At 38.3% G+C, this 72,089-nt stretch overlaps 3 protein-coding genes across 7 annotated transcripts; 1 reads left to right on the top strand and 2 right to left on the bottom strand.

Annotated features, from left to right (window-relative positions):
* Positions 1–10,332: 10,332 nt before the first annotated feature.
* LOC142175764 (uncharacterized) lies at positions 10,333–12,183 on the bottom strand. The gene is made up of 3 exons (XM_075242753.1): positions 12,115–12,183; positions 11,293–11,960; positions 10,333–10,819 (listed from the first exon to the last, which is right to left on the bottom strand). The coding sequence occupies exons 1-3, from the start codon at positions 12,181–12,183 to the stop codon at positions 10,333–10,335; spliced, it is 1,224 nt and encodes a 407-aa protein (XP_075098854.1).
* A 20,789-nt stretch (positions 12,184–32,972) lies between these two features.
* Positions 32,973–38,693, top strand: LOC107818592 (putative protein phosphatase 2C 42). 4 transcript variants are annotated; one of them, XM_016644630.2, is made up of 5 exons: positions 32,973–33,498; positions 34,947–35,314; positions 35,928–36,164; positions 37,478–37,570; positions 38,208–38,693. In XM_016644630.2, the coding sequence occupies exons 1-5, from the start codon at positions 33,195–33,197 to the stop codon at positions 38,358–38,360; spliced, it is 1,155 nt and encodes a 384-aa protein (XP_016500116.1). In that variant the 5' UTR covers positions 32,973–33,194; the 3' UTR covers positions 38,361–38,693. The 4 variants fall into 4 exon arrangements, with proteins under 4 accessions (XP_016500116.1, XP_016500115.1, XP_016500118.1 ...); XM_016644629.2 differs by having other exon boundaries at positions 32,974–33,498; positions 34,944–35,314; XM_016644632.2 differs by lacking the exon at positions 38,208–38,693 and having other exon boundaries at positions 32,975–33,498; positions 37,478–38,108.
* Positions 38,694–38,824: 131 nt separating this feature from the next.
* LOC107818589 (protein PHOX1-like) lies at positions 38,825–44,952 on the bottom strand. 2 transcript variants are annotated; one of them, XM_016644627.2, is made up of 4 exons: positions 43,209–44,952; positions 40,916–42,926; positions 40,597–40,825; positions 38,825–39,403 (listed from the first exon to the last, which is right to left on the bottom strand). In XM_016644627.2, exons 2-3 carry the CDS (start codon positions 42,855–42,857, stop codon positions 40,683–40,685), a joined length of 2,085 nt encoding a protein of 694 aa, XP_016500113.2. In that variant the 5' UTR covers positions 42,858–42,926; positions 43,209–44,952; the 3' UTR covers positions 38,825–39,403; positions 40,597–40,682. The 2 variants fall into 2 exon arrangements, with proteins under 2 accessions (XP_016500113.2, XP_016500114.2); XM_016644628.2 differs by lacking the exon at positions 38,825–39,403 and adding an exon at positions 39,418–40,208 and having other exon boundaries at positions 40,916–44,952.
* Between the last annotated feature and the right edge of the window lie 27,137 nt (positions 44,953–72,089).

Here is a 72,089-nt window from a genome sequence, read left to right as displayed (position 1 = left end):
TGGTCTGTAGGCCATCCGAAACTCACCCGAGCCCTCCGGGCTCCAAACCAAACATGCACACAAGTCCAAAAACCTCATACGAACTCGCTCGCACGAACAAAACACCACAATAATGCCTAGAACTACGAATCACACACCAAATCAAATGAAATTTTTTAGAAAACTTTGAAACTTTTATTTTCACAACCGAACGTCCGAATCACGTCAAATCAACTCCGTTTTTCACCAAATTCGACAAACAAGTCATAAATGACATAACAGATCTATTTCAAATTTCCAGAATCAGATTTCGGCCCCGATATAAAAAAGTCAAATCCGTGATCAAACTTTGAAAATCTTTAGCCTTTAAATTTCTAATTTTCATTAAATGGCCATAACTTGAGCCAGGGACCTCTCCATTGCACCCGAACTGAAGGATAACTCTTAAACCTCAATTGTCGGACCTGTTGGGCTAGGATAGGTACTGGATCCTCTTCATAAGTCAAATCTTTGTCCAATTGGACTGAGCTGAAATCTAACACATGGGACGTGTCACCATGATATTTTCGGAGCATAGACACATGGAACACTGGATGAATCGCTGATAAACTAGGTGGTAATGCAAGCCTGTAGGGTACTTCGCCCACCCTTTCAAGAATTTCGAAGGGTCCTATATACCTAAGGCTCAGCTTGCCCTTCTTTCCGAACCTCATTACACCTTTCATAGGTGAAACCCGAAGCAATACTCTTTCTCCAACCATGAATGCAATATCACGAACTTTACGGTCGGCATAACTCTTTTGCCTAGACTGAGCTGTGCGCAGTCGATCCTGAATAACCTTGACCTTGTCCAAGGCATCCTGTACCAAATCGGTACCCAACAACCGAGCCTCTCCTGGTTCAAACCATCCAACTGGAGAACGACATCTCCTTCTGTATAATGCTTCATATGGAGCCATCTGAATGCTCGATCGGTAGCTATTATTATAAGCAAACTCCGCAAGTGGCAAGAACTGGTCCCAAGAACCTCCAAAGTCTATAACACAAGCGCGAAGCATATCTTCTAATATCTGAATGGTGCGCTCTGATTGTCCATCTGTCTGTAGATGAAATATTGTACTCAACTCAACCCGCATGCCTAACTCACGCTGTACAGCCCTCTAAAGTGCAAAGTGAACTGCATACCTCTATTAGAAATGATAAACACGGGCACACCGTGAAGGCGGACAATCTCACGAATGTAAATTTCAGCTAATCGCTTTGAAGAATAGGTAACTGCCACTGGAATGAAATGTGCTGACTTGGTCAACCTATCCACAATAACCCAAACTGCGTCAAATTTTCTCTGAGTCCGTGGAAGCCCAACAACAAAATCCATAGTGATACGCTCCCACTTCCACTCAGGAATTTCTAACTTCTGAAGCAAACCACCAAGTCTCTAATGCTCGTACTTAACTTGCTGACAATTCAGACACCGAGCTACATATGCAACTATATCCTTCTTCATTCTCCTCCACCAATAATGTTGCCGCAAATTAATCTTGATATATTTTGGCGACACCTGGATGAATAGAATACCTGAAACTGTGGGCTTCTTCCAGAATTAATTCACGAAGCCCAGCCACATTAGGTACACAAATACGACCCTGCATTTGCAGAACTCCATCTTCCCCCACAGCAACCTGTTTGGCATCACCGTGCCGTACCGTGTTCTTAAGGACAAGTAAATGAGGATCATTATATTGTCACCCTCTGATGCGCTCATATAAAGAAGACCGAGCGATTATGAAAGCTAGAACCCGACTGGGTTCTGAAACATCTAACCTCACGAACTGATTAGCCAAAGTCTGAACATTTGCAGCTAACGGCCTCTCACCAACCGGAATATATGCAAGACTGCCCATACTCACAACCTTTCTACTCAAAGCATCGGCCACCACATTGGCCTTTCCGAGGTGATACAAAATAGTAATATCATAGTCTTTCAATAACTCCAACCATCTTCTCTGCCTCAAATTAATATATTTTTATTTGAACAGATACTGAAGGCTACGACGATCAATAAATACCTCACACGAGACACCGTAGAGGTAATGCCTCCAAATCTTTAGCGCATGAACAATGGCTGTCAATTCTAAGTTACGAACAGGATAATTCTTCTCGTGAACTTTCAATTCCCGTGATGCGTATGCAATCACCCTGCCATCTTGCATTAATACTGCACCAAGCCCAATGTGAGATGCATCACAATACACCGTATAAGATCCTGAACATGTGGGTAATACCAACACTGTGTTGTAGTCAAAGCAGTATTGAGCTTCTGAAAGCTTAACTCACACCCGTCTAACCATCTGAATGGGGCACCTTTCTGGGTCAGTCTGGTCAATGGGCTTGCTACAGACGAAAACCCTTCCACGAACCGGCGATAATAACCTGCCAAACCCAGAAAACTCCAGATCTCTATAACTGAAGTAGGACTAGGCCAATTCTGAATAGCCTCAATCTTCTTAGGATCTACTTTTGTTCCTTCTACTGATACAACATGCCCTAAAAAGGCAACTAAGCCTAACCAAAATTCACATTTTGAAAATTTGGAATATAACTGATTATTCCTCAAAGTCTGAAGCACACTCCGAAGATGGTGCTCATGCTCCTCTTGACTACTAGAGTAAATCAAGATATCATCAACGAATACAACCACAAATGAATCCAAATAGGGCTTGAACACTCGATTCATCAAATCCATAAATATTGATTGGGCATTTGTCAGCCCATACCGAGTCTGAAAAGCTGTCTTAGGGACATCAGAGGCCCTAATCTTCAACTGATGGTAACTGTACCTCAAGTCGATCTTTGAAAACACCTTGGCACCCTGAAGCTGATCGAGTAAGTCATCAATTCTTGGAAGTGGATATTTGTTCTTGATAGTAGCCTTGTTCAACTACCGATAATCTATACACATTTGCATTGAACCATCTTTCTTCTTTTCAAATAATATTGGTGCACCCCAGGATGAGACATTGGGTCTAATGAATCCCTGATTAAGCAAGTCTTATAATTGATCCTTCAATTCTTTCAACTCCGACGGGGCCATATGGTATGATGGGATAGAAATGGATTGGGTGCCCAGAGCCAAATCAATACAGAATTCAATATCTCTGTCGGGTGGTATCCCCGACAATCTGCAGGAAATATATCTGAAAATTCACGGACAGCTGGGACTGAATCCATAGAAGGAACATCCGCACTGGGATCGCGAATATAAGCCAAATAAGCTAGACACCCCTTCTCGACCATATGCTAGGCTTTCACATAAGAGATAAGCTTGATGATAGAATGACCGGGAGTTCTTTTTCACTCTAACCGAGGTAACCCCAGAATGGCTAGGGTCACTATCTTGGCATGACAATCCAATATAGCATAATAAGGTGACAACCCAAGATGACATCAAAATCTACCATATCAAGAAGTAGAAGATCTACACTAGTCTCAAGATTACCAATAGTAGCCACACATGAATGATAGACATGATCTACTACAACAGAGTCTCCCACCGGTGTATATACACACACAGAAACACTCAGAGAATTACGAGGCATAACCAAATATGATGCAAAATAGGAGGACACATAGGAATAAGTGGATCCTGGATCAAATAGAACTGAAGCATCTCTATGGAAAACTGGAATAATACTTGTAATCACAGAATCAGATGACTCAGCCTCAGGCCTAGTTAGAAAAGCATAAAATCGGGGCTGGGGCCCACCACTCTGAACTACGTCCCTAGGACGACCTCTAACTGGTTGGCCTCCACCTCTAACGGCCTGACCTCCACCTCTATATGCCTGACCCCTACCTCTAGCTAGCTGAGCAAGTGGTAAAGTAACCGGTGCTGGAATTATAGCATGAGAGCCTTGTTGTTGCATGCTGCCCTGAGACCTGGGGTAAAATCTAGCAATGTGCCTCGGATCACCACAAGTATAACAGGACCTCGACTGTTGTGACTGCTGACCCTAAAATTGTCACTGTCAACCTTAGTAACCACCCTAAAAACTCTGGATCAGAGGTGCACTGATAAGAGTTGGTGGTGCACTGTAGGATGCCTGGAGTGCTGAATGAAATGGACTGGGAGGATAACCCCTACCAAAATTACCCCTGCCTCCAGACGAGGCACACTACTGAACCCACCGTACTGACGAGGCGTCTTATCAGACCCCTGCCCTCTCTCTTATGCAAGAACCATCTCGATCCTCCTAGCAACATTAGCAGCCGCCTAAAAAGATATCTCACTTCTGATCTCCTTGGCCATCTGAAGCCTAATAGGGTGAGTAAGTCCCTCAATAAACCTCCTCACTCTCTCTCTCTTGGTAGGAAGTAAAAGGAGAGCATGACGAGCTAGGTCCACAAAACGGGACTCATACTGAGTAACAGTCATACTGCCCTGCTGTAGACGCTTAAATTGCCTGCGGTAATCCTCTCTCAATGTGATAGGGAGGAATTTCTCTAGAAATAGCCGTGAAAATTGCTCCCAGGTCAATACATGTGATCCAACTGGTCTGGTCAATGTATAATCTCTCTGCCACCTCTTGGCGGAACCCGTCATCTGAAATATAGCAAAATTGACCCCATTGGTCTCAACTATACCCATATTTCGCAGTACCTTATGGCAGCGGTCAAGATAGTCTTGTGGGTCCTCAGAAGTTGTACCACTAAAGTGAACTGGAAAGAGCTTAGTAAACTTATCCAGTATCAATAAGGCCTCAGAAGATATGGCGGGCCTATCATCGGTTTGTGCCGCAACAACTGTCTGAACTACCCCAACTGGCGGGGCTGCTAGAGCCTGATTCTGGGGAGCCATCTGCTCTGGAGCGGAAGTAGTGGGAGCTTGTGCTCCTCCCCCAGCCTGTGAGATGGTTGGTGCCACTGAAAATGTACCATTCTGGGCCACACCCTTCATAAGATTTACCAAACGGACTAGAGCATCCTAAAGCACTGGAGTAGCTATAAATCCTTCTGCGATCTGAATTGGTTCAATCGGTACAGTCTGAACGGGAACCTCCTCCTGAAGATCCACCTGAGGTTCTACAACATGTGATGTTGCTCGAGCTCTAGACTAAGCTCTACCTTTGCCTCTACCTCTGCCTCGGCCTCTAGCATGACCTCGGCCTCGACCTGTACCCCTGGTCATAGTTGCCACCGGGGGCTCTGGTCCCTGTCCGTTGGTAGATGTATTACGTGTTCTTGCCATCTGCGATAGAATAAGAATAGAATAGTTCAATTATCGATGATAGAATAAGATCGCACGACAGAATAAGAAAAAAGTGATATTGTTCCTAAACTTTATAGCCTCTGAAAGATAAGTATAGATGTCTCCGTACCGATCCTTCTGACTCTACTAAGTTTGCTCGTGACTCGTGAGAACTATGTAACCTAGTGCTCTGATACCAACTGTCACGACCCGAAATTTCCAACTTCAGGATCGTGATGGCGCCTAAAATTTCACTTGCTAGGCAAGCCAACATTAAAATAATCTTAACTATTTTAAGCAGATTTAATTAAATAGAAGTTAAATTACTGAAATAAAGTGCGAAAGACCATAAATACCGAATTATCAAAATACATCCCCAAATCTGGTGTCACAAGTGCACGAGCTACTAGGATAATACAAATAAAGGTCTGAATATAATTCAAGCTGTTTGAAAGATAATACACATCTGAGATAAGATAGAAGGGGACTTCAGAACTGCGAACGTTGTGTAGTTATACCTCAAGTCTCCTCTGAGTAGCTGAATCCGAGCACGTCTTTGGTACGCTACTAGAACCCACTCCAAAATCTACACAATAAGTGCAGAGTGTAGTATTAGTACAACCAACCTCATGTACTGGTAAGTACCGAGTCTAACCTCGACGAAGTAGTGAGAGGCTATGACAAGACACGTACGTAAACCACCTGTACAAGTATATACAATTATAAATAACAATAATACAATAAATAACAATTTATAAATTGGGAGGGAACATGAGAAGGGGAATGATATAATAATTTTAGTAGGAGAAGTATCACTTAGAAGCCATTTAATTTATCAACAATAAAATGAGCAATTGATAATATGAAAAGGGCACGACACCACGCTTTGTGCTTTTACTCTCATTTGGCATGGCATCACCCTTCGTACTTTTACTCTTTCTGAAAATGGCACGGCATCACCCTTCTTGCTTTTTACACTCACAAATGGCACGGCAACACCCTTCGTGCTTTTACACTCACAAATGGTACAGCAACACCCTTCGTGCTTTTACTCTCTTCCTTACCATGAAAATAATAATATAAATTTGGAAGAGTATTTAAATGCGGGAATATGCACTTATCAATCAATTCAATACCAGAATACTGACTTCACCTTTCAAAATATTCAACAATAATTAAATGAATAATAATTTCACGAATAATGATTAAATAATTAGTAATAAACTTAAACAAGAATGTCTTAATTAAATAGGCAATTATTCATAATAAATAAGTTCCACCCGCATGCTTTGACTCAACCACAACGCATAAGTACTCGTCACCTCACATATACGGTGTACCCACATATTAAATCACATAGCAAATAGACAAATAAGTCCTACTCTCTCAAGTCAAGGTTAACCACGACACTTACCTCGTTTTGCAACCAAATTCAAGAATCCAATACATCTTTGCCTCGCGAATTCGTATCTGAAATCCTCTAATCTAATCATAAATAATTCAATTTACTCAATATAAATTGTAGGAATTAATTCTATATGAATTTACTAATTTTTCAGACTAAAATCCGAAATTCATCTAAACATCGACACTGGGGCCCACGTCTCGAATCCCTAAAAAAACTCACAAAATCCGATCACCCGTTCCGATACGAGTTCAACCATATAAAAATTATCAAATTCCGACATCGGATTGGCTTTCAAATCTTCATTTGACATTTTTGGAAGATTTTATAAAAATTTGATTTTTCTTCTATAAATTCACGGATTCATGATGTAAATGAGTATGGAATCATGAGATATAATCAATATAAGATGAGGAACACTTACCCTTAATGTTTCCCCGTAAAAATCGCCCAAAAATCATTTTACCCGAGCTCAAAATCGAAAATTGTGAAAAATGGGGCGAAACCCCATTTCCAGAACTTAAGTTCTGTTTGCCCAGATTTTTTTACTCATCCCGATCGCGGGAATTCGTTCGTGATCGCGTAGAACAATTTCTACCTAGGTCCATTTTACTCTTCGCGATTGCAGATAACTCTTTGCGATCGCGAAGCATATTTTGGCTGCCTAGATTATTAACTCTACGTGATCGCGTAAATGGTCATGCGATCGCGAAAAATATTTTCTCAGCCTTATGCGATCGTGTACTGACTTGGGCGATCACGTAGCACAAATGGCGTGCCCAGCTTCTGCCTTCATTCCTTCTACGTGAACGCTGCTCGGCCCTTGTGTTCGCCGTGTACTGGGAGCTAAACTTCCGCGATCGCGTGTCTATCTTCGCGAACGCGAAAGGTAAAACTCACGGCTCGTAATTTTCTCTTCGTGATTGTGGGAATGGCTTCGTGATCATGAAGCACAATGTACTAGATGATAGCTGAAGCTAAAAACTAGATTTTTTTTTCAAAGTTCAAACGGTCTCTAGGCCATCCGAAACTCACCCGAGCCCTTGGGGCTCCAAACCAAACATGCACACAAGTCCAAAAACCTCATACGAACTCGCTCGCGTGAACAAAACACCAAAATAACACCTAGAACTACGAATCGTATACCAAATCAAATTAATTGTTTAAGAAAATTTTAAAACTTCTATTTTTACAACCGAACGTCCGAATCACGTCAAATCAACTCCGTTTCTCACCAAATTCGACAGACAAGTCATAAATGACATAACAGATCTTTTTCAAATTTCCAGAATTGGATTCTGGCTCCGATATCAAAAAGTCAAATCCGTGGTCAAACTTTGGAAATCTTTAGCCTTTAAATTTCTAGTTTCCGTTAAATGGCCATAACTTGAGCTAGGGACCTCCAAATTAAATTTCAGGCATACACCTAAGTCCCAAATCATAATACAGACCTACTAGAACTATCAAAACACTAATCTAAGTTTGTTTTCTCAAAATGTTGACCAAAGTCAACTCAGTTGAGTTTTAAGGCTCTATTTCACATTTTAATCCATTTTTCACATAAAAACTTTCCGAAAAATTATACGGACTATGCATGCAAGTCTAGGAATGATAAATAGTGCTTTTCAAGGTCTTAGAACATAGAATTTATCATTAAATTTAAAGATGACCCTTTGGGGTCATCACAATATTGACTGAGCATTTGTACTACAAAGGCTATGTATGGCCTTGTCATGGTTAAGTACAGTAATATTCCTATAAACCTCTGATAGCTGCCTTTATCTTCAAGTATTATATCTTCAGAAGCATTGTTCTTTACTTCCTGATCAAACTCAACAGAAGTGAGCTTATGATTAAACTCAAGAGGTGTGCACACTAGTTTTCCACCTGCTAGGCCAAGTTCAGAAATCAGTTCTAAGGCATACTTTCTTTGGCACATCAAGATACCCCTATGAGATCTTGAGAATTCAATTCCAAGAAAGTACTTCAGCTCTCCCAAATCCTTCATTTTGAATCTTTCCTATAGCTCTTTTCTGACCTGTCTGATCAGATGTAGATTGTTGCCTGTGATCAACAAGTCATCCACATATACTAGAACAATCACCAGTTGTGTCCCTATATTCTTAGTAAAGAGGGAGTAATCATAATGACTTTGTACAAACTCCATAGCTAAAAGTGCTTCTGTCAGTTTGAGGTTCCATTGTCTGGGTGCTTGCTTTAGCCCATACAAGGACTTATGCAATTTACACACCTTCTGACACTCCCCCTGGCTTGAAAAGCCATATGGAATATGCATGTAAACCTCTTCCACTAAGTCACCCTGCAAGAACGCATTATGCACATCCATCTGGAAAATATACTAACTGGAAGCACCAGCTATTGCAACTACAGCTCTCACAGTAACCATTTTGGCTATTGGGGAGAAAGTTTTTGTGTAGTTTAACACTTCTTGTTGGTTGTAGACTTTAGCTAATAATATGGCCTTATACCTCTCCACCTCACCACTGGACTTATAATTGACTTTGAATACCCATTTACACCCAATAGGAACTTTCCCTGGAAGCAGGTTTACTATGGACCAGGTATTGTTTTCCTCCAAAGCTGAGATTTTAGCTTGCATAGCTTCCACCCATTTGGTATCAGCACTGGCTTCACTGAAGGAATTAGGTTCAGCTATGGCAGAGTAAGCAACTAGAGAGGCTTGATAAACAGGAGAGAGCTGGTCATAAGACACATACAGTGAGACTGGATATTGACAAGTGGACTTCTTAGGTTGGACCACATAATTAGTGAGCCACACAGGAGGTTTAGAGGGTCTGGAAGACCTCCTGAGTGCTGCAGGAGATGGTGAGTGTTCATTAGAAACCACTGGAGGCACAAATGTTGAGTGATCAACACTGATAGAGGTATGAGAAGATGGATGGGTGGTATAAGAAATGTTGTCAGAGGATGGCTGTTGATCACCCTTGTAGGTGGGTGATGAACCTGTGAACTTAAGAATAGGGAATAGATAGGAAACACCAGACTTCATGTTCTTAAAGGGAAATATATCTTCCTTGAACATAGCATCTCTGGTCATAAAGAATTTTTTGGAATGTAGATCATATAGGACATAGCCCTTTTGAGAAGATGAGTACCCCATGTGAACTACTGGGACTGCTCTAGGACTAAATTTGTCTACCTTCTGCACTTTGGTGGTATAACACAAGCTTCCAAATACTCTGAGATATTGTATGGATGGTACTCTCTGAAATAATACTTCAAAGGGAGTCCTTCCTTGAAAATGGACATTAGGTAACCTGTTCAGCAGATAAAATGCAGTGGACATACACTCACCCCAAAATCTCAAAGGTATATAGGCCTAAAACCTAAGTGCTCTAGCCATATCTAAAATTGACCAGTGTTTTCTTTCAGCAGTTCCATTCTGCTGAGGTGTGTATACACAGGAGCTTTGATGAAGAATTCCAAGATTTTGCAATAAGGAAGTCACTTGGTCATTCATGAATTCAGTACCATTATCTGTTCTAAGACATTTAACTAAAGTTTTGAACTGATTTGTAACCATTGCTAAGAAGTTTTTCAATGCTACAATAGTATCAACTTTAGAGGTTAGAAGAAAGATCCAATTATACATTGAGTGATCATCAACCAAGGTCAAGAAATATATTTTGCTATAATGAGTAGTAATCCTATATGGACCCTAGTCATCTGCATGCACAAGAGCAAAGACAGAAGTAGAACATGAAGAGCTAAGATGAAAAGGAAGTCTTGACTGCTTTGCAATGGGACACACAGTACAATGATCACCAGTCACATGCAAATCATGTAAGCTATGTAGTTTTTGTACCACCTTTAGAGGAGCATGTCCTAATCTTTTATGCCACAAGGAAAACATATTGCAAGATTGTATGTTACTCTCACTAGAACACTTATTTTTACTACTAACAATGGTATTTACAGTTGGTGATAAATGTTGATCAGGAGATTGCATGTCTTCAGCCTTGAGAATATAGAGACCAAGTACTTCTTTACCAATCCCCAGGACCTTCCCACCGAAGAGCTCCTGAAAAACACAAAAATCATGAAAGAATGCAACCATACACCTTAGTTCTTTTGTGATCTTAGAGACTGAGAGTAGATTATACTTGAACTCTGGAATATGTAATATGTTCTGGACCTTCTTATCTCTGAAAAGGGAACAGATCCCAGTATGTGTAATAGTAACCTTCTCACTTTTGGGTAGATATACTTTGTTTTTATATGCCTATGATAATTCTTTATAGGAATCTATTAGGTTTAGACTATGCACCATGTATTAGATGCTCCGGTATCTATTATCCACTTATGATTTATCAAGGTAGACATAAAGGCATGTATGCTACATGTTGTTCCTGTAGTTGCTGAATTGGCTACAGGTTCAGCATCCTTGCCTTTGTTCAACATCTGCAAGATTTGTTGGTATTGTTCTAGAGTAAAAAATTGAGCTGGGGAACTGAGAGCAGATTTTCCCAAGGAGCTGCTTTGTGTTTCTGAAGGCTAACTTTCATGGTTGCTTAAATTGTTGTACTAAGCATTGAAGTTTCCTCCTCTCATCTTGTTTTTGAAATCACTCAGATAGCCATGTAGCTTGAAGCAATTTTCCTTGGTGTGTCCTTTGCACCTGCAGTACTCACAATAAATCGGTGGCTTATTGAAGGAGCTTTTAGTCTTATAGCCCCTAGTATATCCAGTATTTGTAGGGCATCCATTATTGTTGAAACCTCCACTATTATTATAGTGTCTATTACTCATCATAGCATCAGCTTTATTAACATCATTACAGCCATACACACCCTTTCTATTGATCTTCTGACTTTCAACATTGATAATCATAGCATAAGCTTGATTCAGATTAGGTAGTGGTCTAGTCATTAACACCTGATTCTTAGCATTTTCATATGAATCATTAAACCCAGTGAGAAACTGATAGAGCTTTTGAAGTTGGTAGTGCTCAACATACTTCTTTGACTCAGGACAACCACATGTAGGAGAAGGAGTTAATGTTTCATATTCATCCCAAAGTTCTCTTAGTCGAGAAAAGTATACAGATACAGAGGATACTCCTTGTGTTAGTGAGGCTATTTCCTTATGCAAGTAAGCTACCCTAGACGCATTTACTTTGACAAATATCTCCCTAAGATCTTCCCACACAATGTAGGCATCTGATGCATATATTACAGTACTAAGTAGATTTGGAGATATTGTATTCATGATCCACACAAGCACTATTGCATTACATCTATCCCATAGTTCATGAAAGCTAACATCATAGTTACTTTTTGCAGGTGCCTAGAACAAATCCTAATTTATTTTTGCCATGCAATACAATTTTCAATGATCTACTCCAGATCGAGTAGTTCTCAAATTCTTGTAATTGAATAGAGATAAGGAGCGAACCTTGCGTATCAGATGGATGTATGTACAGAGGATGATGATGATTAACCTGATTGGCTGATTGAGCTGCATTTAGAGATGTGAACTGAGTATCAACATCTTCTTCATGAATCGACATTGTTGATAATTGAGAAAACCTTCGAGAATTTTGAATCGAAAAAGAGAAATGTAACTATAGGCACATACACAGACTGCTCGTAATTTTAACATTATTGCAACTTTGATATATTTGTGATGGTTATTTCAATTATTTGAAGAGGTGTATCGAATCTAAAGTTAGTGGTCTCATAAAAAAATCATTGTTGGTACACCACTTGCTATTATTGCTGATAGTATCAAGCCTCTTGATCTGATATTTGCAAGTAATTGGCACCGAATATTATTTAGATTCCATCGAAGGCATCTACAAAGGATAATCCCGCTATACTAGAGTCGACTCTTTATAATATAGTCTAGAAAGCTTGTTCTTGTTCAAGATTTAGCTTTGATTGTGCTTCCTCGGACACTTGTATGGCTTTTTGATTCTTAATATTGTACTAACATTTTTTACTTTGTGTTCTAATAATATTTTTAATCTTTAACGCTTTTTTTATGAAATAAATCTATGTACCTAAGATTTTGTTTTTAACTTAAAATATAGTTTTACTCATATGATAAATTTAAAAAATAATTGAATTGGATTCTCTAGCTAGAATTAATTATTTGGTCTTAACATAAAGAATAATTTATTTTATGTTCATTAAAATTCATAATATTAGTTTATCTTTTATTTTGAATATTTAATCTTAATTATAATTTTATCCTCACATAAATTTTATTTTCAAAGAGTAAAAAGATCGATCTAGCGTTCCACTTTTAGATCTTTATATTTACAAAATCATTAGTGGTATTGATTCTTATCAAATATTTTTCTTTCTCTTTCTCACACATTTATATTCTTAAATATTTTCTTAGTTATTATTTAGTAATTGCGTATATTTTTCAATATTATACAAAAAATTAAAACAATATTGTTTGAGTAGGAAAATAGTTCAAATATAAGATAAAAATATACATGGGGATTTTTTTCTCAATTTACACGCTTTATGCAGTCCATTTAACATTACTTTTATTATTTCTTGGTATCAGACATCATGAAGTGGTAATGTAGTTCCAATACAGAGGATTCTTATGAAATTAATTTTATTAAACCTTCCTACATATTGTTAAGAAGAATTTAATAGACAAAAAATTATTAATTTTAAAATCTTATATATTAAAAAGCTAACATATAAGGTATTGTAATCCAAAAAAATTAGTTATTACAGTTATGTCATTTCTTTATGGGTTCTTCTGTTTCATATTTTAGGGTTATTTTGGTCTATCAATATTTTATTCGTGATATAATATATAGGCTCTCCTTTTCTAAAAATTAGTAATAGAATTTTTTAAGAAGTATATCCTAAAAGTAATAGGATTACATGACTAAAAATATGTGTCTATCCTGAAAGTAATTATACTAAAAGGAAACCTAACGTGTTCCTAAAAGTATTAGGTTTACATGATAACATGTAGTATTATATGTCTATGCCCGATATTAATTATACAAATAGTATTCCTAAAGGTAATTATGTAGGATTCCTAACGTGTAGTGTTATATTCTAAAACTAATAGGATTACAAGGCTAATATCTAGAATTCCAGTTATGTCCTTTTATTGTGAGTTATTATGCATAATATTATAAAGTTATTTTTGTAAACTGGCATTGTATTCATGCTTTTATAATAATATAGATATAGATATAGATTGTGGGTTTCAGTCCGAGCTTATTAATATGCATGTAAATCTTGTGCCAATTGCGAACTCACATGAAAAGAGAGAATAAAAAAAAGAAAAAGAAAATCACTTTAAACTATTTTATTCACTAATCAAAATTACCTGACAGAATTCTATAATTACCTTTAAATGTCCACTATTACGAATATTGAAGAACCTCTTTTGATAACAATGGCAAGGAGATCTTCTAGAATTAAGATTTTATATATAAAGTATTACTACTATAAGTTTTGGCCAAAAGAACAAAAAGTTCTAGATTAAATGTGGGACGATATAATGCTTCTTCCCATCCAATCAAAGAAGACTTAAGAGAGAGGGTAGCAACGTGAAGTTGTCTCAATATATAGGTTGAGAAAATGATTTGATAGGAGTGATGTGAGTCTATACCAGAATGGTGAAATTAGTGGTACACTACACTCAGTATTTATTGAAGCTAGTGTTTGATTTATGGTCACAATTTAACTTTTACCCGGTTTGATTTCATAGTTTTATAACCTTATGTCATAAATTATTATATACTTTATACTACCATTTTCGAGTGGCATAAGAATAATGTACATATACATATTTTGTAAATATTATTTATACAAAAAAAATAAAAAATTCGCGAAGCGATACCATCAGGTGACACATGCCTAAGGAATGTGTCTTTGCCACTTGGTGAAACTATCAAACCCCATTTAGTACGGTATTGTCTGAAATGGTCAAGGATGCCCAGATTAATGTTTCATAGATTACAAGCTCAAATTAGCTGTGACGTCAAATCTGCACAAAAAAAGCTAGCAAGAGAAGTGTCAATGGAAAAAATCAACTGCCTGATATTGACACACACAGACACACACTAAAAAAGAACATATATGGTCGACATATGATTTCTGTTTTTGTTTTGATTCGTAGAAACCATGTGGTGGTGGAGTTGATCAATTATGTCTTGTTCTTCTTGTTTTCTAATGCTGCTGAGTTTGTGTATTGACAAAGTGACCAAAATGTTTTCTAATGCTTTTTCGAATTTGATTTTGCCTCAATGCAGTCAAGACTCAAGACAAAACCTTCAGCTGGAATCCAAGAAATGCTTACTGTTTGGACAGTTTACCAGAAATCTTTTTCTCTCCTATGAAGCAAAATTTCTCGAGTTATAACTTCACCGAAGAAATTGGAACAGTTCCTATACTACTATATTAGTATGAAATCGAATCGCCTTGATATCATCGATTTCCGTAAAAACAAGAACATTTTCTTTAAAAAAGTAAGCTATGCAAATCCTTTATTTGTGGAAGCAGAGAATTAACCTATTCGTAGATAATCTTATATATATAATCCGTACATAATATTTGGCTATTTCATTCTTTATTTTATTTATTTAAAAAAATTGAGAAAGAGAAGGCTGACTCAACGTCAACCAGAATCCGTACATGATTTTTGAAACAATCTTTAGAAAAAAACAATCTTATGTTTGGATGGTTGAATTATTTTAAGTCATACAATGGTTGCTTTCATTTAATAACTGTTAGTCCCGCCAATATTGCTGTATTTGTAAATAATAATTCTACAAAATATAAGTTAGCGTAATGAAACAGTAATTAATTCGAGCCCACTGAATTCACAGTGTTTCCTTAAGAAATTTAATCCCCTCCTAGTACCCAAGGTAATGGATTATTTCCTCCCAGGATAGAACGAATCACACACTGGTGTAGCGGTACTTCAAACCCCAGTGTTTCAGCGAACACAAAGTTCGGTAGCAAATCACACTTACAATTGCTTTGTTTGAAGTTAAAACAATGCAGAACGAAGGAGTAGATACTCAGAAAATCGTATGGAAATGCTGAGAGGAAGGAGTGCAATGTATAGCCAAATCTGTTGAGCGAATTGTGTTGAGTGTTGAGTGTATTTCTTCAACATCTGCTGCACATATATATAGCAGCCAGTGTTGAAGAAGACCAAACGTCCACCCTCCATGGTGGAGCAAGCATTAGCTTGTTCGTGGAGCAAGCACATTCATATTTGTGGAGCAAGCACATTCATGGGGGGAAGAGCATTAAGCGGCTGCCAAATGGTCAATACACGGATTGAAAAATATCCGTTACAAATGCGGATAATCTTACGTTAATATTTACTATTAACAAATAAATTTGGTCCAAAAAATTAATCAATCAATCGATCATTTGACCAAATCCGAATCCAAATCCGAATCCAAATCCGAAGCCGAAGCCGAAGCCGAAGCCGAAGCCGTAGCTGTAGCCGTAGCCGAAGCCGAGCCGAGCGAGCGAGCGAGCGACGACGGCGCGAGGCTTGCTTTCTTCTTAACTCTTTAAGAGCTACATGAAGAGCAATTATATATATACCCACCAAAAATCTCTTCCTCTTCCAATATGGGACAATGTCTCATTGTCAAGAGGGGAAAACTTAAAATTTTACTCAAAAATTTTATTTTTCCTCCATTTCCCATTCACCCTCATTTTAAGACTATTTCATCTTAAAAATTAAAACCTCAACAATCCCCCACATGAATGAGGAATGGCTATATCACGGAAGTATGCATGAAAAAACTGTGTGATTTACAAGTAAGGATTAATCGCATCTGGATAAGTAGGTTTCCCTTTGAACTTTCCGTAGTAAACTTATGTCGGATATACTCGGTCAATCGGTGGATTTGATATCTTTGAACCGTCGATCTTTGGTGTATACCTAGACAACCATAAGTCACACAATCAACCCTTAACCTTCTTTGGTTCTCATTGTTGTGTTCGTTTCAGCCATGAACACCGCCTGGTTTCATAAGTGCGTAGAGAACTGGCCTTACAAAGTTCTCCTTAAAGCGGCTAACACTTCACACTTACATAGGTGATTCCTAAACGTGTCATCCTGTAGATACACTATTTGATATACCCCGTATCAAATTTAGAAATCATTAAAAAGCCTTAATGCTTTATCCTTGGTACTGAACATTGTCTCATCACGAGAACAGACTAAAATTTTATTTGACAATGTTGAACCGTCATTAATGACTTTGTTTGATCTCCTTGAACCTAGATCTTGGGATCTCCAGTCTTCTAGGTAGAGTTACCGCCACAATGACTTGTTTTCGGCCATAGCCCCATTCCCCTTGATGATTTCTCAACTACCTCTCTAGTTAAGCCTTTTGTAAGTGGATCCGGCACATTATCACTTGACTTTACATATTCAATCGTGATAATTCCTCTAGAGAGTAATTGCCTAACGGTTTTATGTCTTCGTCGTATATGACGAGATTTACCGTTATACATAACGCTCCCAGCCCTTCCAATTGCCGCTTGACTATCACAATATATGCATATTGGTGCCAACGGTTTGGGCCAAAATGGAATGTCTTCCAAGAAATTTCGGAGCCATTCAGCTTCTTCACCAGCTTTATCTAAGGCTATGAATTCAGCCTCCATTGTAGAGCGGGCAATACATGTTTGTTTGGACGACTTCTAAGATACCGCTCCTCCACCAATAGTGAATACATATCCACTCGTGGACTTAGAATCAGTTGAACCGGTGATCCAATTTGCATCACAGTATCCCTCAATCACCGCAGGGAATTTACTGTAGTGCAAGTCAAAGTTCTGGGTATGTTTCTAAATATCCCAAAACTCGTTTCATTGCCATCCAATGAGATTGGCCTGGATTGCTCGTATATCGACTCGGTTTACTTATAGCACAAGCTATATCTGGTCGTGTACAATTCATGATATACATTAAGCATCCCAATACACGAGCATAATCCAATTGTGATATGCTTTGGCCTTTATTCTTTGCTAATGCAAGATTCACGTCAATTAGAGTCTTTGCAACTTTAAAGCCCAAGTGCTTGAATTTTTCAAGTACTGTCTTAATATAATGAGATTGTGACAATGCCAGACCTTGAGGAGTCTTATGGATCTTAATTCCCAGAATTAAATCAGCAACTCCCAAGTCTTTCATATCAAACTTGCTATTGAGCATACGCTTAGTAGCATTTATGTTGGCAATGTCATTACTCATTATCAGCATATCATCCACATATAGGCAAACAATGACTATGTGATTTGGAACATTTTTAATGTACACACATTTATCACATTCATTTATCTTAAAACCATTTGACAACATTGTTTGGTCAAATTTCGCATGCCATTGTTTGGGTGCTTGTTTTAGTCCGTAAAGAGACTTAACAAGTCTACATACCTTCTTTTCTTTACCTGGAACCACAAACCCTTCAGGTTGTTCCATGTAAATTTCTTCCTCCAACTCTCCATTTAAGAAGGCCGTCTTAACATCCATTTGATGAATTTCAAGACCATACACTGCAGCTAATGCTACTAACATCTGTATGGACGTAATTCTTGTAACTGGAGAGTATGTATCAAAGTAGTCTAGACCTTCTCGTTGTCTATACCCTTTGACTACGAGTCTTGCCTTGAATTTATCAATAGTGCCATCATTTTTGATTTTTCTCTTAAAAATCCATTTAGAACCCAAAGGTTTATTTCCAGGAGGAAGATCAACCAATTCCCATGTATGGTTGTTCAATATGAATTCTATTTCACTATTGACTGCCTCTTTCCAAAACAATGATTCCGAAGAAGTCATAGCTTCTTTAAATGTTTGAGGCTCATTCTCCAATAAGAAAGTCACAAAATTTGGTCCAAATGAAGTAGACGTTCTTTGACGTTTACTACGTCTTGGATTCTCCTGATTACATGTACTTTCTTTTGTTTCTTCCCGAGGTCGTTTAGATCCTTCACCAAACGGCTCACATTCCTTTTTATACGGATATATATTTTCAAAGAACTCAGCATTATCTGATTCTATAACCGTATTATTATGAATGTCGGGATTTTCTGATTTATGAACCAGAAATCGATATGCTTTACTATTTGTCGCATATCCTATGAAAACACAATCAACGGTTTTCGGTCCTATCTTTACCCTTTTGGGTTTAGGAACTTGCACTTTTACCAAACACCCCCACACTTTAAAATAATTCAAGTTGGGCTTCCTTCCTTTCCATTTTTCATATGGAATGGATTGTGTTTTGCTATGGGGCACTCGATTTAATATTCGATTAGCCGTAAGAATGGCTTTCCCCCACAAGTTCTGTGGTAATCCAGAACTTATCAACAACGCATTCATCATCTCCTTTAATGTGCGATTCTTTCTTTCCACAATCCCATTAGATTGGGGCGTGCAAGGGGCTGTTGTTTGATGAATAATTCCATATTCTAAACATATTTATTCAAAAGAAGATTCATATTCACCACCCTTATCACTTCTTATTATTTTTACTTTCTTGTTAAGTTGCGTTTCAACTTCATTTTTGTATTGCCTGAATGCGTCTATTGCTTCATCTTTACTATTCAGTAAGTAAACATAGCAATATCGAGTACCATCGTCAATAAAAGTTATGAAATACTTCTTTCCACCGCGAGATGGTATTGACTTCATGTCACAAATATCTGTGTGAATTAAGTCTAAAGGATTTGAATTCCTTTCAACTGACTTATAAGGATGTTTAACATACTTAGATTTCACACATGTTTGACATTTTAATTTTTCGCATTCAAACTTGGGCAGTACTTCCAAGTTAATCATTTTCCGCAAGGTTTTATAATTGACATGACCCAAACGTACATGCCATAAATCATTTGACTCAAGTAAGTAAGAAGAAGCTGAAATATTATTATTGTTTTCCACAACCATTACATTCAGATTGAAAAGACCCTCAGTGAGGTAACCTTTTCCTACAAATATTTCATTCTTACTAATGACAACCTTGTTGGACACAAAAACGCACTTAAAACCGTGCTTAACAAGAAGTCCAGTAGAGACTAAATTCTTTCTCATTTCGGGAACATGAAGGACATTGTTCAAAGTCATGACCTTGCCAGAAGTCATTTTCAGAAATATCTTCCCATATCCTTCAACTTTTGTTGTTGAAGCATTTCCCATATAAACTGTCTCTCCGGGTCCAGCAGGAGCATAAGTAGCAAAAGCTTCTCTAACTGCACAAACATGGCGAGTGGCTCCTGAATCAAACCACCACAGTTTAGGATTTCCCACCAAGTTATATTCAGAAAGCATGGCACACAAGTTATCAACATCATCATGCTTTACTACCATATTTGCTTGACCCCTTTTCTTGTCTTTCTTCGGAGCACGACACTCCGTAGATTTGTGTTCGATTTTTCCACAGTTGTAGCAGTTTTCACTGAACCGCTTCTTGCTTGGGTTGTATTTCGGACCAGAAGCCTTCTTCCTCTTTTTGTTATCTTCAACAATATTTGCTCCCATTATTGTTGAATTTCCACGGCCTCTCCTTTTAGCAGCTTTATTGTCCTCTTTGATTCTCAACCGAACAATGAGATCTTCAAGGGACATTTCCTTTCGTTTGTGTTTCAAATAATTTTTGAAGTCCTTCCACAACGGAGGCAACTTCTCAATCATTGCTGCTACTTGGAATGCTTCGTTGATGACAAGACCTTCAGCGAGTAGATCATGAATAATCACTTGCAATTCCTGGACTTGGGTAATAACAGACTTACTATCTACCATTTTGTAGTCCAAAAATTTTGCGGCAACGAATTTTTTCATCCCGGCATCTTCAGTTTTATATTTCTTTTCAAGCGCATTCCACAATTCTTTTGACGTCTCCACGCTACTGTATACATTATACAGATTATCGTCCAGTCCGCTAAGAATATAATTCTTGCATAAAAAATCAGAATGCTTCCACGCTTCAATCACGAGAAAGCGTTCATTCTCTGGAGTTTTATCTGGCAGATCAGGAACATCTTCCTTGATGAACTTCTGTAGACATAACGTAGTTAAGTAGAAGAACATCTTCTGCTGCCAGCGCTTGAAATCAATCCCGGAAAGTTTTTCGAGTTTTTCTGCCGGTGCCAACGCCGGTGTTCGGCTTGTCGATGCATTGGCAGTCACCATCGGAATAGCTTGGTTTTCGCTTTCAGTCGTCATTTTTTCTGTAAAAGAATGACACAAAAAAATGTTTAATAAACGTTTTAAAACTGGAGTAAAAATCACGTAGATTTTAATTTCCAACAAAACGCCACGAAGGCTTTACTCTCCAAAACGGGAGTACACAAAACCACAAAGGTTTTTAGTTTGTAGAATAATAAGAATAACACAAATACAGAAATAAATATTAAATTTCTTAAGATTGTTAGTCCCGCCAATATTGCTGTATTTGTAAATAATAATTCTACAAAATATAAGTTAGCGTAATGAAACAGTAATTAATTCGAGTCCACTGAATTCACAGTGTTTCCTTAAGAAATTTAATCCCCTCCTAGTACCCAAGGTAATGGATTATTTCCTCCCAGGATAGAACGAATCACACACTGGTGTAGCGGTACTTCAAACCCCAGTGTTTCAGCGAACACAAAGTTCGTTAGCAAATCACACTTACAATTGCTTTGTTTGAAGTTAAAACAATACAGAACGAAGGAGTAGATACTCAGAAAATCGTATGGAAATGCTGAGAGGAAGGAGTGCAATGTATAGCCAAATCTGTTGAGCGAATTGTGTGTTGAGTGTTGAGTGTATTTCTTCAACATCTGCTGCACATATATATAGCAGCCAGTGTTGAAGAAGACCAAACATTCACCCTCCATGGTGGAGCAAGCACATTCATGTTTGTGGAGCAAGCACATTCATGGTGGGAAGAGCATTAGGTGGCTGCCAAATGGTCAATACACGGATTGAAAAATATCCGTTACAAATGCGGATAATCTTACGTTAATATTTACTATTAACAAATAAATTTGGTCCACCGAAGCCGAAGCCGAAGCCGTAGCCGTAGCCGGAGCCGAGCGAGCGACGACGACGACTGCGCGAGGCTTGCTTTCTTCTTAACTCTTTAAGAGCTACAAGAAGAGCAATTATATATATACCCACCAAAAATCTCTTCCTCTTCCAATATGGGACAATGTCTCATTGTCAAGAGGGGGAAACTTAAAATTTTTACTCAAAAATTTTATTTTCCCTCCATTTCCCATTCACCCTCATTTTAAGACTATTTCATCTTAAAAATTAAAACCTCAACAATCCCCCACATGAATGGGGAATGGCTATATGTTTTGTTTTGTTAAATGAGCCAAACATACAATTTTGCAAATTGCAAGTATCAGTGAACAGTTTTTAAAATAAGTTGTCACTCCCAAAAATCCTAATATCCTTTTCTTTCGTGTATAATCTTTCTATATATTCAAGTTTATCAGACGATTAATCCAATTAATTCGGTCAAAATTCCATGGTACGTCTCTTTTTTATGCCATCATTTAAATTCTTTTCCTTTTTTAAAAATCCTTCCAAATTATAATCTCCCCCTTTACAAATGGAAGTAAACCTAGTCTCTCTACAAATGTTTTTTTTTTCTATTTAATCCTGCAAAGTGACAAACTTGGTTTCCTGTTATACCCTGTGCGTCACACGGTGACGTAATGAATATGAGACTTATTAATCATGATTTAAATAAGTTTAAAGTCATAATATGGCTATATATGATGTTTATAGAAAATATAAAGTTTGGGAAAAATCGGATTAAAATTATAGAAAAAACGACTAAGGATTTGTAATAGAGCTTTTTGAGCAATAAATTTCGTGTGATATATGGGGTCTTTTTGGGAAATATTATATACCAAATTAAATATCTACGAGTCAAGTTTCCAACGCATTAAACCGTTCATCGATACGATATCGGAGTAGAGAGATATCCGCGTTTTTGCGAGACTGCGCAAGCAACGCGGTTGGGACCCACTTGAGACAACCACCGACCTTACGTTTTTTAAAAGATGTTTCAGCCTCATTTCGGGTCATTACTCACCCAAATTTAGTCCAAATGCTCTCCAACACCCTCCCTAACATATCCCAATATCCCAAGAACCAAACTCAAGGAAAATCAACTCAAATCATCATCAAAGGTGTTAAAGACTATAAAAGAATGCTTCAATGATGTTGTGGTGTGATTGAGGGCTATTGTGAGCTAAGTTGAGATAGGGTTTCAAGTTGTAGCTGTTGTCCAAGGTATGTATAACATCTTCTTGATTGTGCCTAAGGTTAATCTTGTGTTGGTTGTGTTGTTTGAGTGAAAAATAATAAGATAGCACTTGAAAGAACATGGGATATGGTTGTCTTTTTGGTTGGACTGTTTTGTGGCTAAATATATGTTTTGTGGTGGCTGAAAATTATGAAAAATAATTTGATAATGTTGTGCCTGCTGTTGTTAAGTTTTTCTAGGTATTAATTAAGTTGATTGAAGAAGAAATGATGAAAAACAAGTAATTAACGATAAACATTAAGGTGCTAGATGTATGAGGCTGTTTTGGAAGGCATTTTGTGGATATTTTGAACTAGAAATAATATAGTACATATAAGTATGATGTTCTGAAGGTTGTAAACTAATTTATGGAATAAGAGTTGGATTCAATTTATATCTTGTTATGAGTAAAAACGAGTTTGCCGCTCAATATGATTGTTAAGATAATCGGAGAAACTCATATTGGATTATATTGTTGTTATTGCTATTGTTGGTTATAGTTGTTATTATTGGCCTGTTGATGACCCTTAGTGGTCTTTGGGATGTATTAAAAATAGGGGAGTTTCTGACCGATTTTCCTTATGCCATACGACTAGCCAAATACGATGGTACGACATTATATGTTAACGGAAATATCATTTCACTTGTGGTAGATGCAAGAAGTTGTGTTGAGATTGGTTGAGTAATAAGGAAGAGATCATACAGGTATGTTAAGGATATCACTTCTTTTCTTTTGGAATGATCCATATGATACAACGAAACGAGCAAGCACGCCACTTTCACGAATGATTCTATTGCTAGAAGTACTAGGGTTACCTATGTTCTTGATTACCCATATGTCCTACTATCATATCGTCTGTTCATGGGTCTCATGACATTCCGAGAGGTCTTATTGACTTATTTCATTATGCACTGCATTCATTTATACGTGTATATCGACCTATGGCCAGATGGTGTTATATACACGTATAGTATATGTATATGGGGTATGGGGAAAGGTTATGGCGTTATATACGCACCACCACCTGATCAGCTGGTATACGTTTATGATTTCGCCCACAGAGGCTGAGATGATATGATGGGATGCCCCCAAGGCTTGATGGTGTTATGTACGCATATACCTATGCATGATATGACATTTATACGTATACGCAATGACATTATAAATATTTTCATGATTCACAGAGCTATTCAGACTTACAGGTTGAGTTCTTTACTCAATGTTTATTTCATGCCTTTTATATATTGATTTTTATGCTTTACATACTCGATACATTATTCGTACCGACGCCCTTATTGCATGGGGGCCTGCGTTTCATGCCCCCAGGTACAGGTAGACAGGCTGACGGTCTCCCTCCTTAGGATCCTAGCTCAGCGAGAGTTGGTGTGCTCCATTTGATCCGGAGCTTCTATTGTGCTTTGGTACGATACTTTTGTATACATATAAGGGTATGATGAGGCTCAGTACCGTCCTTTATATAGTTTTATACTCTATTAGAGGTCTGTAGATAGTCAGTCATCTATAGTTGGATATTATGTGGCCTTATCGCCTCGCCCTACTGTATTACGCATGTATATTATCTATATATGTCTTTTGAGTATGTCTCCTCTCGTATGTTATTCACATGATTCAGCAATTTAAGGGCAGATGTTATGCATGACCTACACTTATTTCATGTTTATATCTTAGACGTATGCTTGGGGGAGTTCGGTAGGTAGAACTCGAGCACTCGTCAAAGTCCATCAGTTTGGGTCGTGACAAAAGTTGTATTAGAGTAGTTCCATCCTAGGGTTATCTACAGACCGTATCTAGTAGAGTCTTGTTTATGAGTGGGTTGTGCACCACACTTATAAACAGGAGACTGCAGGACATATAGGATGTTACCCTCCCTTCTTATCTTAGATCGTGCGATATAAGAATTCATTTTCCTAATGTTATGTTATGTTTTCAGCGATGCCCAAGAAGGCTACAGCCGCCCAGAAGGGCAAGTCCGTGGATGATGAGACTACAAGTCAAGCTCCACGAGTTACCAGGTCTCAGGGAGAGTCACATAGTGAGATTCCATTTCAGACTTCACATACCCTACCCTCTCTGGAGGAGATCCGAGGGGCACCAGCCCCAGCCTCAGTACCCCCAGTTCCTCAGCCAGATGCACAAAGTCTGGAGATGAGAGATGTTATTCAGCTATTGACTCGATTAGTGGTCGTACAGGCTCGACACCAGGAGGTAGGTATCGGTCATGCAGATAGGGCCATCAGTGCGAAGGTATGCGATTTCATTAATTTGGACCCTCCCGTATTCACTGGAGCAGATCCAAATGAGGACCTTCAGGTATTTATTGATAGGATGCAGAGAACATGGAGGGTAATGAAGGCCACTACGACTGAGTCAGTTGAGCTAGCTTCCTATAGACTTTGGGATGTTGCAGTTAATTATACGAGTCTTGAGAGTTGTCCAGAGGTGAGGATGCCCCTACATCAATATGGAAAGAGTTTACAGAGGCTTTTCTTCATCATTATTTGCCACCAGAGCTTAGATGGGCCAGAGTTGATAGGTTTTTGACCCTTCAGCAGGGTAACATGAGTGTTCGGGAGTACAACCTTCAGTTTGATTCTTTGGCTGGGTATGCTCCCACTATTGTAGCTAAGATTGAGGATCGGGTTCACCGGTTTGTGATGGGGTTGGAGCCGCACTTGCTTAATGACTATATGTCGGTCTCACTTCATCCAGGCATAGATATTTCTCGTATTCAGGCATACGCTCAGGGTGTATAGGATCGTAAGCAGAAGAAGAGGGCCGATCGTGAGCATGATAGGGGCCAGAGTAAGAGAGAGAGAGAGAGAGAGATCTTCTAGGACTTCTAATGAGTTTCGAGGTGGTCAGCGACAACATTACCCGAGGTATCCAGCCCAGCCATCAGCTAGTGCACCCCCTCAGTTTGCCGGTAGGAGATTTGATCGTTCCACATATTCAAGGCCTAATCATAGTTCCAGGGCCTCTAGTTCTCAGTATCGGGTGAGTCAAGTCAGATGAGGCCACCCTTTCCACGATGTGCTCAGTGTGGTAAGCAGCATGTCGGGCAGTGCCTTGTAGGGTTGGGTGTTTGTTATACTTGTGGTTATCCAGGCCACATTATAAGAGATTATCCGACGAGAGGTGGTGTAGTTATAGTTCAGTCAGCGAGATCTGTAGCTAGTTCGTCATCATCAGTATGCCCCCCGGGGCAAGGTTCACAGGCACCAGCTGGTTGTGGTAGAGACATAAATGGATCATCTAGCTCGAGCGGTCCTCAAAACCGTATCTATGCCTTAGCGGGTCGACAGGATCATGAGTCATCACCTGATGTTGTTACAAGTATATTATCAGTCTTCTCATATGATGTATATGCATTGATTGATCCAGGTTCCACCTTATCGTACGTCACTCTGTTGGTTGCTAGTAAGTTTGGGATAGAACCTGAGTTGATTGAACCTTTTGAGGTGTCTACACCTGTTGGGGATCCAGTGATAGCTAGACGGGTATATAAAGAATGTATAGTAGTAGTTCATAGTCATTCTACAGTAGCAGAACTGATTGAGTTAGATATGGTGGAATTTGATATTATAATGGGTATGGATTGTTGGCTTCTTGTTATGCTAACGTTGATTGTAGATCAAAGGTGGTTCGGTTCCAGTTTCCAGGGGAGCCAATTCTGGAGTGGAAAGGTAATACTGCATCGCCAAGAGGTAGGTTTATTTCCTATCTCAAGGCAAGGAAGATGATCAGAAAGGTCTATATTTATCACTTAGTTCGGGTACAGGATGTGAAAGCAGAGTCACCGACCCTTCAGTCTATCCGGTGGTTAATGAGTTTCCTAATATTTTTCCCGATGAGCTTCCAGGTCTTCCGCCAGAGCGGGAGATTGAGTTTGCTATTGACACATTACCAGATACCTAACCGATATCTATTCCTCTGTATAGAATGGCACCTGCAACGCGGAGAGAGTTGAAAGAACAACTGATAGATTTGCTTGAAAAAGGCTTTATCAGACCCAGTACATCACCGTGGGGAGCACCTGTGTTATTTGTAATAAAGAAAGATGGTTCCTTGCGGATGTGTATTGATTACAGTCAGTTGAATAAGGCGACGATCAAGAATAAGTACACGCTCTCGAGAATTGATGATTTATTTGATCAGTTGCAGGGTGTCAGGTGTTTCTCGAAGATAGACTTGAGGTTTGGGTACTATCACGTAAGGGTTAAAGAGAAAGATATTCCGAAGACACCATTCAGGACTAGATACAGGCACTTTGAGTTTCGAGTTATGTCGTTCGGGTTGACCAATGCCCCAGCAATATTCATGGACTTGATGAATCGTTTATTCAGATCCTTTCTAGATCAGTTTGTGATTGTATTTATAGATGATATTTTGGTTTACTCCCGTTCAGAAGCTGAGCATGCAGATCATTTATGTACTGTACTCAGAGTTCTACAAGAAAGGAAGTTGTATGCAAAATTCTCTAAATGTGAATTCTGGTTGAATTCTATAACCTTCCTTGGTCATATTATTTCAGATGAGGGTATCCGGGTTGATACACAGAAGATTGAGGCAGTGAAGACTTGTCCTGGACCCACGACACCGACGGAGGTTCATAGCTTCCTGGGTTTGGAAAGTTATTACAGGAGATTTGTAGAGTGTTTTTCTTCTCTTTTAGCACCATTGACAAAGTTGACTCATAAGGCAACTAAGTTTCAGTGGACTGATGCTTGTGAGCGGAGTTTCCAGGCATTGAAGGACAGATTGACTTCAGCGCCAGTTCTGACACTTCCAGCAAGGATCGATGGTTATGTTATCTATTGTGACGCTTCGGGCATTGGATTGGGTTGTGTATTGATGCAGCATGGTAAGGTTGTCGCTTAGACAACTAAGAAACCACGAGAAGAATTACCCGACCCACGATTTAGAGTTAGCCGCGGTGATTCATGCACTAATGATGTGGAGGCACTATTTGTATGGTATTCATGTTGATATCTATACAAACCATAAGAGCTTTCAGCATATATTCAAGCAAAAGGAATTGAATTTATGTCAGAGGCGATGGTTGGAGCTACTGAAAGACTATGATGTTGATATCTTATACCATCCAGGGAAGGCGAATGTAGTAGCCGACTCCCTCAGCCATAGATCTATGGGTAGCCTATCAGATTAAGATTCATCAGCTAGCTAATCTTAGAGTTCGATTACTAGATTCAGGTGGTACCGGAGTTACTATTCAAGACACGGCAACATCCTCTCTAGTAACTGAAGTGAAGGAACTCCAGTATGAAGATCTTGTGCTAGCTCACTACAGAGATACAACCCCTCAAAAGGAGAAGACACCATTTGAGATTACAGGAGATGGAGTCCTCAGTTATCGAGGTCGATTATGTGTTCCTAATGTGGCAGGGTTGCACCAGCAGGTTATGGGAGAAGTTCACTATTCTCGTTATTCTATTCATACAGGAGCGATGAAGATGTATCATGATATCAGGGGAATATACTGGTGAGACAGAATGAAGAAGGATATAGCAGAGTTTGTTGCTCAGTGCCTTAATTGCCAACAGGTTAAGATTGAGCATCAGAAACCCGGTGGATTATTGCAAGCTATAGAGATTCCAACTTGGAAATGGGAAGTGATTAATATGTATTTCATCATAGGCTTACCTCGTACCCAGCGTAAGTTAGATTCTATATGGGTTATTGTTGATAGACTTACAAAATCAACCCATTTTTTGCCTGTCAGGACTACGTATTCAGCAGAGGATTATGCAAGGCTTTACATTAAGGAGATAGTATGACTTCATGATGTCCCTATATATATTATCTCAGATAGAGGTGCTCAGTTTATAGCTAACTTTTGGAGGTCCTTCCAAAAAGGATTGGGGACTCAAGTTAGTCTTAGTATAATATTTCATCCATAGACAGACGGTCAGGCCGAGCATACTATTCAGACACTTGAGGATATGCTACGGGTTTATGTGATAGACTTCAGGGGTAGCTGGGATGATCATCTTCCACTTATTGAGTTTGCATATAAAAATAGTTATCATTCTAGCATTCAGATGGCTCCATATGAAGCTCTTTACGGACGGAAGTGTAGGTCTCATATCGGATGGTTCGAGATTGGGGAAACTAAGTTAGTAGGACCAGAGTGGGTACATCAGGCAGTTGAGAAGATTAAGTTGATAAGGGAAAGGCTATTAGCAGCTCAGAGTCGTCATAAGTCCTATGCAGATAATCGACGACGAGACTTGGAGTTTCAGGTAGACGACTGAGTATTCCTAAAGGTATCACCGATGAAAGGCATTATGAGATTCGGTAAGAAAGGAAATCTTAGCCCTCGGTACATTGGACCTTATAAGATTATACGCAGAGTAGGCCAAGTAGCATATGAGTTAGACTTGCCTTCCAACTTGGAGTCAGTACATCCAGTCTTTCATACGTCTATGCTCTGTAAGTGTATTGGAGATCCTTCTAAAGTTATTCCAGTTGATGATGTTCAGGTTACAGAGCAGCTATCATATGAGGAAGCTCCCATTGCTATAATAGATAGACAAGTTCGGAGATTGAGAGCTAAGGATGTAGCTTCGGTTAAAGTACTTTAGAGAAACAATAATGTGGAGGAGATGACTTAGGAAGCTGAAGAAGAAATGAAGACTAGGTATCTCACTTGTTTCTGCTTCCGGAGGAGGATCGAACTGAGACATCACAACCTTTAGGTACGTATATGATACTTGACTCTTATGTTAGTTATTATTATTGGTTGTGTGAGGCCATTGGTGTTATTGATGATTGTGGCCCTGTGTGGCTTTGTATTGTTGGGTTTGTTGTGCAACAGGTTGGTAGTAGTACCGTTACAGAGGAGACTCTGCCAAAAATTCTATAGATTTCTAGGAGTTTAACATTCGAGGACGAATGTTTCTAAGGGGGGAAGATTGTTACACCATGTGCGTCCCAAGATGATGTAATGAATATGATACTTGTTAATCATGATTTAAATGAGTTTAAAGTCATAATATGACTATATATAATGTTTGGATAGAAAATATAAAATTTGGAAAAATCGGATTCAAGTTGCGAAAAAACCGACTAAGGATTTATAACAGAGCTTTTTGAGCAATACATTTTGTGTGATATATGGGGTGTTTTTGGGACATATTATATACAAAATTAAATATCTACGGGTCTAGTTTCTAATGCATTAAACCGTTCATCGATACGACATCGCAGTAGAGAGCTATCCATATTTTTGCGAGACTGTGCAAGTAGCTCGGTTGGGACCCACTTGAGACGACCACCGACCTTACATCTTTTAAAAGATGTTTCGGCCTCATTTCGGGTCATTTCTCACCCAAATTTCGTCCAAACGCTCTCCAAAACTTTCCCTAACATATCCAAAGATCCCAAGAACCAAACTCAAGGGAAATCAACTCAAATCATCATCAAAGATGTTAAAGACTACAAGAGAATACTTCTATGATGTTGTGGTGTGATTGAGGGCTATTGTGAGCTAAGTTGAGATAGGGTATCGAGTTGTAGCTATTTTCCAAGGATGTATAACGTCTTCTTGATTGTGTCTAAGTTTAATCTTGTGTTGGTTGTGTTGTTTGAGTGAAAAACCATAAGATAGCACTTGAAAGAACATGCGATATAATTGTCTTTTTTGTTGGACTGTTTTGTAGCTAAATATATGATTTGTGATGGCTGAAAATTATGAGAAATAATTTGATAATATTATGGCTGTTGTTGTTAAGTTTTTCTAGGTGTTAATTAAGTTGATTGAAGAAGAAATGATGAAAAATAAGTAATTGACGGTAAATATTAAGGTGCTAGACGTATGAGGCTATTTTGGAAGGCATTTTATGGATATTTTAAACTAGAAATAATATAGTACATATAAGTATGATGTTCTGAAGGTTGTAAACTAATTTATGGAATAAGAGTTGGATTCAATTTATATCTTGTTATGAGTAAAAACAAGCTTGTCGCTCAATATGATTGTTAAGATAATCGGAGAAACTCATATTGGATTATATTGTTGTTGTTGCTATTGTTGGTTATAGTTTTTGTTGTTGGGCTATTGATGACCCTTAGTAGTCTTTGGGACGTATTAAAAATAGGGGAGTTGCTGACCGATTTTTCTTAAGCCATACAACTAGCCAAATACGATGGTATGGCATTATATGTTAACGACAATATCATTTCACTTGTTGTAGATGCAAGAAGTTGTGTTGAGCTTGGTTGAGTAATAAGGAAGAGATCATACATGTATGTTAAGGCTATCTATTCTTTTCTTTTGGCATGATCCATATGATACAACGAAACGAGCAAGCATGCCACTTTCACGAATGATTCTATTCCTAGAAGTACTAGGGTTACATATGTTCTTGATTCCCCATATGTCATACTATCATATAGTCTATTCATGGGTCTCATGACATTCCGAGAGATCTTATTGACTTATTTCATTATGCACTACATTCATTTATACATGTATATTGACCCATGACCAATGAAGTTATATACGCGTATAGTATATGTATATGGGGTATGGGAGAAAGGGTATGACGTTATATACGCACCACCACCTGATCAGGTGGTATACGTTTATGATTTCACCCACAGAGGTTGAGATGACATGATGGGATGCCCTCAGGGGCTTGATGATGTTATGTACGCATATACCTATACATGATATGGCATTTATACGCATACGCATGACATTATAAATATTTTCATGATTCATAGAGCTATTCAGACTTACAGGTTGAGTTCTTTACTCCATGTTTATTTCATGCCTTTTATATATTAATTTTTATGCCTTACATACTCGGTACATTATTCGTAGTGACGCCCTTATTACCTGGGGGCCTGCGTTTCATGCCCGCAGGTGCAGGTAGACAGGCTAACGGTCCCCCTCTTTAGGATCCTAACTCAGCGAGAGTTGGTGTGCTCCATTTGATCCGGGGCTGCTATTGGATTTTGGTACGATACTTTTGTATACATAAAAGGGTATGACGGGGCTCAGTCCCGTCCTTTATATAGTTTTACACTCTATTAGAGGTCTGTAGACAGTCATCTATAGTTGGATAGTATGTGGCCTTGTCGGCTCGCCCTACTGTATTTCGCATGTATATGTATATATGTCTTTTGAGTATGTCTCCTCACGTATGTTATTCACATGATTTAACAGTTTAGGGGCAAATATTATGTATGACCTACACTTATTTCATGTTTATATCTTAGACGTATGCTTAGGGATGTTCGGTAGGTAAAACTCGGGCACTCGTCAAAGTCCATCGGTTTGGGTCGAGACATTTCCATAATTCAAGTTAGAAGAAATACTCTGAAAGTGAAAATGTGAACATTCAACGTTGAATACAAAATGACCACTCCCTCTCAAGTGAAGCCAAACATATCGAGCTTGTGTTTCTAAAAATAGAAAGGAAATCTCATTTTACTTCAATTAAACTTAAATTTAAAATAAAGAATCTAAATTTATCTGATTCATGTGATATAATTTTCTTTTTAGCTTGTTCCAAAATAGAATGATGGATTTTTATATTAAGAATAATTTAATTTTAAATTTTTTATTTAACTTTAATAAATAATATATAATCACACTAATATTTATAGTTTGTTTCATATACAGTCAAAGTACATCACAAAAATTGGCCGAGAGAGTGCTGCAAGTTAGAATAGGCCGAGAGAGTATTTCATACGTTGCTTTTATACACTCCCTTCTTTCAATTTACGTGAACATAAAAGAATGATCTCTTTGCTTATTTAAAAATAATTTATCTTTATATAATAATTTATAATTATATAAAATATATATATCTTATTTTACACTATAAATTTAAAAGTATTCTCTATTTTTAAATTACATATCTAAGTCAAACGGGCTCTGTTTAATTGAAATTTGGGTAGTACTTGTATAGACGGCACGTAGAGCGTAGTAATAGATTTTATAACAATGAATTCTACGTAAGCCGACAAAACAAGAATAAACACATTCTATTTCTTGTTCCTCCTCCAACCAACACCCCGCACCTCCCTCTGGCCCCCAATCTACATCCTCTTGGTCCTCTACATATATATAGTGTATCTATATATCCATATCCAACTGTCCTTTAACCCCCCAAGAAAAAAAAACAGTATTGTTTCAAGAAAATATAGTTTTAACTAATTGGAAGTTTTCTTGAGTTGGGGGTGAGCTCAATGAACCTTTAACTTGATGAATTTCCTACCAAGATGCTGGAGTTACAGTGAAACAAGTGAAAGTAGGGGAGGTGAAAGTTCAAGTTCCAATTCCAATACCAATGGTGGATTTGGGAAAGATGGGTTGTTGTGGTTTCATGATATTGGAAAGTACGGAAGTGGGGAATACTCAATGGCAATTGTGCAAGCCAATCAGGTTTTAGAGGATCAAAGTCAGATAGAGTCAGGTCCCTTTGGAACTTTTGTTGGAGTCTATGATGGTCATGGCGGCCCTGACACTGCTCGTTATGTCTGTGATCATTTATTTCGACATTTTCAAGGTTCATCTTCTCTTTGTTTTTCTTTTCTTAATGTGTGTTTTGCCAATTTTTGTCTGTTTTTTTACTAGTTAAAAATGTTAAATTTGCTAGTAGTTGGTTAGGTCGATTGAAGTAGGGAAGGTCGATTAAGGCAGATAATGTTGCTTCAAGAATGCTTGTATTAGGGTAGTCTGTCTACGTCACATCCCCTGGGGTGCGGCCTTCCCCGGACCCTGCTTGAACGCGAGATGCTTTGTGCATCGGATTGTTAAGAAATGTTGCTTCAAGAATGAGGAAAGGCTAGGCCTAAGTCTAATTAGTTGAAGTTACAGGTCTGGAGGGGATCCTTTGAGTGAATTCTGCTTTAGCCCCAAGACGTCGGTCTCTAACTAGAAAAGTAAATGCTTGAGCTTTAGTGAGAAGGGCTCCTTTTTTTCTTAATGTGTATTTTGCCAATTTTTGTCTGTTTTGTTAGTAGAAAATGTTCAATTTGCTATGTAAATGAGCTTTAGTCAATCAACTGTGTCTCATTCCTAAAGTAGTTGGGATAGGTCGATTTAAGTAGGGAAGGTCGATTAACAAAGAGATTGTAGTTTCAAGAATGAGGCTTGGCTAGGCCCAAGTCTAATTAGTTGAAGTAGTCCTTGAGTGGATTCCACGTTAATCCCAAGATGTTGGTTTCTAACTAGAAAAATGGATGCTTGAGCTTTAGTGAGAAGGGGCTCTTCCTCTTATTGACTTGATGCACTAACCTTTAAATGAACCTACAGGACAAAAGGAACGGCACCCCTTGGTTATATGAATCTTTTTTATTATTGCACTTTATTTAGGTCCATTTCGTTCTATTACTAGATAAGCTGCATCACTGAAGCTTGTAATTTCTGCTAGCAGTACCATTATGCAATTGAAAAAAATCACTCTTGAGAACCCTCATTACAGAAATTCTGTCTTCAGGTAGTATATCTTTTGCTGATGTCGACTAGTTTGGGATTGAAACAGTGTTACTTCTGTCGTTGATTTTCATTTGTCGTTAAGACTTACTCTTTTAAAGTGTGTGTATTTGTCTACTGGTAGGAAAACGTAACTATGTAAACACTTAACTCAAACAAATGCCCAATATATTTTACAAATGACGAGGAGTACTCATGGATGGAGTTCAAATACTCATGGTTCAGAGACAGAAAAAAGAAATTCCTTCCATCTACTTTGCTGATGTGATCATGTGAAATATTGGAGAAGGGTGGTCCTTACCCTTCATTTGGCTGTTCTGCTCCATTACCATCTTTAACTCCCCAATCTCCAAAAACCAGGGGGCTCAAGTGCTCATGGATGCTACTATTGTTTTTGTAAAATCAGTGTGTCCCTTTGTCCTTCCCCCAAAACTTGGAAACGACGAAATATTTTAGATTTGGCCTTTAGAAATAGAAAGTTTTATACTGGTTTCATGGATTTTAATCTTAACGCAGCAGCATCAGCTGAAGGAAATGGTGTCGTTACAGCGGAGACAATTCAAAGGGCGTTTCTCGAGACAGAGAGAGGGTTTACTTCTCTTGTTTCAGAAAACTGGAATTCTCGACCACAGATGGCGACAGTGGGGTCATGCTGCCTGGTTGGAGCTATATATCAGCAGACACTTTTTGTAGCAAATCTTGGTGACTCTCGTGTAGTCCTCGGAAAGAAGGTTGGAAACACTGGGGAAATTGCTGCCATACAGTTATCAACGGAGCATAATGCCAACATTGAGTCTATTAGGTGGGAGCTAAAAGACTTGCATCCAAATGATCCACAAATCGTTGTTCTTAGACATGGCGTTTGGAGGGTAAAAGGAATAATTCAGGTAAAATCAACTATAAGAAGAGCTCTTTTATAAAATTATGAAAAAAACCTTCCAAGTTCTTCCCATACTCCCCATATTCCTATATTTGGTCCGTGTATAGGATATGCATAGAAACTTTGATGTGTATCTGCAGCTTTAATTATTTACATACCGCAGAGTTTCCACCAAGTTATATCTGAAAAAAAGGCTTTGGTACGAATGATGTTATTGCTAGGGCCTATGGCCACTTACAGTACATAATTTTAAATTGAGCTTACCTCAACTTTTTGCTGGAGAACTACCATATTACGGATGGCCATATGGTGTAATAATGAACTAAAGTAAACTGAATTTTGTGTAGAAAAGTAGATTTTAACTTTCAAGATGACTTCATGCTTTATAGAAAAATTGACATGCCTCTCGAAATATCTACTGTTTCATGGAGTTTTTTTATTTTCATCAATAGGATAAAGAGGTTTTTGTTAGCTGAGATCATTATCAGTCTATGGTTGGTCTTTTTATACCTGCAAGTCATGCTTTCAAATTGAAGTTCTTCTACAATTATTCCTTTTCATGGATACTAGAATTCATTCTCGTAACTTACGTCAAAATCGGTCCCCTTAACTGACTGCAGGTCTCAAGATCCATTGGTGATGTATATCTTAAACATGCCAAGTATTGCAGGGAACCAATAAATGGAAAATTCAGAGTTTCTGAACCCATTAACATGCCTATCCTGTTGGCTACTCCATCAATTTTAACACATCCTCTACATCCAAATGACTCCTTCCTCATATTTGCTTCTGATGGTCTATGGGAGCACTTGAGCAATGAAAAGGCCGTTCAAATTGTGCAGAGTCATCCTCGTAAAGTAAGTTCTGTGCACCATAATATTACACCTTTCCTGCATATTGAGTTCACATTTTAGGGTTAATACGCTTCTCTCATGGGCAGGCTATGACTTCAAATACATGTTTGCATTTGATGATATACATAATTGGTTTTTCTTTTTTGATAATTCAAGAATCATATCTTCAGGCGTTACTCGTCTTCTAGGTTGTCAAGCCCTCTGGCATTCCCCATTAGAATTTCAGATACAGTCTTGTTCCCCTTCCGAGTTCTATTCTCCTTGTGATGTCTTTCAATTCTTGTAAGTAGGGACAATGCCTCTTCTTGATCTCTGTTAAATGAAATGCCCAGACCTTCCAAATCTAGTTTGATATGCGATCACCTGTTTCTACGGTGTGTATTTTATCCATATGGTGAAAGAAAAAGTAACAGAAGTGTATCAAGATATCATGCCTATTTTAGAAGATCACTATACCATATGGATGATAATCAAATATAACTTTGATCCTGGGAGCACACCAGCAATGAAGCTACTCAAGCTTCGAGAACATAGTTGAAGCTCCATTGAGTTGCTCAGTTAAGTTCTGAGCAATCCTGTAAACTCAGCTAAGTTGTATTTGTATCATCTTTCTCTGCTATACCAAATGACAGAAGTCTTATCCTTTTTCTCTTCCACGGTTCACTTTATTTTTATGCAGTTAGATTTTTTATTATTATTCTGTATTAGGCGATGTTTTCTGCTTCTTAATGGATTTAAAGTTCTTAAGTCTTACCGCTCGAGATTTCCCCGTGTGTGTGTATGTGTAGACAGGGGCGGATGCACATTTATCGAAGCGGTGTCACACGACACCGCTTCGTCGCATTTTTTTACTAAATATATGTATTAATACTATGAGAAACGGATAAGTGGGAAAAATGACACCACTTGACATAAATTGTCTCTTGGTGCATTATTTATGTGCTTGATTTTGCTCTAAGAGGTTAGAGGTTTTTTGCAAATATTTGAGAGTCTATGTTGGTAAAAATTGTGATGAAGTAGAACTGAGCTCAGGACCTTTTTAACTTAAGAATAAACTAAACAAATAGACTAAGTTTATTTCTTGTCTAGAAGTATGATAATTAAAGTTATTATTCCCGTTTTTCTATAAATTTTGATACCGCTTACAAAAATTCCTGCGTACGCCCTTGTGTGTAAGACACATATTGCACATTTTGACTCTTTCAAAGAGTTGGTTTAAACTCCTTGGCCCTATTGATATATTCTGGTATGCATTCTTGAATATGAAAAACACATCTTCTCACTGCTTCATGCTCATGATTTTCTTGCAAATACAGGGAAGTGCAAAGAGGCTTGTTAAAGCTGCTCTCCATGAAGCTGCCAAAAAGAGAGAGATGCGATATTCGGATCTTCGAAACATCGACAAAAAGGTCCGGCGTCATTTTCATGACGATATAACTGTCATTATTTTATTCTTAAACCATGACCTCATATATAGAGGCGTTGTGCAAGATCCTCCACTTTCTATACGTAGTGCACTAGAACACTGATTGTTGAAGGAATCAAATATTTTTGAGGTTTTTGCACAACACCAAAATTTTCCTTGATATGCGGCTTCAGGAGCAGCTAGCATCAGTGAAGCAACTACGCTGTATAGGAGTGCTTTTTTTCCTTTGAAGAGGCTTATAATTTGAATTGCTCAAACCTTGTGTAGATGGAGTTCAAGAATAATGCTAATTTAAAAGTTTTGGATACAGTCAACCTCTATGTAACAGCCTTCCTTCATTGTTAATTTATTTTGTATACCAGTTTTTGCTTCTGTATTCAGAAGTTTTTTGTTAATTTTTTTTGTAACATCGTTGCAAGAAAAAGTTCGCCACAAGATAATTATGGCACTTTTGAACTCGAAAGACGATTTTGTTGTGTTCTTATTATTTAATTGGCTGGTCCCCTGATTACAAGAGAAAATAGCTTATTTCCCTTTGAAGAGAACATTTATTTGACCAGTCGAATATTCTGCTAGAATTTAACCTCAGTATTATCTCCTCTTAGATTTTGTGTGTATAGTTCTTTATTGCAGGAATCATATTCTTCACAGAACACAAGGAATATGGTGCCTTGGTTCCAAGAACTTGGAGAACTATTGGGGTCATTTTCCTGTCTTGCAAGCCGAGCTGCAGATTGATATTGAATATCTCATTTTTATTCAATTCATTTTGAGTTTCACCAGCCTTCCAAAAAAAAAAAGGCAAAAAGAATGAAAAAACCCAAACTCGTCTTTGACTACGTGTGCTCCTCTTTTGTCGCTTCTTGCTCCAGTATCTTATTATAGTGAACAACCTCATCTAATTTTGTGTACAGACATATTTCTTACTTTCCATTTCTTTAGCTAGGTGGTTTCCTGCCGAAAGCACAATCTGGAGATTGACAAGTAGGGGCAGATCCAGGAGTTAGAGTCCCTGGATCTGGAGTTCTTTCTAGCTTGAGGAGCATCGCTCTTGAAACAGTAAGTTGAATTCTCTTAATATATACCAGTTCTAATGGATTCTCTCTCTTTCTCTATCTCTCTCTCTCTCTCTCTCTCTCTCTCTCTCTCTCTCTCACACACACACACACACACGCACGCATACACATAAGGTTGGAGCCAAAAGCAATCCAAATCCACTACATATAAAATATATTTGCCCTGTTGACATACATCCTTGCTTTTCCGCATGGAGTCTTTATTGTTCTCTTAGTTTTCCTTTTTTTTCCTTTTCCAATGTGCATGGCTAACAATAACAACAGTAAGTATTGAAAACAATGGCATAAAGTTCTCTTGGCTACCTATAGCCGAGGATTTGGAAAGGGAGGGGAAAAAGAAAGTAAAAAAGAAACAATGGAATCTTCAACAGAGACACACTAGAATATGATATGAAAGAGGACAATTTCTAACAAATACATTATACAAAATCTGTTGGATTGAGTGAAGATGAAAATTGAGGATGCTATTTTCTATGTGCAACAGACTTAGTAATCCAGTGCTTTACTTTACTAGCTGTGTGAAAAATTGAATGCAAATAATGCAAATCACAAAGAGATACTTTGCATGGATCCTCTAATCAAGAATTCAAGATTAACCAAAACCATAAAAGCCAATGATTGTACAGCAGCCTTGATATCCTAGAAAGAATCAGTTTCTTCAAAGCCAAAACTCGGTGATGACAGCTATTTGCTCCAAAAGTAAATAACAATCATGAAGACAGTAATTCACAAAAAAGAATCTGCAAGAACATGATAAATGCTTTGCTCAGTGAAGGAGATTCATCTTCTACATTTAACCAACAGTAGGTAATCTAATATGTATCTGATAAGTTATTATTGGAAGCAAATACATATGATCTCTCTACCAATAAAACAAAAGCAATACAGGCAGGTTCTTATGCAGCTGATGTAAAAAAAATTATGAGCGCAGGATGTTTCTCAACTTATGACATCTTCATCAGCCAAAACTAGGATCATCAGGCTATGTAAGACTTAGCTTTGTCAAGTTAAGTTTGGATCTCATTAATCAAAAACTTTCAAGAGGTTAACTTACCAAGCCTAACAATCTGAAGAAGAATTTTATTACCATGCAATATGGAATGTAATGCAAAGTTACATCCAATTGCTTGGTAGATTCACAGTTTATGCTGTAAAGATGGGGAAATAACATAACAATAACAATGATGTAATTTCAATGAGCCAGGATTCTAAACAAAAATGGGTTCTTGTGAAGATGTTGGTAAAAGGAGAAGGCCCTTTCCTCAAGGGTATTTGTTACTGACAATAAAAGGAACCTCTCATGTTAGCTATAACTGAATATTCTTGGTTCGGTAATGCTGCAGTTGATCAATTCAATATCTTCTAAGTTCTAACTGAGTATCCTAGTTAATGTTAAGCAGCATTTTCTTGAGGAGCTTTTTGATGCTTTGTCACTGTCTGGTTTTCTTCTCTTGAGGGCTCTAATCTTCAAATTTAGTCCTATTGAGCTTCTGCTTCTTCTATAAGAAAGACCAATAGCTTTCTATTTGAGCTTTTTTCCCTGTCCTGTTATGACAAAAGCTAACATGACATTGTGACTTGTAAGTTGTAACTGAAATGACCATAAGACAGACCACAACGAACACAACGGACGTATATAACATCTTTCTGTTTTAAGATGATAACATCGTTAATCAAGAAAATTCAATTTTACCCAGAGTAACATGCATCTCCAAATATTATGATGTTCTTTTCCTTTTCTACTGTTTGAGTTACTTTATTGTGTTTTTTTTTCTTGTCATTGTTTAAGAGTGGAAAGAACAGACAGTAAAAGCATCATCAGAAACCTCAAGGGTAACGTGCTCTGAGTTATTCTCACTACCATTAAGTCACAATAGCATGTAAGTGATGAAAAATTTATAATAACACACTACTCTTGGAAGCAGTTACTTACATATTGACTTGGGAAGTTTATCACCATATAAACTTGTAGAGGAAATACCAATAGTCTCTGCTTTAATGTATCATAAGCTTTGCACTTCAAAGATTTTCCAGTATAGAATGAAGACTTGAAACCCGACGTCGGAACAGTGGTTCTAGTCTGAAAGTTGGCACCCCAGTTTGCCACCTGTTTGTATCATACATCTCACTCCATGCCTGTACAATCTCATCAACCTTGAACCCTGGAATAGAACAGGTGCAAGATTTTAAAGAAAATCACACAAGAAACAACATAAAAGAACCCATTAACAAAAATCTTATTCATATTTTACCTTCCATAGCAGTTTCGTTGGAACAGTGGTTCTTTATCATGACTGCAATATCTGTTTGAGATGCTCCAGCTAGTTCAAACTTCTCAACTGCAACCTCTAGACATTCTTCCCAGGTTGGTAATCCTATCTTAAATTCCACAACAGAACGTTCGTAGAGAATAGTTCCCCATAACAGGTATATCTGAGACCTCATGTTTTCAGCTTGCTCTTTAGCTTCTTCAGCTGGTTTATCTTTAAGTATACCATCCAAACCCCTTTTCTGCAACTGAGCTTTATATTCATCGTGTTTCGAGATTCCATTTAGACACTGTTCTTCCATCTCTTCCCACATTTCGATCCCTCTTTCTATACTATCCTCAGCCTTGTTATAGAGCTCCAAGATCTCTGCACATGTCCCTGTCTCTAACTCAACTTTACTACCAATCAAATAGTACCAAGAGAGTTTTGCTTGTTCAAACTGCTGTTGACCGAGTGCAAGAAGGCTTTCGTAGAAATCTGGCTTTACTCTAAGAGCTTCTTCATATCTCCTTTCTGCCATTTCATATTCTTTTTCTGCCCATTCATATGCAGATTTAACCTGTTCAGACACCGACTCTCCAGAACCTTCTTCTGTGAAAAATACTTCTTTTCTTGCTCTAGACATATGTACATTTCCCCAATTAAACAAAGACAAAGCTGCCATCTCTTGGAACTGAGCTGAAGCAATTTCGAAGAGCTGTTCCGCTTCTTCATTTGTAACAGTGTCCTCCATAGCTTCTGAATATAATTTCATTCCTGTCTCGTGAAGATCCAGATGTGAATCACAATCCACTCCAACATGATTCTTGAATAGCGTTGCAAATTGGACAATCCAGTTTTGGGGGCATGTTGGCCCTTTATCCAGTTTCCTCCCCTCCTTTGCGACTATAGTTGATGTGCAAATACTGAGATTCACATCTTTTTCAACCCTCATTGCCTCATACATAGGTTCTTCATCAGGACTAACTTCTGTAATGTAGAGTCTTAAAGAACCCCGAGTATCAACGGATGATTCAGCCAACCTGAGCTCATCAGTAGTTGTGATAGTAACCAAGTCACCTTCTTGATCCCTATACTTGATAAGTGCACCCTTCAAGTTTGGAAATCGATCTTGAACTATGTCTCTCACAAGTTGAAAACTGCAACTAACTGGTAATTGTGCACATCTTATATCCTCCCCCAGAACCAACTTCACTGTTCTTGTCGCCGGTTTTTCTTCCTCAACGCTTCTCTTCTCCTCCACAACCACCTTGTCCTCTGTCTTCTCTTCAACCCCATCAACCTTAGCTTCCTTAATCTCAACAGCTTTCTTTCTATCAAATTTATTGTTCTTTTTCTTTTTCATGTTATCCTTCACAACATCAGTAGATAGTAAAAGTGGTAATACTACTTTTTTATCTTCAACATTAAGAAACGTTTCTTCTATTCCCCTTTTAACCTTATCTGCAATCTCCAGTGCAGTCAAATTATTAGGTTCAATACTCAAAACATGCTTCACATCCCTTAAAGCTAAATCAAGCCTATTCAATGATTCATAACACTTTGCTCTCTTCAACAAAGCTTTGCTATATTTTGGAGCAACTTCAAGTGCCAAGTTACATTCATTTATAGCTTTTGGCAACTCCCTAATACCCATTTGCATATAGCAAGTAGCCATATTGCTATGCAAATAGGCAACATCAATATGATTCCTAGGAAGTAATTTGATGGCTTTCTCATACTTCAACATAGCGCCCTCGTGATCGCGTTTCTGAAAAAGCTTGTTTCCTTCTTCCTTCAGTTCTTGAGACATCTTGATAAACACAGCTGTGTCCTCATCAAATGCTTTGGATTTATGCTCTGGAGTAGCTCTACTATGTTTCACATTTCCAGCATTTGTTTTTGATTTTACATGATTTTTCTTCTTCCCTGTGGGCTTCCCCATGATTGTGTACTCCTATAAGCTAATCTCTACAGCAGCCTAAAATCAATGCTTCACAACTTTGATTTAGTCCTAAAAACCAGAAAGAAAGGAAGACAATGCTAATTATTCAACAAGAGAAAATGAATAAATAAGAATGCTACGAAAATAAATTTTGAAAATTAAAGCAATTATATAGAAAAAATCATATAATTGATCTACAATTGATACAAGATTAAAAATGAAATGAAATTGATTGATAGACCCAAAAAAGGGAGAGTAGGGAAGAGAATATATATATGATGTTTGGAACAATGAGGAGAAAGTCCTAATACAGAATCCTTAAAAACATTCAGAAGAAGAAAAATACTCCACTTTTTAGGGCCTGTTTCTTGTCTGATTCTAACACAAAAGATGCATATATGGAATAGAAAGGGAAATGTTGATAGAAAATGAAGGTTTTTCTTTTCTTTTCCCTTCCATATTTGCTGGCTTTCTGCGTTCACGTCATATTCGCTTTTAACAAGACGTGCCTGCATGATTTTGAACAAAGGCTGAGGACCCTCTGAATTTGATTTTATAATTGGTTTTATATTAAAGTAATTTTCAGAATTGTCTTTTTTTTATATTTTATTTTTAGAAGAATGGATGTTATAAATTACTGTATACATGCAAAAAATATAAAGAAAAATTGATTAAACGTATATTTATGGTACTAGACTTATTTTAGAATTACCAAAAAGCCAAATGATTTACTATATAGTCAGACGAAACGAATAGATGCGAGGAAGAAAAGGGGGAAAGGAGAGGGGTTATCCAGTCATAAGGTAGTAACAGTTAAAGATACTAGTAGTAAATTCAGATTAAAAAAAGAATTACAGGGACCTAAATAAAAATTTAAAAAAAAAGGACCAAGATCAAATTGGTAAATCTGATTGATTTCCAAGACTAAGTCTTGTGCGTGGTCTTTTCCGATCAGCTGAGCTTATCTTGTCAAACATTTCGTACTAAATTTCACTTACCACATTCGATAAAAAACTAGATCAGTTGTTTTCTTTCGAGGAGAAATGGTGCCCGAAAACGAACACATTTTGTCTTTCCTTGTGATGAAGCAACTATCACCTTAGAAGATATGTTAGTTTTGGGAGGTCATTCAGAGAATATGTATTAATTTATATTGACTCAGAAAATCATATAAGAATAAATAATCAATTATTGGAGGTTCAAAGTAAACGAGTGAAACTTCATCTCATAAGGCTATTCATGGTTGGTGGTTAGACGAATTTACGGGGAAGGACAGTGACATAGAACATGAAGCCTTTCTTGTTATATGGTTTTCACGATTGGTATTCCTAGGATCCACTTACAATAGCATTGTAAAGGAAGTTTTCTACTTACAAAATGGATTGCAATGGGAAAACTTCTTTACAATGAAAGTGGATGTTAGGAAGATAAATCGTGAAATTCATAAGGTAAGAAAGGCATGTTCTATTTCACTACCTTCCCCATCCCCATGCATTCATCTAACTACCAACCATATGAGAGGGAGTTTTCATTCCTTTAGTTTAAGCCTCCAATAATTAATTATTTGATCTTCTGAGTTAAGAAAATTAATACACATTCCCTTGGTAGAGAAAATTACCTCCCAAAACCAGCATGTCCTCTAAAGTGATAGTTACTCCGCCCAAGGAAAGAGACATGTATTTGTTTTTGGCACCATATCTTCCCAAAAGCTAACAACTAATCTAGGTTTTTACGGATATGGTAAGTGAAATTTGGTGCGGAATCGTAGTTTCCAACTGCAAGAGGACCAGGAGCATTATGCCAATATAAGGATAAATAGGAAAAGAAGTGAAGGAAAAAGTGTATGAGAAACTCAAAAAGATATAGAAGATGATCTTGTAGGAGGAGGAGGACAATGTATTTTGAATAGGAACTAAGTTGATTGTATGAGAAAGAATGAGGAAGGCACAATTTATACTGTTTCATGTGATGTTTGTTTGACTGTAATAAGTAATGTAATCCTTACATAGATTTTATATAATGTAATAATGGAGCAAATTTGGAAAAATAGTCAAAGGTTGTTAGAATACATTTATTTTCTGTCCTATTTCATTAGATGCTTTCCTTCATTTTTATGGGAGGAAATTTATGTTATAGGAACAATTACCTATAAAAACTAAAAAATATTAATGAAAATTGAAACTAATAGGAAGAAATACATTTTGTGTTTTAGCTCTATCTTAGATATGCACTAAGTATTGATTTACTATCACGGGCCACATAAGCTCGTGGCCCGCGAGGCTTAAACGATGCTTGTTGGGCCAGTCCGTGGGCCAAATAAAAAAATTCAATATAATTAGGTCTCAAATTTAGTTATTTTTTAAATGATTAACTAATTAACATTGCATATGAAGTGTAGATCTAGATGAAAATAAAGATTTTAAGACAACCTAATTAGAAAGCGGATTTGAATGTGCGTGATGAAGATAATGTGCTCGTGTTAAATGTCACGGTTGCCATGAAAGCTTTTTTAATTAGTTTGTTTTGAATTTAACTTTTAATGAATGAAACACCTTTTTGTGTTTTATTTTAATCTATTGAAACAATGTCAAAAGTTATTAAGATGTGCAGGAGTTTCTGTCCAACGAGATACTTTTTAACTTGTAATTTTTTATTTTTTTTACATTTTAGATTAGAACTTATATTTTTTTTAAAAAAATAAGAAAATGGTGGGCAGCCCGTGAGGGCCGAGACACATATAGGCCCGCTCTAGGCTAAAGCATTTTATGGCCCATCAAAATGGTGCGTCAGCCTGATCCAACCCGCCAAATGCCACGATCTGTGTGGGCTGGGCTGGGTTGGGCCAACTCATATTGACAGTTCTATTTTCAAAGCATCCAATAAGATTAAAATGAAATGGTAAGATTAGAAATTAATTATCCAATCCAAACACAAAAGTGATATTTCTTGAACCAAAGGAGTAATTGTTTTTTGTTATAAATATATTATATTATGGATGTTCATTTAATACTCTATTGTAAATAAACTTCCTGAATAAGGTTATCCATATGGGACTCAGCCGTAAATATGTTTATCTAGTTAGTACTCTATTGGAAATAAGCCTCCTAAAGACGCTTATCCTTTCGGTACTCCGTTATGGATAAATATTACCACTGGTAGAAGATTATCTATATCTAGTACAATAAGCTTATCCTTTCGGTACTCCGTTATGGATAAATATTATCCTTGGTAGAAAATTATCTATATTTGGTACAATAGCAGCTTACACAGCAGCTTGCAGTAGCAGCTTACAAACAGCTTGCAGTTGCAGTAACAGCTTCCTTTCTTCTATAAATAGAGGAGATTTCAGTTCATTATGTACATAAGTTTGAAGTTGAATAATATATTAGTTTCTCTCTATACTTGTCTTTACTTTACAATCTTTATTTTATAATACGTTATCAGCACGAGGCTCTGCCATCTCGAGCAAATATTATCAAAGTATCAGAGGTACGAACTTTCTTTTTCCAAATAATGTCAAATCTTTCTAAACTTGAATTTATAACCCTGGATATATCGGGCAAAAGCTACATGTCTGGGGTGCTTGATGCTGAAATTCATCTTGATGCGATGGGTCTCGCAGATACCATCAAGGACAAAAAATCAAGTATCAAACCAAGACCGTGCCAAAGCAATGATATTCCTATACCATCACCTTGATGAAAGCTTGAAAATGGAATATCTCACTGTTAAAGATCCAGTCATACTGTGAAATAATTTGAAAGATAGATATGACCATCTGAAGATACTCGTTCTTCCACAGGCACGTTATGATTGGACTCATCTAAGGCTACAAGATTTTAAATCTATCAGTCAGTATAATTTTGCTATGTTCAGAATTATTTTCCAATTGAAATTATGTGGTAATAATATTAATGATCATGATATATTGGAGAAAACTTTCACCACTTTTCATGCTTCGAGTATGCTCCTGCAGCAGCAATATCGAGAGATGAGAGTCAAAAAATATTTTGAACTTATCTCACATCTTTTTATAGCCGAGCAACATAATGGGCTATTAATAAAAAATTATGAAAGTCGACCTACTGGTTCTTATCTTTTCCCTGAAGTGAATGAGACGAACTTCCACCAAGCTAAGCGTGGAAGAGGTCGTGGCCCCAGTCGTGGTCATGGCCGTGGTTGGGAAAGAAACTCTAATCATGGTAATAATAATGCACCAAAGAACCCTCCTCACCACCAGCAGTGGAAAAGGAAGGAACAAAATCATAAAGCGGTGCAAGCAACAAATGCAGAAAATGCTTGCTATAGATGTGGAGGAAAAGGGCATTGGTCACGTACTTGCCATACGCCAAAGCACCTGGTTGAGCTTTATCAAGCCTCCCTAAAGAAGACAGAGAAAAATATTGAAGCAAATTTTATTTCTGAAGATAATTTAGACTTCATGCATTTGGATGTAGCTGATTACTTTGCACTCCCGGAAGGAGAAACAAGTCATGTGATCGGTGATGAATCTGTAGAAATATAAATATTTTAATTTTTATTGTTTGTAATAGATAGTATGAGAGCTGTCACACCTCCTTTCTACCCGCAAAATAATATTGTGTGGATTAAAGGGTTTTTCCAATTAAAGTGACAAAATTGAGTAGGGATTATTTTATTTACAAAGTCGCCACTTGGAATTGATTTTGTTGATGTTCCAAGTCACCTTTTATTTGAATCCCTAATCAAAGGAAGATTTGATTCTATTATTATTGGTCTGCGAAAACAAAGTCCGGTTAAGGAATTCTGTTAGCCGGGGAGAAGGTGTAAGGCATTCCCTGAATCCCGTGGTTCTAGCACGATCACTTTTATTGACTAAAATTTGGCTTGAATTAATTTTGGATAAAGTATATTTTATTAGCCTTGAATTACTATCGTCTAATGTCGCTTAAAAATTAATAATTAAATTTTATTAATTTTGTCTTGGAGCGTGTAAGCACACAAGGTTTTATTTGATTATATGTACTAAAACAAGGAACGTGTCGGTACACATGGTTTAAATACAATTAATTTTAAAGAGTCAAGGAGCGAAAATGCACACATGGCTACTTTATTAAATAAATATCGACCAAGGATCGTGTATGAACACATGGTCTACATCTCAAACGTGTCTAAAATTGCCAATCGCTTAAATTAATTATTAAGAAAATGAGCTAATTAATTAGTAACAAAATCTGATTTTTTTTATTAGAATGATACTTTAAATCTTGGTCCAACTTGTTATTATTATTATTATTATTATTTTTATTTTAAAAAGAAAGAAAATAGGCAGCTATGAAATTATATTGATGTTGGGATGTTGCTATTAAAGAAAATAAAATGAATCAAACTTTGGGTTTAGCTATTGGGCTTAACCAAAGTGAGCACTTTTATGGCCTTTATATGAATTTTCTAAGTTCAAAAGCCCATATTTCTGGAGATTAATACAACAACCCAATAGCAATACATGTTCAAAATCCTTTAATCAATTACTCTAACAGGTTTTTATTCTTCTTTTGATGAATATATATATATATATATATATATATATATATATATATATTTGGAAATTATAAGAACGAAAGAACAAGCCCAAAAAAAAACTTAAACTTTTCATTAATTACCAAAAGCATAGAGCAGGGAGGCAACCTATGACATTTAAAAATAATGTAATCTATTATAACAATATAAAGAAGAAAAATTACTCATATGGAAGAGTATCTTACTAGAACACATATAAAAATGCTTTTGCAATTTAGTTGTAACAAAAAAAAAAGCTACTTTTATTACTACATAACCTTCTAGTTAAAAAAAATAAAAAATAAAAAAAATCACTTCTGCTTTGAACCAATAGTACATATTCCAACAATCATTAAAAAAGATTAAACTTAAGAGGTCAGAAACTTGTGATATACTATTCTTAAAAAATAAACAGTAGACCAACGAGATACTGTTTCAGCTGATCTGAAAGGAAGATTGAAGTTTTAACTTATCCCGGATTCTGCACACTTCGAGATATACATGCAGCATTAAAATATTTCTTTCTTCATTAGATCTCTTCAAGCATGCTCGAATAACAGAAACATGTTCATAGACATTGAAAATCTGCATTACAATAGCTTAAAAGTTACCTGAATGGCTAAAAATCAAAACTATAGCGAAGATGGAACACCGGAGGAACAAACTAACGAACAACAGCGAACTAGCAAACTTTCAGCAGTGAAAAGAGCAACCAAACAACAATCTTTTAACCCGAAGTGACCCAGGAACTCAAAACAGAAGTTCAATATCTTGAAAAAGGAAACAAGAACTCGGCTAACCTTAAGAGCTTAAGTTATTTTTCACATGGTATTAGCTTTCAGAAGAATCACTCACAAACTTTTAGTTTTTCAGCTTACTTTGTTGTTCAGCTGATGCCTTTTACTCTCAAAGTTGTGTATTTTGCTTAGAGTGAGATATGCCTCTGTCTTCTAAGTATAAGAGAGTGTGTGTTCTTTATTTTAGGGAGGGGGTGTCTTCTGTCCAAAGAAAGCAGCAGGATGCTAGGAGTTTTGTAAAGGGGGAGGGATCCTTTTTTTTTTTGTGTGTGTGTGTTATGTGTGTGTTTTAATAGCTGAAAATAGGGTATGAGGTTTGTGAGTGGGGGACAAAGTGTGGGGGACAAGTATGGGGGACAAGCGTGGGGGACAAGGAAAAGTGAAGTGGGGACAAAGTGTAGTATTGGTGAGATGAGTGGGCGAAAATTCAAGCACGGTCAAAAATTAGGTGCTCACAGCATGTCCCTCTTTGTTTGGAAACATGAAGAGTTTTCAGACAAAGAAAAGATAAGCGATAAGACTAATTTTTGGCCATACCATTATTCAAAAGGAAAGAGACAAGAGAAAAGAGTGCGACCGAGTCTTCGTTATGGACAACCTATATATCCCGGGTTATGAGAAAATTTTGCCACGTATAGTTCAAAGAAAAAGGATGAAATGCTGAGTTGGAGAGTCGAGTGAGTTTCCGTTGAGGCTCTGTTCTGTAGTCTAGTTATTACATCAAAAGAAGCTAAACAAATCTATCAACTATGAGTTACAAGATTCTTATTTATAAGTCTTCTAAAACTTGATCTTGAGTCTTGATTGGTTCTTCACGCAGACTCTGATTTGAACCTTGATGCTTGCTAGCTGCAGGTGCTTGTTCATTATTCTATGGCTTATTCTGATCAAAACAGAAAATATAAAGCTTGTGACTTTAGTCATGTCTTGAGTAATCCATATCCTTTCAATTTGCTTCTGCATTTGGATTCACTTTTTTTTTCTTTATTCTGGATTGAAAAATCTTCTTTTGGTCATCTCGAACCCTGCCTCGAGGTAAAACCTGCTCAGACATCACAACAAACAAACGAACGAAATTTTTCTGCCCCAGTTTTCACTAGAAAAATTTCGTGAGTTATTGTAACAAAATTCTAAACTACTTCTTCATGATGATTTGTTTTTTTATTTATTGTCCCAAAAGAATGTCTCAACTAAAGATTTGTGTACCTTATGTTGGGAAAATATGGTCAGAGAATGGGATACCCTATATTGGCAATGATACCAGGGAGTGGAGTATCCTGCATTTAAAATCAAATCAACTAGGGAGTGGTGTACCCTATGTTGGAGAACACAGTTAGGGATTGGTGTACCCTATACTGGTAAGGAGATCAGGGATTGGTGTACCCTATGCTGGTAAGGAAATATAATCAGGGGATTGGTGTACCCTGTATTACTGAGAAGAAAATGTAAACAGAGGTTGGCACCCTGTATTACTAAAAAGGAAATGTAACCAGGGGTTGGTGCCCTGTATTACTGAAAAGGAAATGTAACCAGGGGTTGGCGCCCTGTATTATTGAAAAGGAAATGTAACCAAGGGTTGGCGCCCTGTATTACTGAAAAGGAAATGTAACCAGGAGTTGGCGCCTTGTATTACTGAAAAAGAAATGTAACTAGGGGTTGGCGTCCTGTATTACTGAAAAGGAAAATGTAACCAGAGGTTGGCGCCCTGTATTACTAAAAAGGAAATGTAACATGAGGTTGGCACCTTATATTACTGAAAAGGAAATGTAACCAGAGGTTGGCGCCCTGTATTACTGGAAAAGAGATGTAACCAGGGGCTGGCGCCCTGTATTACTGAAAAGGAAAATGTAACCAGGGGTTGGCGCCCTGTATTACTGAAAAGGAAATGTAACCAGGGGTTTGCGCCCTGTGTTACTGAAAAGAAAACGTAACCAGGGGTTTGCGCCTTGTATTACTGAAAAAGAAACGTAACCAGGGGTTGGCGCCTTGTATTACTGAAAAAGAAATGTAATAAAGGAAAATGTAACCAGAGGTTGGCGCCCTGTATTACTGAAAAGGAAATGTAACCAGAGGTTGGCGCCCTGTATTACTGAAAAGGAAATGTAACCAGGGGTTGGCACCCTGTATTACTGAGAAAGAAATGTAACCAGGGGATGGTGCCCTGTATTACTGAAAAGGAAAATGTAACCAGGGGTTGGCGCCCTGTATTACTGAAAAAGAAACGTAACCAGGGGTTTGCGCCCTGTGTTACTGAAAAGGAAATGTAACTAGGGGTTGGCGCCCTGTATTACTGAAAAAAGAAATATAACCAGAGGTTGGCACCCTGTATTACTGAAAAAATACTAAATCCTCGAGGTAAAAAGGGTCTACCTGGGTTAAACTACGAAAAGCAAACCTGGGCGAAGAATACTTCTACTCGGAATATGAGATGTATCCCCCTAAGCGAAAAGTTTCTACCCGGGTTAAACTATGTAAAACAACATGAACGAAGAGTACTTCTACCCGAAACTATGAGCTGGATCCCCCTAGGCGAAAAAGGTTCTACCTGGGTTAAGCTACGTAAAACAACCTGAGAGAAGAGTACTTCTACCCGGAACTATGAGCTGGATCCCCCTGGGCGAAAATGTTCTACTTGGGTTAAGCAAACGAAAAAAACTTGAGCGACGAAAAGTACTTCTACTCGAAACTATGAGCTGGATCCCCCTAGACGAAAAAGGTTCTACCTGGGTTAAGCTATTGTAAAACATCTAAGCGAAGAGTACTTCTACCCGGAACTATGAGCTGGATCCCCCTAGGTGAAAAGGTTCTACCTGGGTTAAGCTACAAAAAATAGCCTGAGCGAAGAGTACTTCTACCCGGAACTATGTGCTGGATCCCCCTAGGCGAAAAAGTTCTACCTGGGTTAAGCGACGAAAAGCAAACCTAGGCAAAGAGTACTTCTACCCGAAAATATAAGCTGGATCCCCTTAGGCGAAAAGGTTCTACCTAGGTTATGCTACGAAAAGCAACCTGAGCGAATAGTACTTCTACCCGAAACTATGAGCTCGATCCCCCTAGGTGAAAATATTCTACCTCGGTTAAGCTATGTAAAACAGCCTGGGCGAAGAGTACTTCTACCCATAACTATGAGCTGGATCCCCCGAGGCTAAAAGGTTCTACCTGGGTTAAGCTACATAAAACAACTTGAGCGAAGAGTACTTCTACCCAGAACTATGAGCTGGATCCCCCTAGGCGAAAATGTTCTACCTTGGTTAAGCTACCTAAAACAGCTTGGGCGAAAAGTACTTCTACCCGGAACTATGAGCTGGATCCCCCTAGGCGAAAAGGTTCTACCTGGGTTAAGCTACAAAAACCAATCCTGGGCGAATAGTATTTCTACCCGGAAACTATGAGCTGGATCCCCATAGGCGAAAAGGTTCTACCTAGGTTAAGCTACAAAAACCAATCCTGGGCGAATAGTACTTCTACCCGGAAATATGAGCTGGATCCCCCTAGGCATAAATGTTCTACCTGGGTTAAGCTACCTAAAACAGCCTGGGCGAAGAGTACTTCTACCCGGAACTATGAGCTGGATCCCCCTAGGCGAAAATGTTCTACTTGGGTTAAGCAAACGAAAAAAACTTGGGCGACGAAAAGTACTTCTACCCGGAACTATGAGCTGGATCCCCCTAGACGAAAAAGGTTCTACCTGGGTTAAGCTATTGTAAAACATCTGAGCGAAGAGTACTTCTACCCGGAACTATGAGCTGGATCCCCCTAGGTGAAAAGGTTCTACCTGGGTTAAGCTACAAAAAACAGCCTGAGTGAAGAGTACTTCTACCCGGAACTATGTGCTGGATCCCCCTAGGCGAAACAGTTCTACCTGGGTTAAGCGACGAAAAGCAAGTCTGGGCAAAGAGTACTTCTACTCGGAAATATAAGCTGGATCCCCTTAGGCTACGTAAGTTAAAAGGTTAAGCTACGTAAAACAGCCTGGGCGAAGAGTACTTCTACCCGGAACTATGAGCTGGATCCCCCTAGGCTAAAAGGTTCTACCTGGGTTAAGCTACGTAAAACAACCTGAGCAAAGAGTACTTCTACCCGGAACTATGAGCTGGATCCCCCTAGGCAAAAATGTTCTACCTAGGTTAAGCTACCTAAAACAACCTGGGCGAAAAGTACTTCTACCCGGAACTATGAGTTGGATCCCCCTGGGAGAAAAGGTTCTACATGGGTTAAGCTACAAAAACTAATCCTGGGCGAATAGTATTTCTACCCGGAAACTATGAGCTGTATCCCCCTAGGCGAAAAGGTTCTACCTGGGTTAAGCTACGAAAAATAGTTTGGGCGAAGAGTACTTCTACCTGGAACTATGAGTTGGATCCCCCCAGGCAAAACGGCTCTACCTGAGTTTAAGCTAAGTAAAACATCCTGAGCGAAAAGTACTTCTACCCGGAACTATGAGCTGGATCCCCTTAGGCGAAAAGGTTCTACCCGGGTTAAGCTACGTAAAACATCTTGAGCGAAGAGTACTTCTACCCGAAACTATGAGCTGGATCCCCCTAGGCGAAAAGGTTCTACCTGAGTTAAGCTACTGTAAAACAACAAGAGTACTTCTACCCGGAACTATTGGTTAGATCCCCCTAGGCGAAAAGGTTTCACCTGGGTTAAGCTACACAAAACAACCTGAGCGAAGAGTACTTCTACTCGAAACTATGAGCTGGATCCCCCTAGGTAAAAATGTTCTACCTGGGTTAAGCTACGAAAATGAAAGGTATGGACAGTAGTGATGCATGCTGAAAATAAAATAAAATGGAGATTTTGAGGGACTTACCTTTGGTGATATTCTTCCTTTCAGAATTGCCATTCTGCATTGCTTTGTTCCTGTTTCAAACAAAGAAAATTTGTGAGTTTTTAAAGTGGTGGTCGGTTTGTGGCCTTGATGCACTGAGGAGTTTGAGTTCACGGACACCCCGTTGTCGAAGAACTAATTCTATCAGAGTGGTACCGAGATGCTCGGATACTTTGTATCATTTTCTGGAGACTTTGTCTTTCTGACGTCTCCCCTGGCTGTTTCATACCCGGATATCCACGGTACCGTTAACCCTTGTATCTAAGGCAAAGCAATTTTTCTTTAAAATCAAACTTAGTTGTCTTGCACTCAGAACCAGTTTGTGTTTGTAGTGCTTATTAACTTTTCCCATGAAGCAAGTCTTGCTTAGGCGACCTTTTCAGTTTTTTTGAGACACTTTGTCTGCCTTATCAAAAGAGATCACAGATGGATTCCTGCCTTCGTCAATGCCATATATGCTCCAAATTGTGCTCGATATTACGGGAAAACTGTATTCAGTTTTGCAGCCATTTTTGCTTTGCTTTTGATGCAAGATTAGACCGAAAGGGAATCTAAGAAAAATTATGGAAAAGAATAGAAGAGCAATTGGAAGTGAAAAAGGAATTGTGTCTAAATAAAAGGTGTCCCTTTCGGGGAGAGAAATAAGGAGACTTATCTGGAGATATGTGCCGACTTCAATGAATCATGACATGCATTTTGGACTGGACGCTTGATCTGTGTGAGCTGTCTAATTCTCAAAATACGTCGCAAATGTTCATCTTGAAACAGTCTTGGTTGTGCTCATGCCGGAGCATCGAAGACCCTCATTCGGCTAGTAGCGCCCTTTGCGGGTTTTCGCCAACTAACCTCTCTCATTTCTCTAATCACTGTTGCCTTATGGTGCCCATTTGATTTTCACCAATAAGACTCTTGCATTTCTCTGCTCACTGTCGCCTTAGAGTGCTCATACGGGTTTTTACCGATAAGACTCTCTCATTTCTTCTTTTCTTTTTTTATTTTTTTATTTTTTTTCATGCGGAAGGTTGGCCAATGCCCCTGGCATGGGTACTTCAAGTATTCTCAAAGATCGATCAGTGGAAAAGGCGAAAAGAACCTTGAACTGAATTACAACTTTGGGAACTGTTTCTACGGGGAAATCGTAAGATAAAAAATAAACTTCTGCCCCAGTTTTGGAGTATTGGGAATATGGATTTTTGTTGCGATGGGACCGAACCCAGGGTAAGGCTGCCTACGTATCCTTTCATAATCAGGTCGGACTTAGTTCAATGACTCAAAAAATTTATTGTTTGACCTTTTTTTTTTTGAGTAGACAGGTTCCAAAAAATAGAAAACAAAGAAAAAAAATACAGCTTAAAAAGGGTAACAAAAGGGTAACACTTGCTTGGAATAGCGAGCAATGGTAGCCTTCGTCATCTCGATCTAAGAAAATCATGCGTGAAAGTTCCACAGTGGGTATATATCAGACATAATATCTTTTGACTGCATCTGCATTAATAGTCATGTCTGGTACCCGTCCTTCTTCATCTACCAAGTGCAAGGCCCCTTTTGGTAACACTTTCTTGATGATGTAGGGTCCTTTCCAGTTTGGGGCGAACTTTCCTTTAGCTTCTACTTGGTGTGGAAGAACGCATTTCAGAACGAGTTGGCCTACCTCGAAATGCCTTGGACGCACTTTCTTGTTATAAGCGCGTGCCATTCTTTGCTGGTATAACTGGCCAAAGCACACTGCTGCTAGCCGTTTTTCATCAATCAGCATTAGTTGTTCTAATCGGGTCTTTACCCATTCTGTATCTTCAATCTCCGACTCCACAATGATCCGAAGAGAGGGAATTTCGAATTCAGCCGGTATTACAGCTTCCGTCCCATATACCAACAGATAAGGAGTTGCACCAATAGATGTGCGAGCAGTCGTGCGGTATCCCAAAAGAGCAAAAGGCAACTTTTCATGCCATTGTTTGGAACCTTGGATCGTTTTCCTAAGAATCTTCTTGATGTTCTTGTTCGCCGCTTCAACGGCTCCATTGGCTTTTGGCCGGTAAGGAGTAGAATGGCGATGCATAATTTCAAATTGCTCGCATACCTTCTTCATCAAATGACTATTGAGATTGGATGCATTGTCAGTGATAATGGTATTTGGGATACCGAAACGGCAGATGATGTTGGAATGAACAAAGTCTACCACTGCTTTCTTGGTGACTGCTCTGAAAGTGATGGCCTCTACCCACTTGGTGAAGTAATCAATTGCAACTAAAATGAATCTATGCCCATTTGAAGCCTTTGGCTTAATTGTCCCAATAACATCCATTCCCCAAGAAACGAAAGGCCAAAGAGAGGACATGGGATGCAACTCCGAAGGTGGCGAGTGAATCAGGTCACCATGAATCTGGAGTTGGTGACACTTGCGAACAAAACTGAAGCAATCTCGCTCCATTGTAAGCCAATAATACCCTGCCCGCAGAATCTTCTTTGCCAAAACATATCCATTCATGTGAGGTCCGCATACCCCCGAATGCACTTTACTCATGATCCGCTCAGCTTCTGTGGCATCTACGCATCTCAACAAGTTCAAATCTGGGGTCCTTTTGTACAAAATTTCCCCACTCAGGAAGAAACCGCTGGCGAGCCTCCTTATAGTTCTTTTTTGATCTCCCTTAGCGTGCTCTGGGTATTCTCTCATTTTCAGGAATCGTTTTATGTCATGATACCATGGTTCACCATCTGGTTCTGTCTCAATTGTATTGCAGTAACCGTGTTGATTCCGAACTTGGATTTCTAGTGGATCGATATGGGTGTTTCCCGGATAAGGGAGCATCGAGGATAAAGTAGCCAAAGCGTCGGCTAGCTCGTTGTGAAACCTGGGAATGTACCTGAACTCGATGGATTTGAATCTTTTGCTCAAATCTTGTACACATTGTCTGTATGGAATAAGCTTGATGTCTCGAGTCTCTTATTCGCCTTGGGCTTGCCGGATAAGCAAGTCAGAATCTCCCATAACTAATAGTTCATGCACATCCAGATCGAGGGCCATTTTCAAACCCATGATACAGGCTTCGTATTCTACCGTATTATTGGTACAGAAGAACCGAAGTCGGGCTGTTGCAGGGTAATACTGTCCAATAGTGAGATGAGGATTGCCCCGATCCCAACTCCTTTGATATTGACAGCTTCATCAAAATACATTTTCCATAAAGGGTTGTCGTATAGAACTACTTCCTCTATTGAGTTGACCTCTTCGTCTGGGAAGTATGTGGTAAGTGGCTTGTACTCATCATCAACTGGATTCTCTGCCAAATGATCGGCCAAAGCCTGTGCTTTCATCGCGGTGCGAGTGACATAGAAGATGTCGAACTCTGTGAGCAGGATTTGCCACTTTGAGAGCATGCCGGTGGGCATTGGCTTTTGGAAGATATACTTCAGAGGATCCATTCTGGATATGAGGTAAGTAGTATAGGCCAAAAGATAATGTCTCAACTTCTGAGCGACCCAAGTCAAGGCACAACATGTCCTTTCTAAAAGGGTGTACTTAACCTCATAATTGGTGAACTTCTTGCTCAAATAATATATTGCTTGTTCTTTTTTGCCTGTCGCATCATCTTGCCCCAAAACGCATCCAAAGGAATTATCCATCACCGATAGATATAAAAATAAAGGCCTACCAGGTTCAGGTGGGACCAGTACAAGGGGTTTTGATAGATAATCTTTGATCCTATCAAAAGCATTTTGGCAATCGTCCGTCCACTTGATTGCAGCATCCTTTTTCAGCAACTTAAAGATGGGCTCGTACGTGGTTGTGAGCTGAGCAATAAACCTACTGATGTAGTTCAACCTTCCGAGCAAACTGATAACCTTTTTTTTGTTCTTCGGGGGTGGCAGATCTCGAATGGACTTTATCTTAGATGGATCCAATTCGATGCCTCTCCGACTGACTATAAAACCAAGGAGTTTCCCAGATGGAACCCCAAATGCACATTTGGCTGGATTGAGCTTAAGGTCATACCTTCGAAGCCGTTCGAAAAACTTTTTCAAATCATTCACGTGATCAGCCTGTGTCTTTGATTTTATGATGACATCATCGATATATACTTTAATCTCTTTGTGCATCATGTCGTGAAAAATGGTGGTCATGGCCCTCATGTAAGTTGCCCCTGCATTCTTTAAACCGAATGGCATGACCCTGTAACAATAGGTACCCCACGGAGTGGTGAAAACGGTCTTTTCTGCATCACCCTCATACATTAGAATCTGGTGGTACCCAGCATAGCAATCCACGAACGACTGTATCTCGTGCTTTGCACAATTATCTACAAGAATATGGATGTTTGGCAAAGGAAAATTATCCTTCGGACTTGCTTTGTTCAGGTCTCTGTAGTCAACACAGACTCTAGTTTTTCTATCTTTATTTGGCACGGGCACAATATTTTCCACCCAGGTGGTGTATCGTACGACTCTGACAACATTGGCGCTCAATTGCTTCATTATTTCCTCTTTGATTTTATCACTCATGTCCGTTTTAAATTTTCGCTGCTTCTGTTGGACTCGTGGAAAATCAGGATACGTGGGAAGCTTATGAACCACTAAATTGGCGCTTAAACGAGGCATATCATTATAAGACTAGGCAAACACATCTCTATACTCAAATAAAAGTTGAATCAAGGCATCTCTGGTATTTTGTTCAGTGTGAATGCTTATCTTTGTTTCTCTAACTTCTTCATGACCTCCGATATTAATTGGCTCAGTTTTATTGAGGTTGGGCCTAGGCTTATTTTCAAATTGTTCCAACTCTCTTTTTATTTCATCAAAAACCTTATCTTCATCATATTCGACCTCTTGATGCATTATTTCGAAATTAGACAGCTTTTTGAGATCTGAGCGTGAATTCCGTATGCATGTCATATTATTAAAGCCGGCATTAACAAAACTGAAATGGAAATAAAATAGCAGGAATTAGGAAAAGGAAAAGATACAAAATACGAAACTGAACTGCATTTCATTGAATTTGAAAGGATAGAAGGGTTAACGTCAAAATAAAACAATCATACTAAGATATTTGGATTACAACCCTGAAAGTAACCCAAAGTACAAAAGAAAGAAGCTGCAAAAGTCAACTACCAAGACTCCTTCCTTGTGGGGAGAGGAGTTGCTTCCCAGTTATTGAGCATGGTTTCTGGGCCAATTAGTTGCATATCGGCACGACTAGTGCCTTCACCAGCCTGGATCATATTCACTTCAGAAAACATCTGCCTGAGGCCATGGCAAATTTCATCAATGTTTGCATGCGCCGAGGAATTTTGACCATGTTTGTATCGTGGATCGACAAAAGTGTAGAAAATATGAGGGATAGGTTGCTGCAAGACCCACCCATACTTTTTGCGATGCTTGGCTTTGTCTTTGTCCGCTTGTGTTGGCCTGAAGCCTAAACCAAAAGTACCCCTGTTACTGAACGGAGAAATGGGTTCTGAAATTCCTTGCAATGATGCCCCCAAAACGTTTCCTGGCTCATAACCTTGTCTCATCATAAGTGCAGCCACCATTACAGATGTGGCGGAGAGACGCGGATGTAGAATGGGTTTTCCTTCCTCAACATGGTCCACAACAACCACTTCGAAAGCCTGATAGACAATAGACTCACATCCTTCCTTGGCCTCAATACATGGGATTAACGGGTCTTTACAAATGGATGACTCGTCTTCTCCGTGAACAATAATTTCTTGCCTGTCGTGCTCGAATTTGAGCATCTGATGCAAGGTGGATGGCACAGCTCGAGCCGTATGGATTCATGGCCTTCCAAGAAGAAAGTTATAAGAAGTTTCCATGTCCACTACTTGGAAGACAATTTCAAAATCAACAGGCCCAATCGTCATGGTGAGGTTGATCTCTCCAATGGTATCTCTCGCTGAGCCATCAAAAGCCCGGATGCGAACATTGCTGGGTCGGATCCTATCTGTATTGATCTTCATGCTTTGCAAGGTAGAGAGAGGGCATACATCTACACTCGAGCCTCCATCAACCATGACTCGCTTCACATAATGCCCCTCACATTTGACAATCAAGTGCAAAGCCTTATTGTGACCGGCTCCCTCCTCAAGAAGTTCATCATCAGTAAAGGAAATTGTGTTCACCTCAAAAAATCTATTGGCCATCTTATCTAATTGATTCACGGTGGTATTCTCTAAGACATGTGCCTCGTTCAGGATTTTGATTAGTACACGGGCATGCTCTCCTGAGTGTATGAGCAAAGATAAGCGAGAGATTTGGGCAGGAGTCTTTCTCAGCTGGTCAATGATTGAGTAATCCTGGACTTTCATCCTTTTCAAAAACTCCTCTGCCTCTTCTTCAGTGACCGGTTTCTTTATTGGCATTTGGCCTTCTCTGATTTGCTTAGCCTTCCTCAACTCTTCTAGAGAGTAAGACCTCCCTGATCGAGTCAAACCTTCAGTTTCCCCCACTTCTTCTATGATTTCCTTGCCTTTGTAAGTTACTACAATTTTTTTGTAGTTCCAAGGGATGGTTTTCGTATTTGTTACACGGGGTTGTGTGGCAGGCCTGATTATGATCGGCTCTATTATACCCGTCGTACCGCCCTGATTCTCTTTTGTGATGGGGTGACCTCCAAGGACGTATAACTTTGGGCTTGGAACATTGGAGCGAACTTCCAACCTCAAGATTATTGGAACAAATAAAGTTGCCCTTTCTGAGCTCTGGGCGCCTTTCACAATCAACGGTGCATCTAGGCTTGGACTTACTTCCAGTTTGGTTCCCTCTTGAATCATTACCACTGTCATTTCTGCTCGACCAACCAGCTTGTATTCATGATCTCGGCCAATCATTCCCACAAAATGACCATCATTGTGTACTGGCAACGGGTTATTGGTCACATTAGGAGGGTCCTTGCCATTCGTGACTACAATCAATTTTTCAACAATGAGTCTTTCTATGGCTCTTTTCAGGATCCAACAGTCATCAGTGCTATGCCCCGGAGCACCTGAATGATATTCACATCAAGGATTTGCTTGAAATCCATGTGAATCGGGATGCATATGGTGGGGTGCGATGGGTTCAATCACGCCCATCTGCTTCAACTTCTGGAACAGACTAGAGTATGATTCAGCTAATGGAGTAAATATTTCCACTAGCCTCTGCTCTAGACCATAATCCTGCCTAGGACGAGCATTGTAGGGTGCCCGAAAATTTTGTTGCTGAGGTCGGGGAAATCTTGGAGCTGGTGCCCATACTTGTTGATTGGGAGGATGAGCATATGATTGAGCATTAAACACTATATATTGTGGCGGTCCCACAGAGTACTGAGGAATTGGCGGGGGATAGTAATGTTGAGGGTAGCTGGATTGCCCCTGCTGAACTTGCACATAAGGGTGCGATGCCCCTCTTTGAACTTCCCTGGATCCCGAAGTCATCATGGACCTTTCATCTTTCTTCTTTCTATTTGCCAAACTTCCCGACCCATTTTGGATAGCTTGGGTGGTGGCTTTGAGAGCATCTTGACTTACAATTCTGCCAGTCTTGAGGCCATTTTTGACCATTTCTCCTATTTTGATCGCTTCCGCAAAAGGTCAACCCATTGCGGACATCATGTTCTAAAAGTAATCAGGCTCTTGGGCCTCCATAAAAATAGTGATCAATTCGTGGTTATCCATAGGTGGCTTAACTCTGGCTGCTTACTCCCTCCACTTGATTACATACTCCCTAAAGCTTTCAGTAGGCTTTTTCTTCATATTGGACAGGGAATTGCGATCCGGCGCAATATCTATGTTGTATTGAAATTGTTTGACGAAGGCTTGGGCCATGTCGTTCCAGACATGCCAGTGAGAGATATCTTGGTAAATGAACCATTTGGAGGCTACCCCCACAAGACTTTCCCCAATATAAGCCATCAGTAATTCTTCTTTTCCACCTGCACCCCTCAGCTGGTTGCAGTACCTTTTCAAATGGGCGATAGGGTCGCCGTGTCCATCATACTTCTCGAATTTTGGGGTCTTGAACCCTGGTGGCAAATGGATGTGAGGGAACATGCATAGATCACTGAACGAAACACTTTTGTGACCCCCTAGTCCCTGTATGTTCTTTATGTTCTGTTCAAGACTTTTCATTTTCCTGGCCATCTCATCCGGCTCAACCGTCTTGGCAGGCTTTTCCTTTTCCACTGGTGACTCGTACTGAGGAGTCTGATTACATGGAGCCGAGACCCCGAAAGCCATATTTGGAGAGTAGTATTGGCCATCATAAGCATGAGATGGTGGATCATTGATTGGCCTTGTCACAGGATATGGAGGCGGGATTGTGTATGCCGGTGCGCCAGACACGACTAGAGGAGTGTTCCTGACCGGTGCGACTGGAGGTCGCACATTAGAGGTACCGGGAGCAACGTGGAGGCTGTAGTTTGGCACATACCCTGGTGGTAGGGATGTGGTCGCTCGTTGTATGGGGCAGTGGTTGAGTAGCCAGGGGTACGGTGGAAGTTCCCTCTGAGGGACCACGGGGTGGAGGCTGACCAGACACCCAAGCTTGATACACATCAGACAATTGTTGTCTCAATTTTCTTATTTCCTCCAACTCTTGTTCAACTGATTGACCTTGGGGGTCGTCACTGATCAACTCGATCTCATCATCGTTGGCCATTACTTCTGCTCCCTTAGATCTAGTAAAGTAATGGTGTATTGTCAGTTTCACCACAAACCAACCACCTTAAGCTTACTACGTAAGAGACAGCAAACGTGTTAGGGTTAAGCATTTTATAGATATGAATCACACATAATGTGCCATGCTCCTATCATTGTCACTATTTCTAGCATGCTTTTGGAGGCTTCATGTTTCATTCCGGCTTATGAGGTTGCTTCTTATTGACGCTCTTATTTTCTTCTCATTTTTTTTATATTTTTTTTTACTCACGCCTCATTTTGATCCCTCATCTTAGAATCATTAAAAAAATAATTTTTGATCGAACCTTTTATGGGTTGCCTACGTATCATGTCGCCGCATGAATCAGATCATTACGTAGTTCAGGGGGAAATAATAACAATTTTGATTTTTTTTTTTCAAATTGACTCTAAAGACATAAATATGACTGAAAATGCGACAAATATAAAATTAAAAATACGACAAATGAAAAATGAAACTAAAAACTAATTGACTGCACTAAAACTTTAATCTTCAATGGCATTCTTTCTTAAACTGATATCATCAATGGTCTGCATCCCTTGGCCTCCACTCTCCCCCCAACATCTCATACAAATTCTGAAACACTCCCGGCAATTGTGGAACGAGGGCACGTGCCTGTTGACCAACTTTCTCATTGTTTAGATGACGATGATCGTCATGAATATATGTTGCTTTCTCTGCCAATTGAAGTACTTGCTCTCTAGCTTGCCCCATATTCACGTGACAATTCTGCAACCATATCTGGGTAGTGTTGAGGGCGTTACCCATCTCAGTCTTGCGTCCTTCGTATTCTTCAATACAGTGGTTTAGCACAGCTCTCTCAATCATCCACTGACGCCACTCTACCTCAAAATCTGCATGTTGATGACCTCCCTTATGCCTTTTTATTTCTTCCAATTGTGAAAGAAACTGACCCTTTGAGCGTATCCAATGGGACCTTTCTCTTTCAAACTGCTCTCTCTGCTGATCAAACTCCAATTGTTGTTGGTGCGCATCCTCTTCAATGATACTCAAGTCTTCTTGCAGCTTATGCATTTCAACATTGTTATTTGCCTCAACTCTTCTAACTAAATCAATAGTGCTTTCCAATTCTTCTTCTAAGCGGGCCGCCTTATTTTTAGCATGCTTTAGATCTTTATCCATGCCCCGTAAGGCCGATTGATAATCTTTCTCAATATTTAAACGAATTTGAGCGACTCCGGCTTGCAGTTGGGTTTGTTGTTTAGATATGGTCATCCGGGAATGCTCTAATTCCTCTTTTAACCTTTCTATAGCTCTTTGATCATTTCTCCTCCTGTTGGATCCTTCAGGCCTATCTCTAAGCGACGAAGGGTCATGAAACCAGGTAATATATTCAGGGATCACCTCTCCATGATCTCGGTCTTCTACCATATCATTCAACTCCGAGACTTTACTTGCATACCAAATTTTCATAATTTCTTCTTCGTCATGAGGTTGATCTTTACCAAAATCATAACAGAACTTGCTCATATCTCGTGTTGGTGGCACCTCCTGTAGTCGTGCAAATTGGCGCATTACCCGAAGTGGAGCATAAGACTGAACACCATCCAATCCTATGAGTACCAAATAAGAATGGTATGCAGACTCACAAATGACCTCTTTAGAGGAGAACCAATCGTAGTTCCAAGTAATCCGTTTGGCAGACAGAGTAAGAAGTAGTTCTTTCCAGGCGCCAATCCCCTCTGGTAAGTCACATTCGTCAATTCTTTTCTGGTGATCATAAGTATGATTGGGCCATAGCTCACTAAAATTAGTGATCGTAGGATGACAATAGAAATGCTCCAAAAACCATATCTGTAACAAAATGTTGCAACCATCAAAGTTTCGCGCGCCTATTTTACATCTAGTTAAAGCACAGAAAATGCAAGAAAGAATCATAGGGACCAAAGTATAATCACCCCCTTCTGAGGTCAGAGCCTCAACAATACCTGTCAAGCGGATGTCAATGCGTCCCTCTCTTTTCGGGAAAACTACACGCCCCAAAAAAGTGACCATAAATGCAAACCTTCTATGTACCTTCCATGTTTCCTTATCTTCCTTTGATTTCAATTTTTCCACATTTCTTTCGAAGTTGCATTCTAGGCCATACAACTGAAACAAAAAGCCCAACTTAACCCATTTGCCTCCTAGACCTTCATATTGTCCGTAATTTATGTTCAAAAGCTTCAGAAACCTACCCTCATTCATATTTTTTGGTACTATGGGCCTTTGGCGGCGAAGATTGCGGCCCCACCCCTAGAAATGGGAGATTTCCTCCAAGGTCGGAGTCATTTTACAGTCGGTAAAACGGAACACATTATTTTCAGGATCCCAGTGCGGAATCAAAGCTTCAATCACATCCCTCCTGGGCTTTATCGTAATCATGTGAACCAAATGTCCCAAGTCTCTCCACCAATCCCACAACAACTGTGGTATCTGATCGACAATGAGAAAATCTAGTATCCCTTCTGATCTGGGCCTCTTTTGAGACTTACCTCTTTCCCCACTCATGGTATACCTGTCTATCCAGACACGGGTTTAGGCTTTGATCAAACATATTATTGACACACAAAAATTCCGATTTCTCGGGTTTTGACTCTATAAAAGAATATAAATAAATAAATAAATAAAAGCTAAACTGTGGGACTATAAAAAAATATTTTTGGATTTAGTATATTTTTTTTTTGATTTTCTAAGGAAAGAATTGTAAATAGGGAATTAAGGAAAATGAAAATATTTTTGATTTTTTTATTTTTGTGAAAATTGGGGCCGGAACAGATGAGGTTTGCTTACGTATCTCACATCCGGTGAGAATCAGACCCGCGTAGTTCGGTTAAAACCGACTATGTTCTTTCTTTTTTTTTTAATTTTTTTTTTAATCTTTAAAAACCGTATGCACTGGACCACATTATTTTTTCTCTGTTTGTTCAATTGATTTATGCTAAAGTCGGTCGACATGTCAGCCTCCCAAATAATGCAACAAGTAGCACATAACATGACATAATGGTCTCAACAAGGTACTTGTCTTAAAACAGAACTCGACCCTGCGTCGAGCGGTGCTAAGTCAAATGCACATAATGCAAATAAAGCATAGCCAACTAGGGATATTCATTGCTTGTGGCTTGTTCTTCTAAGTTTGTAAATCCTAACGGAGATGGTATCTAGACCTGGCTTACCCGGACGGACAACCCGAGCCGAGGAGCGTCAAGCGTCACCAGTAGTAGAACAGCACTGGCTAGCTAACGGCTCTCCCGCCTAAACACGTGTGACTAAATCCTTCACCATAAGCTGGTAGGCTAACTGGCTTTATCTCAAGACAGAAATTTTGTGATGCTGGTAGGCAAACACAACATAACTAATTATCAGAAGACTCAGAGGGATGCGAGAGAAGATACAATTTATATGTACAGTTCAACAATATTAAAACGGTGAAAACTCGACAAGTAACACATTAGGCCCAAATAAATCACAATATATACAAAAATTAATAAAGCCAAATAAAGTCAATGTACAAGCTCGAATTCTTGAAGTACCCAGCAGAGTCGCCAGAGCTGTCACATCCCCTTTTCTACCCCCAAAAAGATAATGTGGATTAAAGAATTTTTCTATTGAAAGTGACAAAATTGAGTAGGGATTATTTTATTTACAGAGTCGCCACTTGGAATTGATTTTGTTGGTGTTCTAAGTCACCTTTCATTTGAATCCCTAATCAAAGGAAGATTTGACTCTATTATTATTGGTCTGCGAAAACAAAGTCCGGGTAAAGAATTCTGTTAACCGGGGAGAAGGTGTAAGGCATTCCCCGAATCCCGTGGTTCTAGCACGGTCGCTTTTATTGACTAAAATTTGGCTTGAATTAATTTTGGATAAAGTGTATTTTATTAGCCTTGAATTACTATCGTCTAATGTCGCTTAAAAATTAATAATTAAATTTTATTAATTTTGCCTTAGAGCGTGTAAGCACACAAGGTTTTATTTGATTATATGTACAAATGGCTACTTTATTAAATAAATATCAACCAAGGATCGTGTATGAACACATGGTCTACATCTCAAACATGCCTAAAATTGTCAATCGCTTAAATTAATTATTAAGAAAATGAGCTAATTAATTAGTAACAAAATCTGATTTTTTTTTTATTAGAATGACACTTTAAAGCTTGGTCCAACTTGTTATTATTATTATTTATTTATATTTTTAAAAAGAAAGAAAATAGGCAGCTATGGAATTATATTGATGTTGGGATGTTGCTATTAAAGAAAATAAAATGGATCAAACTTTGGGTTTAGCTATTGGGCACCAAAGTGAACACTTTTATGGCCTTTATATGAATTTTCTAAGTTCAAAAGCCCATGTTTCTGGAGATTAATAGATTAATATAATAACCCAATAGCAATCCATGTTCAAAATCCTTTAATCAATTACTCTAACAGGTTTATTATTCTTCTTTTGACGAAATATATATATATATATTTGGGCATTATAAGAACGAAAGAACAAGCCCAAAAAAATTTAAACTTTTCATTAATTACCAAAAGTATAGAGCAGGGAGGCAACCTATGACATTTAAAAAAATAATATAAAGAATAAAAATTACTCATATGGAAGAGTATCTTACTAGAACACATATAAAAATGCTTTTGCAATTTAGTTGTAACAAAAAAAACAAAAAAAAGCTACTTTTATTACTACATAACCTTCTAGTTAAAAAAAATAAAACAAATACTACTTCTGCTTTGAACCAATAGTACATATTCCAACAATCATTAAAGAAGATTAAACTTAAGAGCCCAAAAACTTGTGATATACTATTCTTAAAAAACAAACAATAGACCAACGAGATACTGTTTCAGCTGATCTGAAAGGAAGATTGAAGTTTTAACTTATCCCGGATTCCGCACACTTCGAAATATACATGCAGCATTTAAATATTTCTTTCTTCATTAGGTCTCTTCAAGCATGCTCGAATAACAGAAACATGTTCATAGACATTGAAAATATGCATTACAATAGCTTAAAAGTTACTGAATGGCTGAAAATCAAAACTATAGCGAAGATGGAATACTGGAAGAACAAACTAACGAACAACAGCGAACTAGCAAACTTCCGGCAGTGAAAAGAGCAACCAAACAGCAATCTTTTAACCCAAAGTGACCAAGGAACTGAAAACAGAAGTTCAGTATCTTGGCAAAGGAAACAAGAACTCGGCTAACCTTAAGAGCTTAAGTTATTTTTCACAAGGTATTAGCTTTCAAAAGAATCACTCACAAACTTTCAGTTTTTCAGCTTACTTTGTTGTTCAGCTGATGCCTTTTACTCTCAAAGTTGTGTATTTTGCTTAGAGTGAGAAATGCCTCTGTCTTCTAAGTATAAGAGAGTGTGTGTTCTTTGTTTTAGGGAGGGGTGTCTTCTGTCCAAAGAAAACAACAGGCTGCTAGGGGTTTTGTAAAGGGGGAGGGATCCGTTCTTTTTTTTTTCTTTTTCTTTTTTTTTTTGTGTGTAATGTGTGTGTTTTAATGGCTGAAAATAGGGTATGGAGTTTGTGAGTGGGGGACAAAGTGTGGGGGACAAGCATGGGGGGCAAACGTAGGGGATAAGGGAAAGTGGAGTGGGGACAAAGTATGGTATTGGTGAGATGAGTGGGCGAAAATTTAAGCATGGTTAAAAATTAGGTGCTCACAGTATGGTTATGTAATTTTTGTACATAAATAAAAATTGTGCTTTGATAATGATGTTTACTATCATATTTATTTTGTTTATGTCATTTTGAAGAATATGGATAATCCTCAAATTATGTTTGGATCAAAGATCAATCATGAAGATATTTGTGTAATTGATAGTGGAACAACTCATGCCATATTCAAAGATCAAAAATACTTTTCTTATTTGCATAAGGAAAAAGAAAATGTTTCAACAATTTCTAGTAATATAAGTTTGATTGAAGGCTCCGGAAGAGCCACTATATTTCTGTCTAAGGGAACAAAACTTATTATAGACTGCATTATTCTCCTCCAATTCCCGAAGAAACTTATTGATTTTTATAGATATCTGTCGAAATGGGTATCATGTTGAGACGATAGATGAAATGAATGTGGAATATCTTTGTATTACAAGGAATGTTTGTCGCCAGAAATGCATTGTAGAAAAGTTACCAACTTTATCTTCTAACTTATACTATTCAAAGATTAGTGCAGTTGAAGCACACTCTATCGTATACCAGAAATTTACTGATTCAAATATTTTTGTGCTTTGACATGGCCATTTGGGCTATCCTGAATCAATAATGATGAGACGAATCACTGAAAATTCAAGTGGGCATCCATTAAAGAACCTGAAGATTCTTACAAATGATGAATTTTCCTGTGATGCTTGTTATTAAGGCAAAATGATCACTAGACCATCACCAATAAAGGTTGGCATTGAATCCCCTGCCTTTTTAGACATATATATGGGGATATATGTGGACCTATTCACCCAAAAAGGTGATCTTTTTCAAGCAATTTACACAAGGGGTTAGCAATTTTGAAAAAATCTTTTATAAACCGTCTATAGAACCCGGCGTGACCAAGAAAACTTCTTATTGCTTTGACGGAAGTGGGTGGTGGAAGCTTTTCGATCACATCAACCTTTGCACGGTCTACCTCAATGCCCTTACTCGACACTAGGTGCCCCAAGACTATACCTTCCTGTACCATGAAATGACACTTTTCCCAATTGAGTACCAGATTAGTCTCGACACATCTTTTCAGCACTCTTTTCAAATTCCTTAGGCAATCATCGAATGAGTCTCCCACCACCGAGAAATCATCCATAAAGACCTCCATGATGTCCTATGCTATATCAGTGAAGATGGTCATCATGCACCTTTGAAATGTGGCAGGTGCATTGCATAGGCCGAACGGCATCCTCCGAAAGGCGTAGACGCCATATAGACATGTGAATGATGTTTTCTCTCTATCTTCCCCGGCAACAGCGCCAAAATTTGATCACGCCCAATTATGCCTTATAAAAAGGACTAAGCGGTCATTGCAAATATATTCCGGCTAATAAATCCGGAGTCGAATCCCACAGAGAATTAACCTATCAAACACAACTACTAGACTCGCACGAACTCACGCAATCAATCTTCAGAAATATTTAAGTAATAATTTGGATGTTTACTAACTAAATATTACGTAATGAAAATGCAACAATTAATAACTAACTACTAACGGGTTGTAGAAAAGAATTGGAATGATCTAAGGTTGTGATTTCTCCTATTATCGGAATCTTTTCTGCTACGTTTTTTATAAATTTGCCTAAGTCTTCTCTATCGATCATGAGTACTCTGACTGTTGTAACTATCTCCCGAGTAATTACTATAATTTACTAGACATATTCTCCCGAATTACGCTAGCTGGCATTAAGTACGGATCACTCGGATCGCACCAAGATTTTGTTATCCCTAATCTCACCCTTTAAACCCTTCGTATTGATCCCTCATATACGTTAGGAGTGATGTTGTTCAACAACTACCTAAATATGCACTCTCTCCCGAGTAATACATACTAAATAGGCACAGCCAACTGAGGGCCCTTCAATCAACCACAATAATATTATATTTGAACAAACAGAGAAAATACTACGGCAAATCTATATTAACGTAACAAGAAATTCATCATTCAATAGGTTCCATCAAAACCTTAGATTAGGAGTTTAGCTACTAATACTCATAGTAACAATATCCAAAATATTTTGCATAATTAAATTACAAAGTAAGGATAAAGGGATGTAGAAATCGATGAGTCTAGCTCCCAACGGTTGTTCCACGAGCTATCCTTGCCTCCGGTTGCCAAAAGTCCTCAAAAGTGGCGTTTTTAGGTCTATTTATATGTGTAGGAAAAGACATAAACGCGTAGGACAAGTCCTAGTCAAATCAGGAGACGAAATAAGTCTTCAAAGCTCGGAATGTGTGTCTCAGACCTGGCCTCGCGAGGCATAACGCCAGCTTAAGCTTGCCCCAGGCCAAGCATCGCGAGGTATAACGCCTGCTTGAGCTCGCCCCAGGCCTGGCGTCGCCAGCTCCCACGCGAGCTAAAGGGTCTCGCCCAGCCTGCTCTAACGCCTGCTCTAGGCTTGGCTTCGCCAGCTTTTCATTTGTCGGCTGCAAGCTATCTTTCTTTCTTCTTTTCAACTGTTTTCGAGCACGCTTTAAACTTTAATTATTTCTTTTGCTCTACTTTCATCTCCAATTCATCTACACATAAAATAGACTCCATTACGCGCAAATAAAGTATAGTTTATCATTAAAGCATATAAAATGCAAGGCGAATAATGTGTTAAACTATGAAATTATAGCCACACATCATGTATAGCTAGAATTATGAAAACATTGTAATGGAAAAGTATAATTATTTGGTAATAAAAAATGGAGAATGATAATAAATTCCCGTTCCAATCGTGTTGTTTTTTAGGTTGATAATTGAGTAAAATTTCCCCCCATCACTTCCGTAATCTTTGTTATTCAGGTAAAAATAAAACTGTGTGTGATCGAACATGAATTATTAGTTGTATTCTCGTAATCAGTGTTTTAAAAGGCGTGGGGCGTAAGGCGGGCGTTTTACATATGCCTCAGCGAGGCGTAAGCCCCATATATTTTTAATTTTTAATATTTTATAAAATAATATAATGATAGTAAATATTTATAAACATGTAAAATTACATAAAAATTGAAGAAAACTCTATATATATATATATATATATATATATATATATATATATATATATATATATATATATATATATATATAGAGAGAGAGAGAGAGAGAGAGAGAGAGAGAGAGAGAATGTCTATAATTTTCAAATAATTAAAAACTTATAATTTTTTTAAAAAGAATGATCAAACTCCACGTTTTACCTTCCTAAAAGTAAATAATTAATAAAATCTTATTAGTACAATAATTAAAATATTACTCCTTCATGAAGAAATACAAATTAGTTTAAGATATCAAATTAATAAAAGTGTATAACAAAAAGGGACAAATGAACTAAGACACGACCAATAACAAGTGACGATATAAATTCGCAATATTATGTCTCATTATTAGAGTTATGCTCAATCTTTATATTTCTATCGATGAATAGAACTTTTATCATTAATTTGTTAAAGAATTTTGAAGGTCAACGATATTAATTAGGAAATTCGACACGTGATTTGCGTTAGAACTGTTAGGCGAGCCCTGAGCGTTGGGCGTTAGGCGTATTTAGGGCGCACAGTCGAGCGCTTGGAGCATAAGCCTCAAAGAACTAAGCCTCATACATGAGCCCCGAGACATTTTGTAAGTGCCCCACCCAGGGACGAGCCCTGAGCAAATCCCAGAAATGCCTTTTAAAATACCGGTCGTAATTCCCTA

Source organism: Nicotiana tabacum, chromosome 22 (genome assembly GCF_000715075.1).
Source record: "Nicotiana tabacum cultivar K326 chromosome 22, ASM71507v2, whole genome shotgun sequence".
Lineage (NCBI taxonomy): Eukaryota > Viridiplantae > Streptophyta > Magnoliopsida > Solanales > Solanaceae > Nicotiana > Nicotiana tabacum.
The sequence above is the reverse complement of the archived record's forward strand: the minus strand, read 5'-3'. Positions and strand labels throughout refer to the sequence as shown.

What these genes read in the sequence shown, in the direction of transcription:
- LOC107818589 (XM_016644627.2), bottom strand. Translation starts at nt 42,857, where the DNA reads ATGGGGAAGCCCACAGGGAAGAAGAAAAATCATGTAAAATCAAAAACA. An exon ending in CAACGAAACTGCTATGGAAG is followed by an intron (nt 40,826 to 40,915) that starts GTAAAATATGAA and finishes GTTCTATTCCAG; the next exon opens with GGTTCAAGGTTGATGAGATT.
- LOC107818592 (XM_016644629.2), top strand. Translation starts at nt 33,195, where the DNA reads ATGAATTTCCTACCAAGATGCTGGAGTTACAGTGAAACAAGTGAAAGT. An exon ending in TTTATTTCGACATTTTCAAG is followed by an intron (nt 33,499 to 34,943) that starts GTTCATCTTCTC and finishes ATCTTAACGCAG; the next exon opens with CAGCATCAGCTGAAGGAAAT. An exon ending in TTCGAAACATCGACAAAAAG is followed by an intron (nt 37,571 to 38,207) that starts GTCCGGCGTCAT and finishes TTGTGTGTATAG; the next exon opens with TTCTTTATTGCAGGAATCAT.
- LOC142175764 (XM_075242753.1), bottom strand. Translation starts at nt 12,183, where the DNA reads ATGTCGATTCATGAAGAAGATGTTGATACTCAGTTCACATCTCTAAAT. An exon ending in CAGCTCAATCAGCCAATCAG is followed by an intron (nt 11,961 to 12,114) that starts GTTAATCATCAT and finishes GATTTGTTCTAG; the next exon opens with GCACCTGCAAAAAGTAACTA. An exon ending in ATTTATTGTGAGTACTGCAG is followed by an intron (nt 10,820 to 11,292) that starts GTGCAAAGGACA and finishes TTCCCTTTTCAG; the next exon opens with AGATAAGAAGGTCCAGAACA.